Consider the following 72,089-nt stretch of genomic DNA (forward strand, 5'->3'; position numbering starts at 1 on the left):
ATATGTTATTTTAAAAAAAAGTTAACACCATCTTTAATATATTTATTCTAATATATATTTTTATTAATTAAAATTTCTTAAGAAAATTGACATTTTTTTAGTGAAAGTTATAAAATCGTGACTATTATAAAATATAAAATGTAAAAAATTTCATGATTTTTAATAAAGTTTTACTATTAGTAAATGATCAAAATAATAATGTGGATGTAGCAATTTATAAGGAAATTGTGAGGATGTAAATCCCTAATTCCCAATTTAATAAAGTAGATAAATATGCTTGAAACGGTGGTGTGTGGGTTTTAGGGTTTTTGGCAGCAAGGATGGCGTCGAGACCAGAGGTAGTTGCGCCGCCTGAGATTTTCTACGACGATGCCGAAGCTCGCAAGTACACCTCTTCTTCCCGTATTGTTCAAATTCAGGTTTTCCCCGTTTTCTTCTTCTAATTCCCTATTCAATTTTCGTTCTTTGTGAAATTCGTTCATTCATTAATTTCTCTGTGCCAAATAGGCGACGCTGTCAGAGAGAGCTCTCGAACTACTTGCTTTGCCTGATGACAGCGTTCCTAAATTACTCCTTGATATCGGTAATTTTAATTTAATTCAATTTAATTAATCTCTCTCTCGCTTTCGTCGAAATTTAATGGCTTATGAATGGTCGACGTAGGTTGTGGATCGGGACTTAGCGGTGAGACACTCTCCGAGAATGGACACCATTGGATTGGGCTTGACATTTCAGCATCAATGCTTAGTATGTTTATGTTTTGAAATGTTGTTTGCTATTCCTATCTATTTTGCATTTTTATATTTTTTGTTAATTTTATTTGTTTTTGTTAAACTGGTAGATGTTGCGGTGGAGCGAGAGGTTGAGGGTGACCTTTTACTTGGTGACATGGGTCAGGTATATATACTATTCACCTGATTTCTGCTTGATCAGTATTATTGCTATTGATATTCCAGTTCAATGTTATTGTGTTATAATTTCTGAAGACTTTCAATTTCCTTTTTTTTTATGTTATAATACTCTTGTGTGTGTTTTTTGGTCATGATGTTTGTGTGCAATGAACGAGTTATTCTTAAAAAAATAAATATAACATCTATGCTCTGCATCTTGCCTTACCGTTTTTCTTTCACTTCGTCTTTGGTTTCAGGGTCTAGGAATTCGTCCTGGAGTTATTGATGGGGCCATCAGTATATCTGCGGTTCAGGTGTGTTTTCAACATAAATGACTAAGTCAAACTAAATTAGATTATTACCGAATGAGCCTCACGTTAAATGTGAAAAAGCAAGGTCTGAGTTTGGGCAGAGCACATAAGGGGTGAATGGAATGATACTCAGTTATGATATGTTATGTGAATAATTGTAACTTCTCCACCAAGTTTGATAGGGAGCATCTCATTTTCATTATTAATTCTGTGGACATTTATATGACGAGGCAAACTTTTATATGACAATGCAGTGGTTATGCAATGCTGATAAATCCTCTCACAACCCTCGATTAAGATTGAAGTATGTTCCTTTACTTGTTTATTGTATTGCTTTCTATTTTTCTTCTAAATTTTTATGTTTTGGGTTAGCTCTAACCATGTGGGAACTTGCACAGTTCTGTGCTTCTTTGCATCTCACTATCTATAGTGAGATTCAATAATTCTGGAACTGGAACCTATCTCCTTTTCTCTTTTTCTCTAATAACTTATAATCCCAATTTCTGATGTAGGGCCTTTTTTACATCTTTATACAAATGCTTATCAAATGGAGCTAGAGCAGTATTTCAAGTGTATCCTGAAAATATAGACCAACGTGAATTGATTTTAAATGCTGCAATGCATGCTGGATTTGCTGGTGGTATAGTGGTGGATTTTCCACACAGGTATGAGTAAATAAATCTTATAATACTACTATGGCTCATTTGTTTCATAAAAATAATGTGCTGGAAACAAATATAGTCTGTATTTTTTTACTGTTTTTTTCTATCAGTCAGCACAATTGTTTTTTAATTTTTTTCTTCTAGTTTTTGGTCTAAAGGGTCATGTACTAGCTATATCAATTTGGCAAAAAATATTCATGTATTATTTTTACCTTTTGCTAAGAGAACATAAAAGAAAATCAACTTTTGTCTATTGTGAAACTCAAATTTTGTCTATAATCCTCTCCTTTGTTCTTGTGTCACTGTATGTTTTGCTTAGCAATATTCGTGAAAACTCGCAAAAAATTATTGAATATCTCAAATGAATCTTAAGCTGTATACTTTCTTCAGGAAAATATCCACAACCACTAGCTGGGGTGGAACCATAAAATATTTATCGAGGTAGCTAGATTATAAGATTAATGCAAGTCCAAAAGAATCAAGAGATAGCAATATTAAAGGAAAATCTAAATTTGATGGCTTTTTACATTCTGAAAAAAAACAAGTAAACTCAAAATGATTGACAAAAATGTCCAAATATTCTATCATATAAATTTTGGGGTAGCCGGTTATATTTATCTTAGCTACTCATGCTTAAAAATGTTACCCCTAGAATGTGTAATATATCTGGACACTGATGCATTGTTGATTCACTTCTCACTTCCACATAGTTATAAATTTATCACCAATTATGTACACTACTATTTGACAGTAGGGGTGTAGTGTTTTATTTGATGTGGTTTCTAGCTATGATTTCTTTTGAATAGCATCATTTTGCCTAGCCTTCTTGAGCATGGTGTTTCACTAACTGGAGAACAATTGTCTTATTATAGTTCTAAGAAGAGGAAGGAGTTTCTTGTTCTCACTTGTGGTCAACGCTCGGTAAATGTGTCCATTTCCAAAGGTAAAAATGAAGATAGGGAGAGTTGCTCTGATGAGGACAGTGAAGATGAAGAAAAACAGACAGTGAGTCTTGCCACATTTGCGAATTCAATTTATATGATAAGTTCTTTAAATAATAATCTTCCTAAAAATATGGCTTTCTTTACAGAGCACCTAGTGTTAATTTTTTCTTTATTTGATTAGTTGGCTGTATTCATAGATCACTACCTATATTGCAGATTTTGGAAATGCAAGATGTGGACAAGTTATGCAAATGCTATTTTTACCTGTAATTGCTCACAAGCTTATGACTAGTTTTACTTATCAGACAAAATAAAAATACTGCAGGTATGTATATCAGACAGGCATAGACCGCGGAAGAAACAGAAGAATAATAAGAGTGGCAAGGGAAAGGAATGGTTACTAAGGAAGAAAGAGCAGATGAGAAGAAGAGGAAATGTTGTTCCTCCAAATACCAAGTACACGGGTCGGAAACGGAAGGATCGCTTTTGATCTTGTCTGGCATTTGCCTCAGGGTCGTGAGTATGAAAAGCTAGTCCTATTTGTTATTTGTTAATTGCCGTTACCAATTGCATCTTGCTCGGGTCTTGAAGGCTACTCATACATGCACGTTCCTGCAGTCAAAGGTGTTTGATGGAAGCCTTGAAGGATATGTGGTATGTTGGAATCAGTTTTGTTTTTTCTTTTCTTGAGGGGAAATCCTCAGCCATTGGGGCTATGATTTTGTACGTGTTTTTAAAATACCGATAAATATCATTTTTGCTTTAGTTGTATCTATTTGGCCAACTTATGCATTTAAATGTGAGGCGCACAATTCCAGAATACAAGTAGCTTTTCAAGTTATGAGTGATTATAGTTGTGTATCCATTTTACATTTTTTTGTTTTTTTACTAATATAATCTTACGGTATTTTTTCTGTGTTCACATTTATCGCACTTAATACCTTCTGACTGTAATGGAATCTTACTGTAATGATTATTTGAATTGATCATTGGAAAAAAAGTTTGCCTCATGAAACGACCACCAATAGAAATGATTGGTTTTGATTAATGGTATTATTATTTAAGTAGAATTAAAATCGATAGAATTTATCAGTTTAAGTAAATTAGTATAATTCGAAAGTTTTCTTCATGCCAAGTTCATAATTAGGGTTAGAATTTAGGTTTTGGGGGAGGGGGTTTAGAGAATGGGTAATGGTATGAGTTTTTCCTTGATTTTTTCATTCATTACATATAATTTGAGGAGGTCGAATCCAGAATAATTAATATTTGCTCGAGTATAAATGATCAAAGACGAACAGATATCTAATTTGTCAATTGAATTTAAATAGTAAACCTGAATGCCTTGTTCATGCCAACCTCATAAATAACAATAGCTTAACGATGAAAATGAAATCATTTCAGCATGAAATTTATACTACTTTTGGTCCTATTTATAAGAAACTTTTCTTATAAATAGGACCAGAGGTACTAGTATATTATTTATTACCATTTTAATACACTTTAAACTTTTGATTTTACTTCAATTGTGTTCATGCACCAATAGTAATTGTTATTTTGGGCATAATGCCATACTTTTAACTAGAGCTTCAAGCTTTTACCCAGGATCAGCTCCACCACATGTTAACGATGCCACAGCCTGATATCAGGAATCCTCGTCCGAACAAATGGAACATTAAAAACAGCCACCATTTAACTAAATCAACGTACAAACCACAAGGACGAGAGAGCAGATATTAAGGAGACAAACCCTTGATTGTCCCCACACTAAAACCACAGTAAAGCAGAGAATATCCAGTAAATTTACATCACGAAGGATTTCCTCCCAACTAATTATACCCAAGCAATCATACAAACCAATTTACTTAACTGACATTACATTAAGTGCACAACATGTATGCATACACTGATGTTTCTTGAAGCCATGAATGTCGGAACTATCAGATATGAAGCCACAGTAGCATTCGTTTTTTCAATGGGAAAAGCCCAAAGATCCAATATCTCATCTGTCTCCTGTAACACAGAAATACTAGTTGTGCTTGCATGGAAGCATTGCGCAAGACCTTTATTGTCATCATGATCCATTTGTTTGGTTCTCTGCAGGCAAAATAAAGGGATAAGAAAGCATAAAAGGACTCTAAAAATAAAACATTTTTCAAACATTTTATAGGTTCTAATTAACATTCAAAGTACACACAAAAGTCCAAATCAAATATAATACTTAGTCTTAATAGCCTGTTTAGTTCTAGTGACAACACGCACATCTCCTTTTCACATCCAATTAGAAGCTAGTCTATATAGCTTATACAATGTTGGTATTCCAATCAACATTGGTATAAAAGTTCAAAAGTAAAAAATTAAAAAAAAATACAACTAAAGTATTTGAAGTTTTCATGTAGTGTCTGATATGGATACATATCTGATATTACTATTTAGATGTGCCCGTGATACTAAGAATATTAATTAAAACTTTAGGATTTTCAGGTAGCAATATGTTTTATTAATCCTGTCACCATCTTCGGTTGAAGATAACAACATTCCCATGTTATGAAAAAATGCTAATATTGAAGATAACAACATCCCCAGGATGAAGATAATCCTAAAGCCTCTGAAAAGATGCTGTCCATTTATATCACTACAAATAAGTTAAATCCAAATCATCAATGCTTGTACTGGAGACCCCTAACCAGAGATTAAAACATTATTCTTTTATCACACTATTTAGTTCTTCAATATACCAAAAATGAGTCAATGCCACTCGGCAAAGCTCAAACATTTTCTCGAGCACACCCTACTGACCTCATTATATATTACTAGAAGAATACAATCATGCTTTATGTAAATTAACCAGGATGTGTATTGTAAACCAAAGTAAACCAAGGCACTAGGAGTAACACCTTCTCCAAGTAGCTGTTCAAACCGAGCCACAATGTGTTTTCCATAAGTGTATTTTTTCAAAGCATGAGCATGAAGTCTTATGCGAGAAAGTAATGTTGCTCGCTGATTTTCAGAACAGATCTCAAAAACCTTCTGGATCACATAATTTGCAAATTGGTCTTTCATCATTGTCTACAATGAAATCAAGCATGGTGTAGTAAGCGAAGAGTACAAACACCAAAATGCATGGGTCATGCCATTTATCAAATGAACCTATTAATTATAGCATAATTCACATTACATGTAAAGAAGAACTTTCTACCATTGTAATAATTTGGAAGACCTCAACAATACTAAATATAGCATAATAATCATAATATATGGAATGATCAATAATTCCAGCTCGTAATTAATATAGAAAAAGAGTAGTTTTAGTGTCTCAGTCAACAATAAAATGAAACTTGAAAGACTCTAGATCGGTAAAGTAGAACAGAAAAAACAATAGCCATAAAAGCCCGCTGCTAGACATTCAAGTACAATATTTTCCAGTTTTTAGTAACCATACACATGCCCTCTTAAACAAAGATCAAGAAACAAGCAAATATGCCTTCATTGTCATGTGCAGGTGTAATTCAGATACGAGTAACCCACTTATTTGCATTGTAACCCAGCTACCTTCCTCTTCCTGTGAAGCAGTATGTCTGGGATTCTCCATGAACCCTGGGTAGCTCAGAACACATTTTAGAAGCAGAAATAAGGAGGCTAAGATTTGACTGCGGTTTGTCATTTTTGAAGTTAACTGGATTATTTGATTTGAAAGGAATACCAATGACCACTTTTCAGTGCTCTGCTCATGGTTGTTACAAGGAAGTCTATATTAATCATATATGTAGAGAGATTGTACGCCTTTATATTTTAAAGCTATTTTTGTAATGCTGTTTTCTTCTCCCCTACCCCCTCCTTTCTTTTGGGAGGATTTTTTACCTTCCCCCAGTTGAACTTTCTTGAACATTCTCTTCATTTCTAATAGTAATATTTTTATCAAAAGAAAAACAAGCAAGCAAAACTCTAATCCAACAGCTTTCCCAGATAATTAGGTTGCAATTTTTCTTTTATTCAAGTTTCAGGGATAAAATCTGCTATGCATAATAATATATGAACATTTTATTAACTAGTAAATGTGATTAGCCTTGAGAATTTAATACTTACCAATAAATTATCATTTTGTTTGTCATGTCCAACAATCTCCGCAATTAACAACTGCCGATCAGTAGCATCACCATACTCCAAACATTTCTCAACAACATTTGATGCAAATTTATGCTGGCTTAATTGGAAAATATGTCCAGATAGCTTGTGAATAATTTGACTCCTTTCCTGAGGCTTTCCTCTCTCCAACACATGCTGTAAAGAGATAAGCAGAGCATCATAACTAAATAAATGAAACAAAATCTTAGACATTAAAGGTCAACAAGCCATAAAAATATCCCATGTACAAAATAGTTAATGTTAGGCAAGTAAACCCCAGAATTTAACTATATCATTCCAAGCATATTAGATAAAGCTGTTTGAAAAGGCATTATCAATTAACACATACACAAAACAAGTATTTATAGGCCAAGGACAGTAGAAGAGGACCTCATCCCCTCAACAAAAAATACACACACACACAAATACAGAGAATCTGCAAAATTTTATTTGTAGGTCGTGCTTGGAAATGAATTGGGTTGTTCCCTCCCAAAACTGCACATTTTTATTAACTCTAGTCATCAGCATTTCCCTATCTCACAGTTGAGCACATTAACATAAGCATGCACAAGTATAAGTCCACTTTGTAATAATATTTTGAAAGACAATAAGTTGGAGTAACAATACAAAGGCCATCCTACAATTTATATGTCATTGGCACCATCTATTTCAAACCTTGGCTCATTACATTATCTCATGTACCAGACGACCTTAACCATATGATCGCCATAAAATACCATTCATGTTTTTGAAATTTAGAATCTAATTCATATTTAACAGCAATATCTAAACTTGTTAAATAGATGCTTTCTCAATTACATGGGCTAAATAGAATTAGCTAAAATCACATCCAATGGCTCAAATAACAGGTGCTTTATGGCCTTCTTGATTCAACAGAGACTATGTCAAAGTAATGTTATCTACCTACCCTCACCCTAAAATAACCAACAAAACTCAAAAGCTGTATAAATTATATGGAATTTCTTTGAAATAGGTTAACTGCTTATATGAGGTGAAATACAAGACGCGGTGAACTAGAAATTTAGAAATATTAAAAATCAACAGAAACAAAAATCCAAGTAGAAAAAGTATATGGAAACTTATGATTAAATTTGAGATTAAACACCATGTTAATAAGTGATCTGGCAAACTGAAAATTAAAGAGGGTTTAGGATACAAGTACAAATTAGAATAAAGTGAAGGGGAGCCTAGGTGAAAATCATAAAAAGGGTGTGTCTATACCTCCAACTTGATTTGATTCAGTTTCTATTATGCATCATAACCACCCCCCACTGCTAAAAAAATCAGCATAGCAATTAACAGGGGGAGAAAAATAGTAACTAACCTGCGTAACATAATTCCCATACTGGTCCTGAGCAAGAGTAAAAACTGACTCCAAGATTTCATCAACAATAAACTGACATTGAACCTCATTTGAACAATGCTCTAGAACTCTCTACAAGAAACATTATCATGGAACTGAATGCGCAATCAAAGAAACATCAATTTCTTTATGGAAAAGGTAAATACAATAACCTTACCTGTATGACTCGGCAACCATATGGATGCATAGATAGAAGAGCAATTTGACCACGAAATGCAGATATTATAAAGTCAATGTTTTTAGTTGGAATAGATTCAATGCACTTCTGTATTACATGATTCCCATTTTGGTCACGGACACATCTCATAACATTTCCATCTAGCTCATGAACAAGTTGAGCTTTCTGTTCAAGATCGATAACCTCAAGTGCCTGCACAGGCACAGAATTGAAATAAATGAAATGATAGATTCAAACCGACACACACAGAATATACTGGAAATACCTGTATTTTATAATATCCTTCTGCTAAAGACAGTTACTCAGTTTGGCTTTCAAAAAAGAAATACGCATACAATGGAAAAGAAATGAAAAGAAACAGAAATATCTCAACTCCAAGTAAATAATTTTCCCAATATATAAAGTTAGGGCTGAAGTAAATAATTTGCCCATCCAAATATGTAGTTTCCCAGCGTGGGAAATTATGCAACTTGTAATTTTCATGGAAAACAAACAGACCATAAATACTCTCATATTGATCTATTGCAAACAAACTTATTTTTTCATTACTAGGAACTACACCTTGGCTAGAAGAAGAAAAGATAAATTTCTGAGATAAGCAGCCCCATTTTCAGATTGTAATTTGCAAAAAGCTGGACATCTAGCAAATGCTTAAGTAGGATCTTCATATTTTCAGATCATTAATAAATCTCAATCAGAGATCACGTGGTTCAAAATGGTAGAAATAAAGTCATACTGACTAAAATCCATGAACATATTTTGTAACCAGATTGCAATAGCTTTCAAGACAAACAACTGAGATGAATATATACCAATGTCTTAATGTTATATGAATAAAAAAAATTACATACCTTTTGGATTACACGACAGCCATACATCTGCAGACTTAAAGGCAGTATCTGGCCAAGAAGTCGATTTGCAAGTTCCTTTCTCTGCTCAGGGCTTCCATACTCAAAAAACTATGCACAAGAGAAACAGACAAATTGAGCATAACAGATTCCAGACAATCATAAAGTTAGTTAATGACAATGTACATCACTTCAAAACATACCTTTTGGATTACATAGTTGCCAAATACATCAGTTATTAATTTTGAAGTATGTGGAAGAACCTCTTTGAATACTAATTCCTTCTCTTCAACGCCACAGCTTTCCAACTTCTGCTGTATAAAACGGCTCCCATGCTGATCAGTGCTGGAGTTAATAAAAAAAATGAACTTAATTTCCAAAGCCAAGGAATTGATAAAGTGATAGGTAAAAAGACCACCGAAAATAGTACTTGCCTAAATTCAACTATATGTCCAATAATATCGGATAGCTCAAATCTGCGACCTTTGCCAGATTTTAACTCTTCAAGAAAAATAGCAATTTTGGGGTCGTGAGCACTGTCAAAGGCTCTTTGACCTTGCCATCCAGATAATAAACCTCCATTTCTACCAGAAGCTGGAGAGCGTTTCATTTCATTCCTTCCACCTAGAAGGCCAGGACTACTTTCTGGGTATCCTGATAAAACTGGTCTACAAAGTGGGGAACTTGGATACTGGGGTACAAAACCCAAATTTGAAGGGTGTCCAAAATAACCAGGGTGTATTAGCCCATCTCTATTAGAATTCAAATTAGCACCAGTTTTCTGATTATGTAATTTTTTGTCATCCAAGTAAGCACCACTATTGGGCCTTTTTTGGGAATCAAAGGGACCAATTTGGCCGCCAACACTGGCTCTAGGTGCCAGCAGATGAGCAGATACACCATATCCCTCCACAAAAGGTTGTTGATGATATTGCATGTAAATAGGATCACTAAAAGAAGGCTGCAGAGGAAATCCAAATTGTCCAAAAAACTTGTTTGCATGCATCATTTCAGCTCCGTGTGAAATGTTTCCTGCAGTAGAAGAAATCCCTGGTGCTTGGGGAGTAAAACTAGAACCAGTAGCCCCGTCAACAAGTGGTACAGAACCATGAGGAGGGTATGCAGCAATATATGGAGGAACAGCTGTGGGACTAAAAGGGTATGCACCTATATATTGCGGAGAATATATACCCAAAGCCTGCAAATTAGTGTAAAATGGATTTGCTGAGGTCATATAAGCTGCTGCTGCTGTAGCATATAGTGGAGGCGTATACCCTGATGATTGCAGTACAGGCTGGACATCAGAGGAGAACTTGCTGGGATTGTGAAGAAACTGCTCCATACCAACATATGTGCATTTTTCACTTTGAGAATTGGTGTTAGGCACCACACATGGATAGTTTTGTTGCTGGTGTTGCATCAAATTATTCTGGCAGCTGTTCTTCCATTTATCTTCATAACTCTGGCTTTCTGAATTTGGTAGATTAGATACATTGAGAGCCCTTAATTGAGATTCTACAATTGTAACATCTAAGACATTAAATCCCATGCTTCCAGTGGAATTGAGAGATGATGAGCTTGTGACAGGGGCACGGGAATCAACAGTTGATGACAGCCTTACATCATCTGCACCTATGGTAGGTTTTACAGCATCCACTGTGGTGACAGGAGGGCCAAGAGAAGAACTGGAACCAGTATCCACATCAATTAGTTCATCCACCACTCCAAGAGACTTATTATATACAGGTGACATGATATGGGGAAAATCTTCCTGAAAGTTTGAAGTTTAATACAGAAAAAAAAATCATGCATTCAAAATCAGAAAATTAATCTGGAGGAGGAAAAAAACAAAAAGGTTAAGTGAGTGTCTACAGTCAAATCTTGGACTCAAACTTACTGAAAATAGTAAAAGAAAAAAGTCATCACAATCGTGGGATCAGTACACAGAACCCACTGCAGCAGGAAAGAGGCAAAAACAAAAGGAAATAAATGCAGAAGAAAGTAAAATTCCAACAAGTGTTCATGTGTAAAAATTCATGAGACTAATCCAATAATTTATATGCAGAAAACTTGAGCGATTTTACAAATTCAGAAATTGATATCACAATAATCACCAGTACTAAATTTGTGTCCTGAGATGATGTTGAAGCCGCATCCTGTCTATGCCATTTTCCACTAGCTTTGTCTAACAAATTATTATACAGCTTTTGGGTCAAATCATCCTCAGACTCCTCCTTGTGTGTTGCAAGAGTTCCTTGTGACAAATGAAAAGACCCTTTACCACTATCATCTGCAGAAGACAATCACCAATTACTGTTAAGAGCCTAAAACTATCAATATGGTGCACCAGACAGGACACTTTCCCATGATACAAGTGGGGGAGGATATTTAGCGTTTAAGTTGACATTGCAATAGTCAAATAAGCAAGATAAAGTAGTAATTGGTCTTCAGACTCACATTTTTGCATAGCTCTGTTCCGAGATCCCAAGCTCGCATTCCTGGTGGTGTTCTGGGATAACAAGTTTTCTATGGCCAGAAATGAGCCTTCCATGCTTGGAGGTGCACTGCCACTGCGGTTGGGTACTGCATCCTTTCCACTGCCATGAAACCTATGGCCATTTAAAAATATACCCAGATCCTCTGTTGCCATGTGACGGGATGGCGAGCCAAAAGTTGCAGCTTCCTTAAGAGACGGCCATTTACTCCCAGCTTCAGAGATTCTAATTGGACTCTCAGTTGCCATATATTGGAAGATTAGTTAGCCCCGTCTTTTGTAATGGAAACAAGAAATGCCATGTTGCCTCCTAAAGTTCACCCACAAATTGTCGCATTAGCATAAACTTCCAACGAGAAATGAACTTTATTACACTAGAAAAGTAAGCAAGCATAGTACTAAACAAGAACAGAGATGAAATAACATATCGAATTACTGACAAAATAGAATGCTTCACGTAAATTTGTAGAAGTACAATGCAAAATCTCACATGCAAATTCACACAGTTAAATCACGATACAGACTCGCAGAGAGTTAAATTATGATATTTTGTGATGTTCCTTAAAATCATAACAAGCTTACTGTTCAAAATTTCATTTCAAGTGAAAGGTTCTTCCACTTCAACCTTAAGTTAGCCACGATTACAAAACAAGAAAGTATCACCACCAAGGACAGCATCAAACTCTCTACAATTACCTCATACAAACCACCAATTCTTAATTTCGTATAATAATAAATAAGAAGAAGAAGAAGAAATCAGTGAAAGTCACAAGAGATGAGAAAGGGAGTGAAAAATGAATGCATGAACACACAGAAAACATGAGAAGAAAAAGGAATTAGTAGTTGAAGCATGAAGAAAACGAACCTGCGTTTGTTTAGAAGGTGAAGAATGAGTTTGGGAGTTGGAAACCCTAGATTCTCTAACGAAGCAGGGATTGTGTAGAGAGAGAGAGAGAGGGATGAGGATGAGTGTGACTGAAATGGATATGTTATTATTTAATATTTGTTGTTAGTGACTGTTATGGGTCAAGTGCAGTGCAGTGAAGCAGGAGACGAAGAATTTAAAAGTGCGTTTGTAGTTTGTATGTACATGAAAAAAGCGCTATTTCCACACTCCGTTTTGCTATTCTCCGTTTCTGAGTGGTCAGAGTGGGACAAAGACGCAACCAAAATGCCCAAATTAATCATGCGCCTATCATCATCGTCCTATACATGCATTATAGTATATTTTTCACTTAAGCCAATCTTATTGTTGGAATCCAAAAAAAAAAATCACTGTTAATAGTAAAAAAAATTCTCTAAATATTTAATACAGAAGATTTTTTATTAAACAAAAATAATCATCTCAATTGATTTGCACACTTGATGATAAGAAAATGAAAATTAATTCCTTTTATAAAATTGATAGTATTATATTTTTGTCAAGATTCTTAATTTATTTGAATATAATTTAATTTTAAAAAATTGTATTCATAATATATTATTTCATATGTAGAATAATATTAATTATTGTCTTTGGGATGCTTTTAAATAATTATATAATTATGAAAGTGTCCAGTATTATTAATATTTAATGTATCCTACCTAATTTTAATAAAAAAATATTTATTGTCTTTTTTAAGCTCCCTTTCTTAGACTTTTGCATGGATTTCTCTTTCTTTTCTTTTCTTTTCTTTTTTCCTTTTTAGTTTTGAATACATTTACACCTATACTTCAAATTAGATCATACACTCGTGCTATACAGGAGTAAATTATTGTTAAGGAGATTAATTCTATAATTTTTTTAAGAGAAGTCTATCATGTGTCCAGTAATAAAATTTAATTTACTTTGTAAAAATATAAACAACGTGCTTTCATCATAATTTATAATAAAAAATATTTTTTTCTTAATTCTCCCCTTCATCAGGAAAAAATGGGTCTTAATTAACATAGAATTCGATCAATAAATAAATAAAATCTGATAAAAAAATTATTTAAATCGAAAAATATTTTATTTATTAAACTTTAACCAATACTTTTAGAACATTCATTCACATTATCATTTTTTATAATTAAGTTTTAGCCGATTTAATTAAATTTTTTCATAGTCACTTATAAGAAAAAAATAAAAAATATATATATATTAATTTTTTAAAAGTTGATTTTTAGTTTATGCATAAATTAATTTTAGTTTATGGAAAATAAATTTTTTCTTATTTTCTTTTTTATAAATATTTTTAGAAACGTGTTATCCATACATGCTTTTTTTTTATGAATAACAGCACGTATACCAAACAAATGACACAACGTAGAAATAAAAAGTGCAAACCTTCCATATTCCATTATAAGAAGTCGTGGCGACACTTGGCATGAATGATTACAGTGCCAAGTTGATAAGATATATTTAAGGGAAGTTTAAACTTTAAATTACTCCTAGTTTCGTATCTAAGACAACACATAAATGTCTAATTTATTGATTGATAGCTCTCAAGATCCTTTGCCGATAAAATAGATATTGGATTGAAATTTAAGGTCTTATTTTTAATAGAATTCCAATAATTATTTAAAATAATTTCTCAACAATTACAAATAGTATTATATTATAATATAATTTATTTATCATAAATCCAAAATACAATTTATACTTTTAAAAATAATTATCTATTATAAATTTAAATTATAAAAATAAACACTATACAAAAGAAATACTAATGGATATTGAAAGTAGTCTAAATACCAAAGTGAGGTGTCCAAGTCACAGTTATATTTGCTTTTGGGTATGACTAAATTATAAATTAAAATATTTATTTTATTATAAATTTAAACAATTATTAATGAAAATATTAACAGATATTAAAACTTAAAAGTAGTCTAAATACGAAAACAAAGAATCTAGCAGTTTATCCACATTATTATTTTTGCCTTTGGATATGACTTTATTATATTTCAATGTCATCCGTTTAGATAGATGTAACGACTTAAAATAAGACTAGAGAGGGCTAAAGACATCATATGCTGGAGAGATTTTGCTTCTAATTTTAAATTGCTAAACAATATAAATTTTTTACATTAACCGTAAATAGAATCCAAACTCTTATTAGTTTTTAAAAGTAACTTTTAACCTCGTCATATACTACTTTGAAGTTTTTTCTTTTAACTTTGTTATAGCTTTAAAATATTTTTTAAACTCCAATTTTTTTATTTTAAAAAGGAGGCCCACTTTATAAAAAAATAAGCCCATAGAAAAGAAAAAAAAATACAGAAAACAAAGCTAGAAACCAGAGACAATCACATGAACCCTAACCTAAACCCCTGAGAAATCATTGAAGTTGATACATGGCGGAAGTTAACACTCTGGTGGTGCGGAAGCCCTGTTTTGGTCTTCCAACCGGTTGCCCTCAATGCCTATCTGCTTACATCTATCTCAAATTCGCTCAATTTCCATTCCAATTGGACTTCCACCTCAACAACCCTCATTCTGGTAACACCCATCACCCCCCTCCCCCCCTCTTTTTTTTCTCATATGTAAAGTTTCATTTTTTTGTCTTTTTCTGCTTATGGGTATGCACTTTTTGTTTTGGTTAGATCAAATCCCTTACTTTGAAGTTGGTGACTATGTGGCTTATAACAATGAGAAAGAGGGGATTATTGAGTGTTTGAAGAAAGATGTTGGGGTTGTTGATTTGGATAGTGGGGTTTCTTCACTCCCTGAGTGGATTTCAACTAAAGCAATTCTCACCACTTGGCTTGCTGATGCACTTACCTATGAACTCTGGCTGGGATGTGAAGGCTCCTCTGCTTATAGTATCTATTACCCTGATCTTCCATGGCCATTGGGGAAGATTCTCTCTTGGAAGAAAGCTCATTGGGTGAAGCTGAAACATGGGATAACTAATGACAATGCTGAGGTGAAGAAAGAAGAGGTCAGTTTTTTTTTCTTTCCATGTGTTTAGTAATTTCAACTTTTTTTTATGTGTATATGTAGTAGTTTTAATGTTGTGTCAATTGTGTGTATGATTTTCTCTTTGATTTGGTATTTATGTTTAGTTATTAGTGATGGACAGATTTATGAGAGAGCAAAGTCTGCATATGATGCCTTGTCAAGTTGCTTAGGTGAACAGAATTACTTATTTGAGAACAGGTGATTCCTCTGGTTGAATTGTACGTGAATGCGAGATTATCTTTTGTTAGAGCAATTTGTGGGAAGATTTTGGTTTGTTTTTCATTTTTAGAGCTATTATTGACTTCAACCTCCTGGTGATGTATTCATATGCTTTATTTGGTTGATGCAGGCCATCAAGCTTGGATGCTATTTTTCTTGCACATGGACTAGTTGTTCTTCATGCTTTACCTGTAAGTATTAATATTAATTATTTGTGATTCTAATGTTTGTTTTAAGATAGTTACAAATACTCTACTGGCTGCCTAGGTTATACTGGTCAATTAAAATTGGACTTAGATAGTTATGGACTTGTGGTTACATTTTACTTTACACTCTGGGAACTATCATGTAGCACATTAGCCAATAGTTAGGTGAAAGAGAGATGCATACAGAAAGGGATTATGTTAGGGAATCCTTTATAGATAGCTGTATATGAAGTGTTTACAAATGTTTATCTGCCCAATTTGGGCAGAGTGAATCTGTGAATGACAATTGACTAAGATTGTTCTCAAGGAATTGAAGTTGATATTTAAAAGGTATTATCTTAAAAAAGAATATTAACTCCTGCTAAAAGAAGTTCAAAACTGGGCAATAAAAAGTCAATATGTCTGCCAACCTCAATTTCACCATTCTTTTTAGACCTGCTAAAGTAAGAGATATTTTATGCTGCGATCCGGCTCATTTGAAGTTTTTTGTGCTTAAATACTTATATTAACCTCTTTGGTGTAAGAATCATGATCACAATGGTCCTAGAAATAATAAAATAATTGCAATGAGGCGCACTAGCTGGAAAATTTGTAACTTAGACTTGTTCTAGTGAGATGGCCGAGCAAACGAGAGATTGATGATTGGGGATTCCTAGTTTTCTTCTTATTGAGAGTATGCTACTATTTTTTAAACATAATCTTATTTTGGGTAATACTTCTGAAAGAGGAAACTAATATTTGGTACCAAAGCCTTCTAAGCCTCTGTACTTAGTTGCTTTTGCATTCTTCTATCCATGACAATGAGATTCCTAGCTTATCTCCTTAATGAAGACCATAGATATATGTTTTTATTTTATTTTGCACCGCTAAATGTAGTGTGCATGCTTATTAGAATGACTTAGACATTTGTTTTGAGAAAATTTTAACTTTAGATCCTGCATTCATTTACATCAGGAATCTTCAATGTTGCGAATCAAGTTTTCAGAGCATGCTCATTTAGTCAGATATGTGCAACAATGCAAAACAGAATTTATAGAAGCAGCTCCATCTCCTTCCTCTGCCCCACGATTTCATACTGGTGCATCATCGTCTGCTTCTAAAAGTCATTCAAGTAAGATATTTTCTGGATTTTGTAAATGCAGACTTCTCTTTTAGTTTTCCTTGATGAGATTGCCTTATCAAGCATAAGCAGTACTCCAATCATATAGATAATAGAACTGAATCCCTCTCTCTCTCTCTAATAGTTTTATTTAGATACAGTGGCTGGAAATATGTATGTATTTGCTATTTTAAACTCTCATGTCCTGTCACTCTTCATTAAGTTTGATTTGTCATTTTTTTTTTTAAATTAGGTTCAAAGCCGAAGAGTAAGCCCAAAAGGGAGAAAACACAGGAGGAGAAAACCTTCAAAAGGAAGGCAAAATATTTTGTGGTAGCACAGTTGGTTGCAGTTGTTGTGTTCCTCACACTTATGACTTCATTTGATGATGCTGAAGTGGAGTTAGATGATGATGGTGGTTATGATTTCGATGAATGAAATTGCATTCATTTGTTTATCTTCCTCAATTAAGGCTGCCACCAACCTAAATAAAACAAGTATCTCCTGTTCTTTGTTACGATGCAAAATTGGAAGACTATCATTCATTCTATAAGATTCATTTTTGTATAGACGAGTTTTAAACAGATTGATGTTACGTGAGGCAAATCATGGAATGAGTTCTTTGAATCATTTTCAGATTTTGATGTAGCACCTCTTTTTATTTGTAATGCTCTTCAAGTAGATTTAGCTTGAACGGTCCTCCCTAGAGATTTCTAAGTTGTTTTTTAATTTTTAATAATACCATTCACAAAATAAAATAAAAAATAAAAAAATATTGATAATTGGAAAGATGCCATTGTTTATTGAGTTGTAGGAAAAGAAACATGACTTAAGTGAACCTTTGGAATTGTCGGCCTAAACTATTTTCACTTTGCTTTAAATGAACCACTTTTTTTTGGAAAAATTTATATTAAATATGCTATTTGTATTTCCAATTAGTAAGAAAACTTTTAAAGTATTTAGTAAATTTAATTTCTTGATTTATTTTATATAAGCCACTTCTTTTATCACACTTTGATTGCTGGACACCTATAATGAATAATTTATATATATTAATTTTTGTAAAAAAAATATCAACATTTAATTTAGAGATGATATTAAAAAAAGATAAATTAAAAGAAACAGACGATAAAAAATATCAATATCAAGTATAGAAATAGAAAAAAGTAATGTGTGCAACACACTTTTTAAAACAAAGGGAGAAAAAAAATTGAGACTTTAATTGAGAAAATAGAGAGTGAGACTCGTAAGTTGTGTATTCTAATATATAACTATATAAGATTAGAGGCTATTACACTAGTATTTGTTACCAGTAAAATTAGTAATATGGTTTTATTTGTTCCATAAAAAATCATGGATTTTTTCAATATCTAAAATACTCAAAGTTAATAGTTCCTATAAGATTTTGTATTCACAACAACTTATATATCCTGCTTAATCTATTAACAGTTAGCATTCTAGATGTTAAAGGGATAACTATTAAAAGAAACAAAAATAGAGAAAATAAGATTAAGTACTTGGTTGATTCTCTTTTCACGTTTTTGTTTTAAAAAACTGATTTTTAAGACAAATAAGATTAAGGATTTATTGATTTTCTTTTCACTTGATTTAGTTTTGTCTTGTATTTAGGGACAGAAAGAATATTAAGTTTTAAAAATTGTTTCCAAAATAAACATTTTAAAAAAATCTTCAAGTATTATATTCAAATGCTTAGAAAACAAACTCTTGAAAAGCATAAACTTATCTTTGGTAGGGATGAATAAAAAGGAATGAAAATGTGAGAAATGAAAAGAGATGAAAGTAAGATTGTTTGATATAGATGAAAGAGGGTTGAAAAGAGATGAATTGTGTGAATTAAAGTTATTAGGTGGGTAATAAAAAAAAAGTAAAATTAAATATTTATGAATTTTCAGTTTTATCCCAGCAGATCTATGCTTACCAAATGCTAACAGCAAATCCATTCATGGGCAAGGACAACAACCATATTCGATTATGCCTTAACCTTATTTGATCATGGTAAATCAATTATAAACATGTTGCTCAAACACACACGGCCACAAGACTCAGTGAAGGACAGTTTCGAAATCACAAGTTCACACGAATGGAATAAAAAAAGTGAAGTGAAACTTGTTTTAGTGGAACCCAAATGTTTTTATACATTTCAGCTTGTTTCACCTCATTTGTGAGGTGAAACTTGTTTTAGTGGAACCCAAATGTTTTTAACATTTCCACCTCAACCTTTCATCAGCTCCAAACAAGGGATATCACTTTCTATTTTATCGCCTTCCATCGTTGTATGACTTTTACCGGATGACTTTCAGTCGAACCAAAGAGATTGTAAATGTATGTCAGGGTCATATACTTCCAAATGTGCTCAGAAACACTAATTTCGAAAACAATTTTTAAAACTTAATAAATTTTAGATGAGAAATAATTGAGTAAACTGGAATTAATTTAGAAAATAGTTTTTGAGACAAAAAAAGTGTGAAATTTCCTGTAAGTATTTAAGATTTAAGATCAAACACACCGTAATTAACAAGTTTCCTCCTCTCTTGTTTGAGTTATATGTATTTAAGATCCCAAAATTAGAGAACTTCAAAATGTTCACAAAAAACTTATAAGGGTCGGGTTGATCTTGAGCATTACATGAAAATTCCTCATTTCCCTCCCCTCATTATAAAAGTTCTCTAACAAGGGTGAGAGATTGGCATAAAAATCTCACCCTTCTCTCTCTTTTTCCTCCATCTTCCTTTCATCTAAACCTACCCTTAATAATTACTTTCACTGACACCCATTATTAAATGAACAAAAAAATGTATGCCATCTATATCTATGTTCCAGCCCCACAAGAAATCTGCTGCAGGTTCACATTCTCCCATCTCTTAGCAAGTTCATTGTATCCCTCAGCATAATCAACAGCAAACTCTGCCATTGACCTCATAGCAGTTGACATACCAGCACAAAGCACCTTAATAGCAACTTCAGCCAATTTCTCAGTATTCATTACCTCTTCAACCTGACCAACTTCCAGCATTTCCATAATCTCACCATGTTCTTTTGATCCATCTGGATTTCGTCGAGTCTCTTCTCTTAATTGTTGTGCATAGAGGGACCCTATGCCAGCTGCAAAAAAGTCTATGCCATCAAGCACTGCTGTTTCTTGGAGGGCGTCTAGACGTCTTGACCACTGAACACAAAGTCCAAATAATGGATGAGTACCACTGGACCTACGAGGAGAGCATGCTAACTTTGATGGATCATGCTCACATCTCACACATCTTAGAAGCCAGCCAGTTAGAGCATGAATATAGGATCTTTGAGAAGTGATCCAAGACTCAAAGGTGTTTCGCCAATGCCTCAATTCATTTTCAAGATTGGAGGCAGAACGAGCAAGCCTTTGAGGATCAGTTAGTGATGTGGCACATTGTTTTCGGGCATCAGTGTCAACTAGAAGAATCTTGGCTTCATCTAAGGTTCTCTTCTGTGTCTGATGACATTCTGCCATCACTTTCCACATCTTGGCCAGCCTGTTAGTTTGTACATTAGAATCAGCATACATGATACTAAATTTGTAATTACTTGTGTTCATAGTGTTTACCAATCTGCATTTGATATTTTGAACATAGACACATTGCACAAAAATAAATATATAATCTTGTCGGGTACTGTATAGACAAGGTTAAGTAGATACTGTGTATATTTGATAGCTCTAACATACAAAGTATCATTATAATAATTAAAAAAAATACAAAGTATTGTAAAATTAATGATCTAAGTTAAGAATTTTTAACTCTAACTATAGGTCAGAATGACAGTCTGCAATATTGCATTATTACCAAACAAAGACAAGCATGATTAGCATAGATAGAGAAGGGGCATACAGGAAAAAATGGAATATTAGCAGTGAAAATACATTGAATTGTGGCAGAAGTTTTACAGTTCATCTAGAAAATATAGTAGTACGGAAATAATGATTTTCATACGTACCCTTGCACCAATTCAAGAAGCTGGGGATGCAACTCTTCATCCCTTAGAGTTTCAATTCTCCCGGAAATAGCTTCAACTGAGTGTATTGAAACTGTTATCTGGGTATGTAGATCTCTCATGGCCGCTCTTGTTTTATCAAGAGAAGAAGGTTCCTCTCCATTTATATCATGATTCCTGAGTTGCTGGCATTTCTTCTCATATGCAATTCGAACACGTTCTCCAGACTGTTGAAGAAGAAAGTGTTAAGTTTCCATTATTAAAATTGTATGCAATCATAAGTACCATGGACCTTTAACAATATTACAATAATAATCTAATGAAATTTAAGGAAATGAGAGTTTGAAAGAAAAATTACTGAATTAAAAGGTTAAGCTGGCCTCTTGTGTGATTTTTTTCAAAACCCCATATCACAGGGCTAAAGAAAGATGTATACTTCCAGTTAGACGCTTTGTGATTTTTCATATTATCTGGAAGATAAACCCTCTTAGATGATTACATAAGTACCTTGAAATATTATTTTGCTGTAATTTCAATTTAGTACCAACTATAAGCAAGTGTAGGTTTCATAGATGGATTGATGACCTTATGAGTAAATACTAAATTTTGATCATCCCGAAACTTGTCTAAATTGAACAAAGGCCAGCAAAGGGTTTAGAAAGTTTTAATTGATGACCAGAGAGAAGAGTTACAATTACAAGTTCAAATAGGCTATATTTCAAGCAGCAATTATCCGTACCAAACCATGTCATCAACTCATCATAGAGAAGTTTATTGAAATAATTTTACAATAAATTTAATAGTTCATACGTAGCAGTTCAGTAATAAATGTACCAGTTAAAAGAGTTCAGTAATATACCTTAACTTCCTCGTAGAGCTTCTTCTCCCATTCATATAACCTGTCTAATGTTGACTGATGACTAACAGAAAACAAACAATGTTCCTCTGATGGATCATTGGTGCCTTCGTAATCCTCATCCCTAGAGTTTGAAGAATTCATTAAAAATCTTGATGAGGATGAGTGTGATGAAGCTGATCGGAAAAGTGCCACTGGGTTCAACAATTTTGAAGCTGCAAAAGAAAAACAATTCAAATTTATATTCTTGAAAATTTACTAATAGATATGAGCGAAAGAAAAATGATGCAGTAAAATCAAATGATAACTTGAGAACAAGATTATTTCTCCATACAACCCAAACACAATTTCTATAGTATGGAGGATTGATTTTGGAAATGGGAAGGGAAAAAAATGCAATGGCCTAATGGAAATTACTAAATTCTTCTTCCTACAAAGAAGAGAAAAAATTGCAATTTCTGAAAATTCAAACATTTTGTTGTTGCTAAATCTTGTTCTTACAATAACAGAGAAAATATGAAAGCTATTCTTGAAAGTTGAAACTTGAACCTAACTCAATTCTGAACACTATGAAATGCAGAAGCATGCAAGAACACTTTCAAGTTTCAACAAACCTGACAGTTCGTTAGATGTTGATAAATACTGAGCTTTCTTGGCCTCTAACAATGCTGAGACATCATTGGCTGCATTGCAGATTATTGTGAATTGAGCTTCAAGATCCTTGATCACTTCAACCATGCTTGTGGGCCTTCGGTTTACATAAACAGTAAAACCAGGTGTTTCCTCCTTTGCTTCTTGATTACCAGTTGCCATTTCCTGGCCCACAGTTTGAGCTTTAGATGCTTGAAAACATTCACTGCCATTGGCTTGTGAGTCTGAGACTTCATTTGCAATTCCAGTTTCAGCACCTGTTGCCTCCTCTTCCTCTTCCTCCTCATGTTCATAAACATCTTCAACTGTGACTTCTTCTTCCGAGGGGTTTACATCAATTTTGCCTCTTTCTTCTGCTACATTTCTCTTTATAGCAAATTCTTCTTGTTCAGTTTCATCTTCTTCCAGGTCTGGTATTCCTTCTTCTTCTCGAACCTTCCTCAGTCCTCTGATCTCATCATCAGTTCCAGTCCTATCAAGGCTACTTTGGGCGGGGTAACCATAATAGTCCAATGATGAAAATGGATTCCAAAAGGAATCCCATTGGGAAGATTGAGGTGAAGGTGGAGGGATATTAGGCCTGTTATTGGGAGAATAAGCAAAAATTGAGGGATTCACGGGTGAGGATTGCATAGGAAAAAAACCCTCAATGCCAAACTGATGCATTGGAGAATACATTTCAACCCGAACCATCTCAGGCGATTGAGGCCTTTCCTCAACAGAAATCGCTGGATTACCACTCGGCCTTAGGTAATTCACCTTCAAAGTTGTCTTAGGACCAAACTCAATTGTTGTTGGGGTGAAGGATTTTGATGATATGGGGATGAAAGCAGGACGACTAGTTTTCTTCACAGGAGTGAAAGGTGGGGTTATGAATGAATCCAATGGCAACTGGCGCGACTCATCGCCTTCCAAGTAATCTAGCAGTGCCGCTGAAACCCTTTTCAAAGACTGAATGTATGCTGCATGTCCAGTAGCAAATTGAGTTCTTTGCTCAACAGCCTGTTTGATGAATCGCTTTCTATCTTTGCAAAGCTTAACTGCCTCTTCATCATCCAACTTTGATTGAGAACATCCCATCTCTTTACTATGTCTTTCCTATGAATATCTATCTCAGGCTTGCATTGAAATGGTTGATATCAAAGGATAGTTTTTTTATTTATTACAAATCTGCCCACAGAAACAGTAAAGTTCAGCATATAAACTGAATGCCATAAAAATTGAATTGGAATGAGAAAAAAAAAAGTAAATTAAACATTACAAACCAAACGAAATGTATCAAGGTTAATAAAGTTAGATGCTTTTCTTTGTATTCAAGTCTAAGAAGGGAAACGAAAATAGAGACTTGGCCAAGGGAAACAAGTAATTGAGATTCCTCTATGTTTTCCATAAGACCAAACTATGCTGAATCACAACGCAGAGACATTAAGAAAGAATAGAACTTTTGATCTGGGATTTTTTGTTTTTGGCAAAGATGAGAAACCGCAACTCGAAATCTCCATCAAAAACACATTTAGAAGTGAAATTAATAAAGGGGCAACATTAAAACAATAAAAAGATAACAGAGGAGGTGAATGGTACCCATTTTACCAAAAAACTGAATGCAGCCTCACTCACTCTGTTGCAGTTAAGAGCTGACAAATAAACTAAATGCTGAGAGTAGGAGAAGGAGAATAAGAAAATGAAGAAAGAGAACTAAGCGTTTGGTTTTGATTAAGAATAAATGAACATGAACAGTGAAGCGTGGAATGGAGAAGCGTAACTCACAGTAGGGCGTTGATCAGAGAGAGAGAGAGAGAGACGTTGAGAAAAAGCAACGGTCAAAACTCGAAACACGAAGAGGGAGAAAGAAACAGTGTTGTGTGGGGAACAAAAAAAAGGCAGAGTTTAATAAAAAGCAACAACAACAAAATGACAACTAAGGGCATAGCCCTTCGTGTTGCTCTGAATTTTGGAAAATGTTAATGAGAACGAAAATGACCACTCAGAATCCGGAATTAGTTGGCCCAATTGGCTACTCTACCTTCTTAACTTTTCCACTTAACCGTTGTTGTTCCTCTAAAAGAAGTTCCCAATTTATATTTTAAATTTAAAAAATTTCAGTTATTTTACGTTAAATTCAAATATATTCCCGTCCTGATTATATTATATCACATTTAAAATCTTCACACAGCTATTTATAAATATAATTAATTTATTAAATTTTAAAATAAATATCACATAATTATCTAATATATCTTTTATCATTATCATTAATGACTCATTTACTTTTTTATACACTACTTTCATTAAATATTAATTAACAATAGTCTTAAAAAAATATATTTAATGTAAAATTAATTTTGTAAAACAACATATATTTTAAAATAAATATTTTTCTGCAAAACTTCATATAATATGAAACGGAAAGAGTATTACACAATCAATACTAAATTATTAACAACATAATAACTTCTAGTGTTTTATATGATTTATCTTATCAATTTAGTTCTTTTTAACAAAATAAAAATTTACTTTATTTTATTATATATTATTTAAACATCACTCTTGTTTATTCTATCTTATTTTTATCTCATTGTTAGATATCCAACAAATATTTATATTCATCAGTTTTTAATTTTAAAAAAATTATTTAATGATGTTTTGATTGTACTTTTAAATATTTACAAAATTACCAAATACTCCCTAAGATAATTACTAAGAAAAAATGGAGTAAATATCAACCACCCAAATTTACCTGAAACTGTTGTTAAGATTTTGCCAGCCAGCTGTTACTTCCTAATTTTTTTTAAGTAAAAATAACTATATTAAATCAAACCAGATGAAAGAATCAATACAAGAAGGGTTATGATAAAAAAAAAATTGTGAGCAGGTAAAAGATTTAGATGTCCTAAATAAAGAATAGACAACTTGATAGATTTATCGACACACGAAATAAACAATGCAGTTTTGAAAGAAAGAAAAAAGGAATTTTGGCAACACTAACTCCTTACAAAATCTCCAGCTTCATTATTTAAAAATCTTCTGGCCACTGCTTCATAATAGTCATATACTACAATACTAGGTTGCAATATCATAGCGTACTTTCTTTCCATTCATCTATGATTGTAGGTCAACGCAACAGCACAGGGACAAAGATTCTATATAACGTCACACACGACCATGATCACAAATTCACAATCCTTATCTTGTTATTTTCTTTTAGGCTAAATTGTAACTTTCATTTTTTAATTAATTTATCATTTAAAATTAAACATTAACTTTACTGTGACGTATTAATACTGATATGATGTTTTATGTAACCTATTTAGATAACACTTGTGTAATAAGAAATTAAATAAAATAAAAATAAAAAGAATTTTGATAGGAATATAATTTATTACTCATAATCTTTTATTTAAATATAAGATAATAAATCATTAAATTACTTGAATTATTTAGTTAATTTTATAAATATTATTTTGAATATGATCATTAGTCAAGAGTTATTATTTTTTTTAATTATAAAAATTATAAATTAAAAAATATTTTTAATTTCATTTATATCATTTTATATATTTTTATTTTTAATATTTTACATATTTTTTTTATTTTACCAATTTATAATTAAATTTCATAAATTAATATATAAACTATTTACATAAATTATTTGTAAATCAATCTTAATATACATATTATTTTTACTATAATTATATAAATCAGTATAATTACATCAATTAATATTTAAATTATATAAATTGCTTAAATTTTATTTTCATATGTAAATTATTTTTATTTTAATTATATAAATTAATAAAATTTCAATATTTAATTGTTTAGGAAACATACATGTTAATCTTTTAGTTTTAACTATAAAAAATTATTTAGTAAACAATTTTTAATACCAATTATAGAAATAAAAAAATTATATAAATTATTTTATCTAATTTATAAAAATTATTTAAATTTTTTTGTATACACATAATAAAAATATTTTAATTATAATAAGTAATAAATTTTTAACTTTTAATTTTTTAGATTATTTAAATACTATTATGAATTTAAATAATATGTATAAATTACATAAAATATTTTTTAAGTAAACTATATATTAGTTTATGTAATTTTTTAAAAATTATAATAAATTAAAAACAAATTTGTATATATAATAATTTATTAGTTTACATTAAAATAAATTTTTATAATAAAAATAAATACATGTAAAATTAAATATTAAATATTTTAATTTAATTTATAATTTTTTACATTTCAAAGAAATTTAATAACTCTTATATGTAAAGTAATGTTTATAAAATTAATTAAACAAAATTAATGTGTTAATAATTTATTATTTTATATTTAAATAGAAGATTATGAGTTGAATTTTTTTTAAATTTGTTTATTCTAAAAATTAGAGGAACTAAATATAAATAAGGGTACCAATGAATTTAAAATTATAAAAAGATAAAAGTTATAATTTAAGGGTTGCTTTTTTACCACTCATGTCATATGAGTCATGACTGCAATCCTAATTATCGCACTTTCGATGTAGTTCAGTTGTCATAAACGTTATATATATAGTTATATTATTATTATTCACAAGTACTACCGGTTAAGTTTAATAATTATTCCTTTGCGAAATTTACTATTTATTGTTATTTAATTAAAGAATTTAAATAATATTGCTTGTAAAGATTATTATAGTCTGAAAACATTAAAATACATTAATATAACATTAAATACTATTTGATAATGTCTACTAAAACCTAATTAGCAAGACTTGCGCATGTTAATAGAAAGGATAGGAAACTTTAACATTACGTAATTTTGAAGGCATTGACGAAGATGGTGACTTAGGGTAAGTTGAGTTCTACCATTGCTACAAGCAAAGCCTTGTTCAATGTTGGCCAAGTGGGGTTGATCTTTTGGGCTCAAAATATCAACATTTAGAGGGATCCTACGTGAGGTAAGGGTGAAGTAACAATAGTTTATCGAGAATATGCACGAAAAGTATTTTGAATGGTTGATTTATTGTTAGAGATCACTTAGAACCAATAATTTATTATCTAATGAATTTTCCTGTTCTAATATTCTATTTGAAAGTTATGAATATATATTCTAAACATGGATTAAGAAACATTTTTTTGAGGGAAGGATTAGCAAACATTTAAGGAAGTAAAATATTAGGGTAAATAGTCACTTTTATTCCTAAATGTGTAATTTGTTAATAAATATGTCCTAAAAGATGAAAATACAAAATTTAGTCCCTGAAAGTGTAAAAAGTAAAAAGTGTGACAAATATGTCCTATCATTAACTTCTTTCTGTTACCGCTAATAAAATAACTTAAGTAGCATGAAGGGATAAATTTGTTATTGAAATGATTGCTAACGTGGATTGCAAGTATAGAGGCATATTTGTCATAATATTTTTTTTGACTTTTCGTCTTCTCACGCTGAAAAATGCGTCCTGAAATATGAAAATGCAAAATTTAATCTTTGAAAATATAAAAAGTACGATAAATATATCCGGAGGCTAATAATAGATTGTGACTAATTATTATTATTATTATTATTATTATTATTATTATTATTATTATTATTATTATTATGTGTTTACAATTTAGTACTCTTATTCGTTTAGTACTTATGCAATATATTTTTTAAATTTTCTTTTAATATATATATTTTTATTATTTTGATTTCCTTTTCAAACTTTAATCTTTGTTGTTAAAAAAAACTTTATCGTATACATCATATTTGGATTGAAAATAATATGTCGAGAATTTTGAATAAAAAAACATAACCGGCCACGGAACCAAATTTATTTATTTATTTATTTTAAAAAGAGAATTTAATCAACTATTTAAAAAAAAACAAATCTCACAAAATTTAAACTAGATAAAGCTAAAATAAAATTACAAGTTTTTTTTTCTTAATCAATAATATATATATATATATACACACACACACACCTCAAATATAAAAGGCTTTAATTTTTTATATCATAATTACCATTTAAAAAAATGAAAGTCTTTTATTTCTTGAATTCTTTTGTTTCTTCAATTAATCATTAATCTTTATTATGTACTCAATCATAGTATATAAAATGGAATGCAAGGTCGTTACAACCCCTAAATCAGCGAAAGATACAACTCTAAGTCCCAAAGGCAAAGAGTAAAAAACTTAGTTTTTTTTCATTTTAAAGTTAACTTATGTATTAGTTTGAGCATTTTTGTATTTTTTATTTAAATTTATTTAGGTTCTTTATTTGTTAGTAACTATTTTTATTTCATCCATATTATGTATAATAAGTGTTGTCTTGAATGGAAGCACATGAGGTTTGTCTAAAGGGATTCTTTAATATTTGAGGTATATATATATTAATTAAGAAAAATGACTTATAATTTCACTTTAACTTTATCTAGTTTAAATTTTGTGAGATTTTTTTAAAAAAAAATAGTCGATTAAATTCTTTTTTTAAATAAATAAATAAATTTGGTCAGGTGGTCGGTTGTGTTTTCTTTTTACTCAAAATTCTCGATATATTATTTTCAATCTAAATATGAGGTATAAGATAAAGTTTTTTTTAACAAAAAAGATTAAGATTTGACAAAGAAATCAAAATAATAAAAATATATATATTAAAAGGAAATTTAAAAAATATATTGCATAAGTATTAAATGAATATGAACAGTAAATTATAAACACATAATAATAATAATAATAATAATAATAAGTCACAATCTATTATTAACGTCCGAGTATATTTTTCGCACTTTTTATATTTTCAAGGACTAAAATTTGTATTTTCATCTTTTAGAGACACATTTATCGGCGGAATGGGAAGACGAAAAGTAAAAAAAAATATTATGACAAATATGTTTATATGTTGACAATTCACGTTGTCAATCATTATTTCCATAACAAATTTGTCCCTTTGTGTCAAGTAAACTATTTTATTGACGGAAGAAAGTTAACGACATGACATTGACATATTTGTCGTACTTTTTTATATTTTTAAGTATTAGAGTTTGTATTTTCATCTTTGAGAGACATATTTGTCAACAAATTACACATTGAAGAACAAAACTGACTATTTATCCTAAAATATTATCATATTTAAACTAAATTAACCTTTTTTTAATACCTTGATATTTGATGTCACAACTAGTAGTAGAAAATTAAAAAAGGATATGTTTTAAAAAAAAGTTGTCTAAATTCACATAAAAAATACATAAATAAAATCTTAAATAAGAAAATATATGAGATAATTGTCTAAATTCATGTATTCCAATTAAATATTTTTTATCATTATTACAGAACAAATCAAATTTTATTCTATAATAAGTTTTAACACGAAGATAAATTTATGTTGAAGTTTAATTAAAATGATTTTAGACACAAATATATAAATTAATTTTGAAAGTGCATAGCTGAGGTTTGAGTTTACTTAAGGGCCAGTAACTCGATCAATGAAGTGTTATAGGCTAATATTGATCCGATCCCCGTTTTTATTTTCATTTTTAATTATATCTCTGAGTATGATTATGAAAACGGTGAAATTAACTTTACTGTTTCCCTTACCTTTAAAATTTGAGTACTGCTATACAGTACGAAACTGATATATACACGAATGAGTACTAAATACACGTAGCTCTTTTTATTGGTTAAAGATTTAATCAAAAGAAAAAAAAAACAGAATTGACACAAATCATGGATTAGCCGTTAATTCATGTTTTCGTACTTTCGTCTGAGATATTCTTTGTACCATAAAGCAATTTCCTTAAAATTTTATGAACCAGACGATGAAAAAAAAAAAAGATTTTATGTTTTTACCATTTTTGTTCTGAATAAGTGTCTTGTAACCCCCAACAAAATCCTTCATAGAGTACAGGCCGCTCTGCATTTGGTCCAGCCCAAATTTTTTATCCTTCACTGGGCTGTATCACCAACACCCCAATCTCCTGATAAATTCTTATAGGAAAGGAAAAAAAAAAAAAACTACCATGATTATTTAACATGTATAAAGTTATACAACCATATTAGAAAGTAGAAATGCATCCACCAACATATAGTTGATATGAGTGAAACTAAATTTAATTTTTAAATAACATGTCATATTCGAGTCTTATGACAAAAAATAAAAACATGATCAATCCTAACATTTGTGAGCCAAAGACAAAATGATAAATAAAGGCCGCTAAAAAAATTTAAAAAAATATAAGAGCCAATATTTTTTAGAATTATAGTTTATTGCATTTGACATATGTTTAATAAAATATAAGGATCTTTATTTATCATTTTTTCATCTACTTATAAAATGTCAGGATGGGTCCTGCTTAATTTTAGTTAAAATATTGATGGATTTCTGAATATAATAATGATCTTCAAATGTTGTTTATTTATATTTATATTTTCATCTTGAAATTTATTAAAAAATATAATTTGACATTGACATTCAACAAATTAACGGATTAGCAAGAAGAAATGATATGGCTTTTAGACAACATCCACATTCCCCAAAAATCAAGAGTCGTCTCCTTCACGTTGGGCAGTTAAACTAGTCGGGCAAAAAATATGTTAATTTACTCAACACATTACCCATATAAGTACAGCATGCGTGCATAAATAATTTGTTTTTTAAATACAACTTGGTAGTTTAGGAAGGAAAGAACCAATCAACCACTCTCTCCTTTTGCCTTTCTGTAATTTACATTTTTTATTTGAAGACAATGATGGTAAACTCAAAGTATTGTTTCGTTGGAAATAAATGTTAAACCTTGCTTTTAAGATATTAATAAAAAAATTAAAAAATATATTTTTATTAAAATACATAAAATTATATCATCTATGTCATTTTTTATCTTCTACATGATGTTTATAATTAAAAAAAAGTAATTTTTTAATTAATAAGGATATTAATTAATTACACTTATCATCCTTATCATCATTATCATCGTCATCGTCATCGTTAAAAGCATTATAAATATTATAAGTATTATTGATAGATTATATGAATCACGAATGAGAATGGAGAAATGATTCAGCAAAATGCACCATATTACGTGACGTGCCTCGTCCTACACATCAATTTTATTGGACTGTAGTGTCTCCAATCCCACACACTGATATGAACACCACCATCTTAGTCACCACTCCCTTTCTCACACATAAAAAAGAAAAGGGCACAGTACGTTGAGTTTTGAATGGACCATGTTATGTGGTGGTGGATTCGTGACATTTGTGCACTACGTGATGCTGAACAATTATCTTATGGCCCACTATCCATACACTTATAGTGCCTTTCAAGACTCGTAACACTAATATTAATGTCGTAACCTTTGAGAAAGCCTACATTTTCTACCTTTGATTAGTTCGTAAGATCTTCACGACATGTTAGATACTACTTCACTAGTATTTTCTGCATAGTATATATGTTTGTATATTTAAATGATTTCCTAAAATAATCATTTTACATGCATGCATACATTTTGATTGACATGCATAAGAGACCTTAGTAATTATCTATCAATTGGATTAAGCTTATGTGTTGATGGTTTAGACATTATTTAAATACACTTTATTTGTAACTAATGGTGAAAAAATAGAATAAATTGGAAATATATATTAAACGTAAAAGAAAAATCAACTAGAAAGAAAGATATTTGGGTTTCAAACAACAGAAAAATCATGTGTTGTAAAGAGACTATCTTACCCTTGAAATTGAGAACTCGTTGACCATCAAATCTCATTCATTTTTTATTTAAAGATCTTGAAATAATCCCATTAAATTCACCATAAATATCATCAGATCATATCAGATAAAAAAAATAGTTGAGGTCTGAGGAAAAATAGTACTAATAATTTTCACTAAGAAAAAGCAATTTGAAATGAAACAAATATAAGAGAAATCAACAACAGTATTATTTGTTTTATATACTTCTCATTTGATTAGCAAGTATTTAGTGTATTATTAATGAACACTTATAAATACATGTAAAATGTGAAAAAAAATAATTAAAAAAAACTCAAGTATCACATTGGTAAAAAATAAAGTCTATAAGTAAAAGTTAACTTTCACCTTATGAGTTAATTTTTATGATTGAGTTAAACTTAAATTCACATTTTAAGAATTTAAGATAGTATAAATATTTATCCAAAATTCATTTAAAGGATGATCCACTATATTATTCACCCATCAACTACAAAAGTGTTGAACTTGAGAAAATATATTAGAAAAAACTAATTTTTACATTTGACTAAAAATAAAATCAAGATAAAATATATAAATTGAGATTAAGTTCGACTTAAACTCACATGAGAATCTAAGAAAAACTTATTTCAAATAATATTTAAGAAATATTATTTTATTGGTAATAAAAGTTTTTATATACAGTACAATTATTTCTACCAGAAGCAACTTGATCGAATTAAGTATATTATGTGTAACCTTACGACTTGTATATTGTGTATAAAATATGTAATACACAAGTTGACTGTTGGCCAAATGCTCTGATAATTGAATAATTTATATAAAATTATAGGTTCAAACTTCAGTATTAACATTTAAAATTTTACACTAAAACAAAGTAATATACGAGGGAGCGCATACAACAAAAAGTAACGGATACTAGTTCTTAACTTTCAAAGCTACGTGTAAGCTTTAACTTTTTAGAATTCAAAACTAATTTTGTTTCAGAAGAATATTTTTATCAATTTATTTCTTTCGATATAGTTTTAAATATATAAAAAATCATAACTTCAAATCCCCCATTTCTTTTTCTTGAATGATTGGTTTGAATTTTAAAACTTTAACTCTTTTTCGAAGAGATTTAAAATATTAAAACTTTAAACATTAATTTGTCATAATAAAAAAAATGACATGATGTGTCTAATTAACTAAGTAGATTAAAACAGTGTCACTTGGCTAATCAACATGTGAATTAGTATATAAATATATATTCTAAAATGAAATTAATTATATTATGCACACAAGATATATGTGATTTATAAACATAAAAAGATAACATCATTTCAGCCTAGTTGAATAAGATATATAACGTCATAAACTTAAATTTTAAAAAATACTAAATTGATAAAAATTTACGAGACTAAACAAGCAAAGGGTATCATTGCCAAAATAAATTAATTGATTCCGGACAAATCCAAGGAATAGCCACTAAGTCCACTAGGCACTAGCCAACTTTTACAATTCGATTAAGATGAGAGTACTTATACCTTTAGTCACCGAGAGATTTCTTCCCATGTAACAATATTGAATATAGTTATATGATTTTATCCAAACTTATTTCTTTTGGCATAGTTATTACATGTTTTTAATCCCAAGTTGTAATGTATATAGTTATATAATTTTAAAAAGTTATTTTCTATTTTTACAATTCTTTTTTTTTTTAATTTTATTGTTAAGATTAGTTACACTTACACAGTAAAACCAATAGGTTTCATGACAATGGACATAAAGATAAAGAATAACTCTTTTAGAGTTGATTAAATTTGAATTTTAGAAAAAATCAAATAGATAATCAAGTATCAAAATTAAAGGGATTAGATCAAGTATTTATTTATTTTCACCTCAGAATCGGTCCAGCCTAGCTTGACCACAAAGAACATACGAGATAGATTCATGCTATAAAGAATTAGACCAATACAGAGAGAGATTTGAATTATTTAAATGAAATTATTGATTCAAACTTTGTTATGATTATCATACCCAAAAAAGAAATCAATTTCACACAAATTAAATATATTATCTTGATTATGATTATCTTGAACATGCCATGATCTTCCAACTTTAGCTACATATAATATCTCTTAAAAAGAAAAAGCTGCATATAATATTATTCTCTCTTTTTCTCTTTCTTCCTTTAACAAGCTTCATGCACCCTTAATTATTATATTGACAAAACAAAGCTCCACTAATAACTTGCAAATATATTTGTTTTATAGGAAGACAGATTTGCCCAAGAAAATAAAAAAAGATAACGCGTGCGTTGTGTTTGGCAAGGTGAGTGCATGAAGTCAGGTTGTTTCCTTCGTGCAGGCAGGGGAGCAAATAAGAATTCAAATAGTAAGCATATATGTTATGCTATGTTGGATTTTAAGAGACCATAAGAAACTCAAGTTATCTGTTTATATGATAAGTTATCTGAATTTTAAAGGTAGCAACACTTATCAGCTTATAGGCAGTTGGTAGCAATTTTTTTATTATCAGTTTGAATAAACTTTATATGTTATTTTGCATCAACTTTTTGTAAAAAAATAAAATAAAATCAGGTAAAATGAGAAGATATCATTTTAGACTATCATCATTTCTAATTAATCTTTGATTATCTGATATATAATTAAGTTATATTAACTATTTTTTAAAACTATAAACTCAATCGGGCATATATTATGTAAAGATTAATTAAAATTACGATCGTGGCGATCCTAAATGATGTAATAATTTTTTCAATCAAATGCCTCACAACAATTCTATCAATTCAAGCATGTATTTAATTAGATTTTGTTAATAAAGCAGTGTCTCGTCAGTTTACCAAAAATTAATGTGCGGGTGAGTCATATAATCATAATGCATACATTTTCACCACGTAATTTATTAATCATACATATAATGGCAACATTTCTGCTTAGGAAATTATTTGTTTAACATATGGTTATCATCAATCTATCACCTTACAAGATATACATAATTGAACTGAGGAAAAGACGTCCACTCAACATATGCTATGAGATTTCAAAGAATAAGATAGTGGATTGCTAACCGAAGTCCACTATAACCAGTTTTCTGCAATCATGAAAGCATCTATTATTGCTAGTATTATTCTTCTTGGGACTTAGTTGCTGTTACCCCCCACAGGTGCTTAAGGAGGCCCCATTACAGAAGTGGATCCTAAAGCTACTTCTGTAAAAAGAGTTCCAATGGGATAAATGTTATAATAAGAGTAATGCTTTTCAAAATTCAGTAATTGATTATTTTGTTGCACATATGAATATAAAGAAGTATTTTGGTCGGTCATTAATATTTTCAAACTCTTACAGAGAATCTGTTGGCACTCATAATTAATCATCTTCTTCCAATAATGATTTCTCCATACACACTAGTTAGAATTTGAATCCGCAGTCATATGTTTAAGAGTGTAAACCCCGTTGTTGATAGTCATCCAATATACTACATCTTATGTTTACAGTGAAGTGATACATTTTAGTACTATATTTCGGAATGTATGAGATCTAGAATTTTTTCTTAAAGAACAAAAATGCATTGTCCATCGATCCCTCACGAGAAAATGGAGAAGAGGGGAATGGGAAGGCAAGAATATCAGTGGAAGTTACAACTCTGCTTTTGTGAACTAATAAGTATTTCTCCTTCCATTAGTTTTTCCATGAAGAATATACATTATCTTGAAAATGATATCTTTGGAGTTTGGAGAGTCCATCTTTAAGAAAAAAAAAATATTGCATGCGAATTTTGCTCACAATTTTGGGGAAGCAAATGCAAGCCTCTCTTTATTTAAGATTCTTACATTATTTAATAATTTTATATAAACATAATTTTTATCAATCTAATATTAATTTATAATTATTGATATTTTCATTATGTATGTTAAATTTTAAAAAAATTAAATTCTAATATTTAATAGTTTCTATTTATACAAATTTCAAAAGCATACATATATAAATTAATTATTACATAATTTTAAATTTAATACATAATTTTATAAATATATATTACCTCGATCTCTGTTCCTATTTATAAAATCCAAATTAGAAGTTATATTTTTTTATAAGACTCATAACGACTCTTGTTGATAATTATCTTAAATACTTAATTTTGCATGATTCATAATACAATTAATCTAATCTCATCCACATTGCCCTGCCTAGCTCCAACACTTTATTCACATTTCAACTCCGACGACTTTGCAAAAGAAAATCTGAAAATGTATATAAAAAGAAAAGAAATAAACAATATTCGTAAATATTCTCGCAACAACAGGAATTTAAGATTTTAAAACCATTGGTTATATGACATACAAGATACAACTAATCAAATTACAAGTTGGCAAAATGTTATTCTGTTTGAGAAAATAAGTGAAGTCATGTTTAGCATAATTTTTTATTAATTGATATAATTTAATAAAAGTCTATTTTATTTCTAAATCTGATAATAATTATAGATTTAAATATGTTTTTAATATCTTAAATTTGGGTCATTTTTGTTTTTGTCTCTTAAATTTAATTTTTTTTTAGTCCATCATTTTCAAAAAAAATTCCTTTTAGTTCTTTCGGACTGGTTTTTTACTGCTTAAATACAAATTTGTGGTGATTTTTTATTACATGAGACACTAAAAATATCATTTTTAAAATTGAATAAATAAATAAATTTAGGGAAAAAATATTTTTTATATATAAACAAAGTCAATATTTATTAATTAGGAACCAAAGCTATGAAAAAGATGGACAATAGTTGGAAGGTGGAACAAGAGGCCTCATTGCAGAGGTTAAAAATTCAGCAATGCCCCCACAAAGGTGACTTAAATTAAGGAATCAAATGCATAGTTAAATCATAATTATATAAAAAGCTAATTATGCGCGTCAGTGCTCACAGGATTAGTTAAATCTTGAAATTGTCCTGCTGAAGTTGCAATGTTTGGCCATTATCAATAATTGTAAAGGTGAATTACTTTACATAACTAAATGTTTTATCAATCAACATAAAATTAATTTTTCAATATATAATTGTATATCTCCAAATTTTAGCCGGAATAATTTTTTCCTTAGGTCAAGATTTAAAAATTAATTTTAGAAACCAAGAAGCCATGAATGTGGACAGACACGGAAGAGTGTGTGTATATATGTGTTATATATATATATATATATATATATATATATATATATATATATATATATATATAATTTTATTGATATAATTTTAATTATATAATTGAATAATATTTTAATTGAAAATAATTTTAATATCAAAATAATAATAAATTAGAAAGTGAAGAAAATGTAAAATATCATTAACAAATAATTTTTCAATACTAACTATTAAAAAAATTATGTAAAAAAAATTGAAAAAGATTAAAAAAGACTTAAATATGTTTTTAGTCATTTAAATTTGAATAATTATTTTTTTTAGTCCTTAAAAATAATTTATTTTTATTAGTTGATCAAATTTTTAAAAAACTACTTTTACCTCGTCTCTGTTTAATATGTTTATAGTTTTACAGTTTATAACGATTTTGACTTCTAACGATGTTAAACTGTCAAAATATTTGACTCGTCGTTTTTAAAATATTCTATTAGTTTTAAAGAATAAAAATAAATAGATAGATGTAGAATTGTTGTCATTTTTTTATATATTCGAACTCTTTTAAATTGACACAAATTATTTTTAAAGAAATCAAATAAAAAAGCATTTTTAACAATGACAAATTATCATAAATTGAGATAGCATTAGCGCAAAGAATGAAAGAGATTAAAAGGAGTTTTTTTTAAAATTTAAGGAACTAATAAAAATAAATTAATTTTTTAAGGACAAAAAAATAATTATTCAAATTTAAAGGAGTAAAAATATATTTAAGAAAAAAAAATACTGTAAAGAAAGAATAAAAAGCTCAATGCATGTGTTTCTTGTTTGTATAATCAATCTGTTCGTTGAAACTGAATGAAATGAAAGGTATATAAAGTGTAAGCAATTAGCTATTTCAAAAGAGAAAGTAATAATGAAATTGAAAATAAAAATGCACCCTCATGTATTTATAATTAAAACTCAAATCATGCAAGATTTTAGAAAGTTATAAAAAGAATCGATTATAAGAGGAGTATAAAATGTCAGCATCGTTGGTATGGATGGAAAAGAAGAAGAGAATGACGAAACATAAAAATGGGAGAGAGAAAATATTGTGTGATTTTTGTTTAAAAACTAAATATATAAGAACAAAGAAATAATACAGAAGAAGATATAACACCAAAACTTACATGATAATATGTTATAATTAAATTATTCTTATTGATCAAGCCATTATGGTTCAAGTCTTTGTGTTTGTGCAGGTGTTACAAAATAATTGATGAAAATATTTTATTTATTTACTATGATAGAAAAAAAATCCTTTAAAGATTAATAATATACCCATCTATTAATATATGAATGAATCAATTATAATAATTACCAATCAATAATTAAATTAATCAATCAATTATATATTTTTTCTAATCTATTATATATATGAGATTTTAGATATGAAGGACAATATAATAAATATTTATATTTATTAATAAAAATGAGTTATAATCTACAATTAGAATACACTACACAACCTAATTTGTTTGTTAATAATTAAGTTACACTGAAGTAATAATAATATTTTAGTTTATATCTTTAAAAATGAAAATAATAATAATAATATTAGAGGTAATCAATCAATTATATAATATTTTAGGTAAATATAAATTCGATAATAATTGAATTAATCAACCAATTATATATTTTAGGTATTTATAATAAGATAATTATTTATAGAAATAGAATAATAATTAAATAATACCCAAATAGAATAGAATGAATATATAATAAAATAGAATCTATTTACTTAATAAAATAATATTTATTTAATGAATAATTGAATAATTTCATTTAATTATAATTTTTTAAAAAATGAAAATGGAATTGTGAAATGATATCATTCAATAAAATCATACCTATATATATAGAGACCTATATATATATAGAGGATAACTTTATATCAAGTATAAAAAGTATGAATGTTGACTATCATGAGAAAAAACCCATGTATCCCAACTAAATTATTTTATTTAGATTAAAAATAAAATAAAGAGGACATAAATAAAAGGAAAAGGCGTAGAAAATATAAAAATAAAATAAATAAATTATGTTTTTTGAAGGATAGAAATAAAAAGGAAAGAACAAAGAGTTTTTTTTCTACTCATTTAGATGAATGAAAAAAGATATGATTTTTTTTATATTAGTAAAAAAAATATACATTTTACCCTGGTATATTTCTTAACGTAAAATTGTTATTTTTATATCATAATTTATTTTAATAGACTAAAACTAAAATAATAAGGCGATAGATCTTCTCCTCTTTGATGCCAATTTGATTTTTGAGGCATGGAGAAGTTTTTTTTTCTTCTTTTTCTGTGGGTCTCACAAGAAGAAGAAAAACTATTTTTTCTGCTCCTTTAAAGCTCTAATCCTCTAACTTTTATTCTCAAACAAATAGTATTTTTTTTAATCCTTTTTATATTTTTTTTGTTATTTTTCCCTAAAACAAATAATAAATGGGGTTAATGTATAATTTAAGGGTATTTGTGGTGTGGTTTGGTTAATTTAAATATAACTTCATATTCAAACTAAATCAAATCAATGTTTTATAGTTTGGTTTACAATTTTTTAAATTTATCTTCATAATTTAATTCTATCAACTAAACTTACATAATTATTATATATGCTATTTTATTTTAAAAATTAATTTTATTTTTATTCAATTTTATTTAACATATTTTAGTTAAAAATTATTATTTTCATTTTTACTTAGCATTCATATAAAATATTATTATCAACTCTTTTTATAACTTAATAATAATTTGTGCATTGCTTGATAATTAATAATATTTTTTTAACAATAATAATACATTCTTTTTACATATGAAAGTAATATATACATTATAAAAAAGAGAAAATAATAATAAATTATTCAATATTGTTTACCATATTTTAGTTAAAAATTATTATTTCCATTTCTATTTAGCATTAATATAAAATATTATAAAATTTTTTATAACATAATAATAATTTGTGTATCATTTGATATATAATAATGTTTTTTAACAATAATAATACATTTTTTAACATAAAATATACATTATAAAATAAAGAAAAAATAATAAATTATTTAATTTTATTTAACTCATTTTAGTTAAAAATTATTATTTTCATTTCAACTTAAAATTAATATAAAATATTATTATAAATTATTTTTATAACATAATAATAATTTATGCATCACTTAATATTTAATAATATTTTTTAACAATGATAATACATTTTTTTAACATATGAAAGTAAAATACATATTATAAAACAAAAAATAATAAATTATTTAATATTTATTATTAAAATAAAAATTAATATAATTATAATATATAGTTCGTTTGGTTTGATTCGATTTTTATAAGACAATCGAAAAACTAAATCAAACAAAAAAGAATATGAGATTTTTTGTTTTTATGATTTTCAATTTAAATAATTTTTTATTTTTTAAAATCGATTTAACCATTTACAAAAGGTTTGATTGGATTTTAAACACCCATAGTCTAATGTATGGCAAGTCGTTTCAAGTTCTGGGTTTAGTCATTGTTATAATCATTGCTTGCCTTAATCAGAAATAGACCAAACAGAGCTTTCTAATAAAAAAGATGATTCTGATCAGGTGGTGCACAAAAATGTGCAACAGATACACACTCATTATCATGATGTCTGAAACTTCTCTAATCAAGTGTTTGCTATGAGTTTGACACTTCAATTAAGCATCGCCTTGTCTTGCTCTCACGCCATACTCAATGCCTTCTTTACTGATATCAGCTCCACCACGACAGACATATATAAAAAGATAAAGATATATTATTCAGAAGTTTCGTTAATTATACTGTTTTTGTCTTGAAAATAATGATAATGTTTGCAAACCATATTTATTATGTCATTAATGATCTCACAAGATAACATGTTGTTAACGTTATTGTTACATTATTATTCAATGTAATTATTTGATAATAGGAATTAAAACTTATTAATCAAAATTAAAATTAAAATCTTTAATAGACTAAATAAAAAAAAACTTCCTACTTTATATTTTATAGAGACAAAAAGTTATTTAATTCATAATAATTTTAATAATAAAATATTTTTAGCTCCTTAATCATATACTACTAGTCACTTTACAAAAAAAAAAAAACTCTATACCCAAAAAAGATACCGTTAGCATTGGCCTTAAGCTTAATTTGTTATTATGATAACAAACTCCTTTATTTAAGGGAAGAAGGAACACGGATGTTATCCGACTAGATTTAACTGAGTTAGTTTTGTATTTTCTTTATTTGTCAATCCAATTCAATTTTAATTATATTGGACTGTGTTAATTATTGAACCATCAAAAAATTATAATTTTTTTAAAGTCTTGGATTTTTTTTAAAAAAATCTCCAAACTCAAGAATAGCACTGATATTTTTAAAAATTAGAATTCAGGTAACATTGTATTATTTCATATGATAAACAAGAAAAAAATAAACCATAAATATATACTCATAATATCATTCATAAAATAATATATTACCTTAAAATAAAAATAAAAAACTTCAAAATAATATGTTAAACAATGTATAATTATCTTGAAAATAAGGTATAATTAATTTAGGATTTATGTACTAATAATTTAATTATACGTGAATTGTGTTGAGTTTTGTTCAGATCCAAAGCCTAAATTTGTCACATATTTTAATTTTAATTGAATTTATTAAAATAAAATTAATTTAACCCAATGATTCAATCCACCTCAAAAAAGTCAAATCAGCTTACACCTAATTGTGTGTGTTTTTTTCCAAAATAGAAAGGTATCTTTGAGTTGTATAGATTTACGATGGAGAAGTGGGTATGATTTCGCGCATGTAATGCGGTTTAATGGTATTGGGCCTATGAGGTACCGTTTAAATAAAAGTAGAATACACTTTTTTAAGATATATTTAAATTATATTACATTCTCTTCTTATGTTAAAAATTATATTTTTCTTCTCTAAAATTAATATATGTTATCATTTATTTTATTTTACTATAAATAAATATCTAAGATCTTTTTCCCTTGCTCTCAACGTTGTGGACAATTAGTCTGGCTTTGAATTCTTACAACTCTTAAATTTTAGTCAAGAATTATTTTTTGAATTGTTTTTCCTAATATTTCAACATGGTTGTAAATTTGTAATAAAAGAACATATTTTTTGTATATTTTCTTCTATTAGTTAAATTTTTCTGAAATTTATAAAATTATGATAGATGTTCATTAAATAAAAATGAGAACAAACAACTAAAACTAGGTATTTTTAATAAATTTTAATTAACTATCGAGAAAGTTACATGATTATCATTATAAATAACATTTTTTAACCTGCAGGCATATAGCATATAATATAAGATAATAAAAAAAAAAAAATCGTTAAAACATACGTGTATGTTTGTGTGCGGACGATTCAAAGAGCATCTTCCTTTTCAAATCTCTGAGAACTTTTACACAGAGTAGTTTGGTTGCAATTGCTGCTTCGCTGTTTTCTTACCATGGCGATGGCTGATGGTCGCTCATGGTTTTGGATTCCGTTGAGGTGAGAAAAGTTGGTATCAGTTGGAACTTCAACTAATTAAGAAAAAAAAAAAAAAAAAAACTTAACTGCATTCTTAATCTTCAAGCAATTTTGTGATTTTAGTTTTCAAGAAATTGTACCCATTATTGAATCTCTTTAATTTTCTCCTATATTCAATTAGCCCTTTAATCCCACTTCCATTCAATATTATATTTAATAAAAACTTAAATATGTTTTAATTTCATGGTAAATGAATATTTTTATTTTGGGTCTCTTATAAATTTTTTCATTACATTAGATTTCTAATATATTAAAAGTTTTATTTTAAATTTTTACCGTTAATTAAGTAATAGCATAATATATCTTACTTATTTATTATATTGGAAATATTTATTCATAAAGTATCTCATAATTACTTAATTGATGAGAAAGCTTTAAAATAAATTTTTTTATATGAAATCTTATATAATAAAAAAAATTATTATGAACCTAAAATAAAAATTGAAAATTTATCAGATAACTACAATATACTTTATCCTTAATAAAATTATATGTCATGACAAATTGTGCATAGGTAACTGTAAGTAAATATAATGTGTTGATTTTTTTTTAAAAAAAATCAATATTAATTTTTAATTTTTGTTAATGGAAGGGATACAATGTGTTAATTAAAAAGCAAAAGTATTTGAATTGTAATGACCTCAAAAACACTTTGACTGCATTGACTTAACACAAATAAACAATGTGTTAGTTATTTATTTTACATTCAAAATAATTTGTAATATTAAATTCATTGAAAGATATTTTGAAAATTAAAAAAATCTAAATAATCAAAGTCAAACATCCAGTCAAGATAATTATTTTCTATATTAATCCTTTAAATCAATCTATTTGACGCTTAAAGATCAAGATGGCCTACATAACCTAAACCCGATAATACCATTTAATTAAGAATCCATCTATTTATCTAGTAAAATAGACTTAAACCTAAGCATTTATGTAATATTTAATATTTTTTGCAAGGAAAAAGTAATTTTAATATTATTAATGTAATATTTATATATATTAAAATTTTATTATTGCAAAGAAGTAATCATAACAACATTATATATATATATATATATATATATATATATATATATATATATATATATATATATATATATATATTAAAATTTGAATAATTTACATTTAAGTTTTTTCTTAATTATTTATGAAGTTATATAAAATAAAAATTTAAAAATAAAGTGAAAATAGTTGTTCAATATATTTTCATTAAATATTAGAAACTGTAAGTATAACTTCTGGATTTTCTTGATATCTTAATATTCGGGTCGCTTTAATTTATTTTTGTCATAAATTCACTTCATTGGTCAATTTTTAAAGGTAGCATATCTATTCCCATTGACTCGAGCATAGGCAATAGTGTAATACTATCTAATACTATATGTTAAAATTCATTACTATTTCTAACTTTTGATATAAAAAATAAATGAGTATTTCTATTGACTTAAAAATACTCTCTCAATTCTAAAATAATTATTTTTCAAGGTTATTTTACTTAGATAAAAAAAGTAAAAAGTAAAAAATAGATAAAAGATAATAATAATTTTATAAAATTAATTTTATATCGCTAATTTATTTTCAATTTTTATAATTTATCATTAATATATAAATGATGAAAATGAAAAAAGTAATTAATGTGACATTGAAAAACTAAAATGAGAATTATTTTATAACACAATTTTTTTTATTACAAGATAATTATAATGAAACGAAGGAAGGAAGTATATTTTACCTATTTATTAATAACTCACTTCCAATATATATAATGACATATACACTTTCTATATCTATAACTATATCTATATATAGTAAAATAGACTTAAACCTAAGCAATAAATTAGCATTTAATGTAAAAAAATGAGTTTAACGTCATGTACTAATGTAAAATAATTTTGTTATCTCCACATTTCCGTGCAAAAAAATTAAAGTTTATGGCGTCTATTTGTAAAAGAGTTAAAGTTCAGGGGTATTAAATATTTTATTTTCTATTAACAAAAACTAACAAGTTAATAATAAATATTTATCGATATAAAATATTTTTTCTCTAAATATATTCCTATATTATTAATCAAAATAAGAATATATAATTTAGAGAATGAAAATTTTACTTTCCTTATGTTTTAATTATAATTTTAATCCGTGTCTTCTATTTCTTAGAAATTTTGTTTTACACCATACTCTTGCAAGTAATTTAATTTTTTTTCTAAATAATCATATAATTTATTTAAAAATCGGATTGATTATTTAACAAGTCAAGTATTAGTTTAAGATTTAATTAATCATTCATCCGTGGTTGAATGGTAGTCAAATCGATATTAATAATAACTAAATAATTTATAAAATAATATTAAATAAATATATTATCAAAAAATTAAAACAAAATATAATTTTATAGATTTTTAACATTTAAAGTATGAGTAAAAGTCAAAATAAATATATTATAATACTTTTAGTTTTAATTTTAATAAAGTATAATAATAATCATTAACAATAACAAATTTACATCTATTACCATAAATATCTCAAAATGCAAATCAAACCAATCTTACTCAGGGTGACTTAATTAATTCAAAAATTAAAAAGTAAAAAATAAAATAATAATATAAAAAAATAGAAAAAATATAAAAGATTTATAATTTTTATTCATAACATCAAATTCAAAGAATAAACGATAAAATAAAAATTCTTAAATAACTAAAAAAGAAAAATAGATAAACTAAAAAAATAATAATTAGCACATCTTGATCCGACTCTCCGTTGAGTCACATTAGTTTGTAAGTGAATCGTCAGACCATATAAATTTAATAAAAAATTAATAACTGTTAGTAGTATGTCGGATAATTATTATAAAAATTAATGAACTTATTAGATAAATTGTGATTAAAATTGTTTAAGAGTATGATCATTAAATTCTTATATTTTTTTTAAACTCGCAAATCCTATTCAACCTGATTTGGCCAAATTAACTCTGAAACTCGTTTGAACCCCTGGTCATGAGGAAAATGCCTTTCATAGTAAGATGAGGAATTTAAAAGTTTGAAACGATCGATTTTGTGTTCGGATAAATGACAAATCAAATGATATAAGCAAGGGTATAGTTATAGCATATTTGGATTCTCATTTTTGCATTGTACGTTTTGCTGTTTAATGGAACCAAAGCATTAACCCAAGTCCGGTATTTGATTTGATTTTATTTATTGCAATTCCTTTTTTCGACCTCATTCACATGGCTTTTGCATACGTGAATCAGATACCCCTTTATATTGTTTCTTTAACTGCATTCTTTTTTTTAAGGACAATGTTTGTTTCATGGATTATTTGTTTATTTTTTGGGATCACGAGATTGAAAAAATTTATTCTCACGTTTGATATAAGATAATAAAATAATTATTATAAGATATACCGTATTTCTCTTTTAAATATTCAAGAATAACATCCCCATAAGATGTTTATGAGAAAAAATATTCCTAATAGTAAAGAAATAGTTTGTGAAATAAATGTCCTAAATAATTAACCAATTTGGCATGGTATGGATTAGGGATCCGGTTTTACTATGATCCAACCAATCGTATTTTGGGTTGAGTTTTTTTTAGTGTTCCAATTAAATTTGATTTCATCATAATATATTTTATTTTTTTTAATCCGATCTAATTCATACCACATAATTTAACTAATTATTAAATGTAAATCACACAATTTATTAAATTATTAAATTAAATCACTCATAATTTTTTTTCTTTTCTAAGTTGTTGTTTTTATCTCTGTCTTGATTTTTTTTATGTTTTCTTATCTTAATATAATATTTTATTTTTTTATCTAAAATAAAAATATCTATCAACATTAAAATCAATACTTTTATAAATCAAATATTATCACAATTTGATCTCTTTTGAGGACATTTAATTATTATATATTTACAAAATTTTGGACAAAAATAAATTATTTTCTGAAAAAATTTATTCTTTACAAAATAAAAATCATTTTTAAGTATTCATGGATGATTAATCCAATCCAATCCATTTATGGCCAATTGGTTTGGGCTGGGTTTATTACAAAAATTGTACAAGCTTGACCCAACCCATAAAATTTTGATCGGGTTAGATATCAAGTCAATGACATTTGGTTGTAGTTTGAAACCCGACGAATTCTAGGGTGCGTAAGTGAAACTCCTTACGCACTGTGGGTAAGTTTTGGTAAAAAGAAAAAGAATGCTTCACGTCCGTCCGATTTTAAAATTAGAAAATCAAACTATTATGATCGATTAAGATATGATGAAAATATTACACTGGATAAAATAAAAAAAATATGAGATTTTTTTTTCTCCTTCGAGCATGTTACCCCGCTGGCAATGATGACACTGGTGACGACGGGGACGAGGGTGAGATAGGTGAGCCAGGCCTCACGCTTGAAGGTCATGATATAAGCGAAGACGACGGTGAAGAAGGGGGTGGTGGTGCCGACGGCTTGGTTGAAAGACACCGGAAGGTAGCGGAGGGAGACATTGTCGAAAACGATGAAAATGCAGAAGACGAGGCTGAGGGTGGCGATCTTGAGGAACTGGAGGCAGGAGCGAATGGTCTGCATGGGGACCATCTTGAGCCAGGCGATGACAACATAGCTAAAAAGGGAGCAGGTGATCATGTGGCACATGGAGGAAGATAGGATACTTGAAGCCATAGTTGTTCAGAAGGTACTAGTTGAGGAGTAGTACCCCAATGTTGGAGCAGTACCACGCCGACACCAATCCAATCGTGAAGAGACGACTTGAGGACTTCATTTCCGTCACGCCGACACAGCAGATCTGAGAGGCTTTGGCTTAATAATATGAGCCTGCTCAATGGATCTGAGAATCCGCTCCGGAGAAGAAAAAAATTGCCGCTCCATGGATTTTTTTTTTCTCTCTCCTCCGAGCATATTACCCCGCTGGCAATGAAGACACCGAGGACTTTGACGACCATGAAGGCGCTGGTGGAGTCGAGGCCGGAGGTTGGTTCGTCAAGGAAGAGCACGATAGGGTCGTGGATGATGTTGGTGTCAATGGAGATGCGGCAACGTTCGTCGCCGGAGACGTCGCGGTGGCCCTTGTAGCCAATGACCAAAGGAGGGAAAAGCTCGGAGGAGAGAGAGGGGTGGTCGGAGACCAAAGGAGGGAGAAGCTTGGAGGAGAGAGAAAAAAGATCTAGTGTAAACAATTTCATCATATTTTAATCGATCTTAACCGTTTAATTTTTTAATTTTAAAATCAGACAAACGTGATGTATTTGTTTTTTTTTTTTTACCAAAACTTGCACACGGTGCGTAAAGGAGCTATCACAAGAGACTAAGTTCCCCATTGCTTGAGATAGGTTTAGCTCATCAGTCATGTGGTTATATACCATTTTGTGATATGTGTGCTTTCAAAGTAACAAACAAAAGATGAAAGTTTCCCATATAATAATGAGTCGTGCAAAGTTTTATACTATTATTTAATTGTTATAATTACCAAATCATATTACTATTTTTCATAAATGTGTTTTTATTGCCAATTTAATTCTCTAATTAATTTTTTCGTTTCCCCTCCCACCTTATATATATCACATTTCATATCTTATTTCAGACACATCACAAAACCTCATTTTTCTCTCTTTCTCGTTTTCCTTTTTTGTGTTTGAATTAAGATGTGTTACATCTTAGATGTTTTTATTATATCCTTGACAATTTGCATGCAATACCATGAATAAATTCTTTATGACAATATTCCCATGCCTAAAAAAAGATATTATTTGCACCACTTCCAACATATTCGATGTTGAATATATATCTCTTTGGTAAAAATAGAAAAAAGGGACGGGTGGTGGTAACTTGTAAGTCGCATAGTTTTATTGATTATCCCACGATTTTATCGTTGTTATATATTTTATCGCATATTCCTAACTATTTGACAATGACAATAATTTTATTTTATATTTTCTTTTAGTTTATATCTCTAAAGTAATCTAAAGTTAAAAAAATTATGTAAATGCATAGATGCATGCACAAAAAGAAGTGTGAACACTGCATTAATTAAAAATTTATCTATGCTAAAATTTGTTTGACTCTTCCCTTGTCTGTTTTCTAAATTTGTCCCTAACTACCGATATTAAGTTACGATAACGATAGTCTTTTGTAAAAAAAAAAAAAATATGATTGTGTCAATAAAAATGTTTTTTAATAACAAAAAAAGAGTTATGATAATGAGATTTTGATGTGTTACACTACCCAGTTAAACTGGCATCTATAAAGCGCTATATTCTATCACATTATTTTGTTAAAAAAATATATTCTTAATTCTCAGGCGTTGCAAACAATCTCAAAGGTAAAACAACGCTATATAACTTGGCTTGCTAGTATTCTCTCATTTTCTTGAATTTGGATTGAGGTCACCTGTGACTTGCTCAGGTTGCTAATAATAACTTAATTTTAAATTGATTAATTTGATTTATCTTTCGATATATGAATTTTTTTTGTCCTGTGATAACAATATGCATTTATATAAAAAAACAACTCAATTTGAATTTGTCAAGAAACAACAACAGCAAAATGTACTGGAATATGTGCTTCTATACAAAAGAAAGTGTAGTGCATTGCTAGAAAAGCCATCACAAAAGGGAAGGAAAAAGAAGTCGGTGACATTATCAGCTAAGAACTAGTGGGTGCTTGAAAAAAAAATCATAAGAAATAATTATTTTTAATAAGATATTATGGTAACTTAAAAATGTGTTTTTAAATAAATTAATCAAAATGAATGCTTATATTTAATTTGCAACACATTAGAATCGTATTTATTTAAATTAAATTAAAATTAAGACAATTTTTTTTAATTTAATTTAGAGATAAACTCTTTTATTTTTTCCCCCTCAAAAGTGTAAAACGTCTGTCATATGTAGGATGCTAGAAAACAGGGATAAAGTGAGAAGTTATAAATGAGGTTGGATCTGGCAACAAAAAAATGACTAATCCTTTATAACATGATTGTTGTGATGAATTGAGGTTTAATTTTGTTTTGAACCCAAAGTACCTCAAATAAAAATGTCTCTGTCACTCTGTGGATACATTTAAAAAAAATGTAATAAAAGTTTAGCATGAATCGTATTTTTCTGGTGTATCTGCATGGATATGAAAGCTTCAATTGTAAAATTTATTCATCTGTATCTAATTATACATATAATCGAAACTTATATCATCATAATATGAGTTAAAAAACATTAACTGAAATAATATATAATTTAAAACTAACTATTTCCTATTTTTTTTCCTAGTTTTTTCTGTCTTTCTAGTTTCTCGACCCTTTAGGAAATGCACAGTCACAATAAAACTAAAATTAATCATAGTTTCTGCTCATTGCAAAACAAACATTCAGCTCCCATGTGAATGCACCTCGTGGAGTAAATCAAAGAAAGATTATGTTTTAATTTGTTTTGTTTTAGTTTGAATGTTTTAAATCCTTTGTCCTAATTAAAAATAACAAGAAAATGTGGATTCATAGGTGGATTCCATTAATCTTGTTGATTCTCCACTACATACCCTTGTCTCATCCCACACAGGGAAGACACCCCTAAAAAAACGAAAAGTCTTGCATAGTAAAAAATAATTGAAATTTGGCAGAGTGATTCGTGCATAATTCTTCAGTATTTTTAGTTTCTATAATATATTAATTTTTTGATTTTGATCCTTGTAAAAACAATATTTTTTTATTTTATTCCTTGCAGTAATTTTTTTTAGTCCTATAATATTTTATTCATTTTGAATTAGCTCCTTTCAAAAATTTTGGTAAAGACTAAAAACAAATATACATATTACAAGTACAAAAACCAAAAACTGAATATATTACAAGCATTAATTAAAACAAATAATTAGGACCGAAACTATATAAAAAAGAATATTACAAAGACTATTTAAAAAATATATATTTTATAACAATCAAAATAATAATTAATAATAATAAAAAGTATATTACAAGACTAAAAACTCATTTAAATATTTTTTTTTGTGTTCCCGTCCTTGTCCTTGATTTAGTGCATCTTTAATTCTTTCCCTTTTATGCCCCACCGAGAAGTTGCCTACTTAAGCTCCCATTCCTCTTTCACCGCTTCACACCACTGGCATCACCACCACATTCTTTATCTTTATGCGCGCTTAGAAGAATTGAAGGTGGTTTTCTTTTTCTTTTAATTAGTCTTAACCGTTTCTCTTCCTATGTTGGATCATGATACATGCTTCTATTTTCCTTATTTAACGGTTTAATTTTACTATATAGTAAGTATGGGGCACTTCTTGTTCTATTCAGTCGTACATACCTCTCTTTTCTCTTTGCTCTCTGATTCAGCTCTTCTCTCTTTTTTTCACATTATGATAATAATAATAATACCTTTTTCCTTTCATATAATTAGGTAATTGAATCCTAAAGGAGTTTCATTTGGGGTGATTGTTCTTCTGGGGTGGCAGGGATTTTGATAAAAATCAAAGCTTTGGAATTTCACTCATCATGGATAAGGCAGAGAAAGCTGTGCAGAAGAGCTACTTTGATGTATTGGGTTTGTGCTGTTCCTCGGAGGTTCCTCTTATTGAAAACATCTTGAAACCTCTCGAAGGAATCAAAGAAGTTTCAGTCATCGTTCCATCACGAACTGTCATTGTTGTCCATGACACTCTTGTCATTTCGCAACTTCAAATTGGTAAAATTATTCTCTCAAATCAGTTCATCTTGTTTTCATTTTGATTATCTTGTTTGTTATTCTATATGCAGAAAAGTATCAGCAACACGTCTTTTAACACAACTTTCTAATTGGTTGAAATTTCTTATGTGTCTCACTCTTTATTTTTTTGTTTAATTTAATAATTTTTAATCAATTTTAATTAATAGTAAGATATGTGTTAAAAGAATTGTCACATATCCGACGTGGCACACATGCACTTGTGTTTGATCACATGCGGTAGAGAAGGGAATTGGGCAAATGCTTAACCTTCATTGATTGGACCATTCCACAGTGGATTACCTAACTTTTTTGAAATGGTTTATCGAATTTCGGGTAAAATATTCTGTTCTATGTTTAAATGTGTTAGTTATGAAAACGAGTTTTTGGTACTTTACTAGTTACGGGAAATAGTTAGTTTTTTTTTTTTTTAATAATTGTCTGAATAAGTTACAAAAATGTTTTTCTTCAAAAAGTTGAGAAACGCCAATTTGACCGTGCTGAAAGCTAGCACACAAGGGGCTTGCTTTTGCTGATGATCTTGCGTATTTCCCTATCATTTTTCCATGAAATAAGAGCACCATTGTCATCTTTTCACAAAGTTTCCTTTTACCCAAAAAAACGTAACGTGATGATGTTAAAGATGCATTACTAATAAAAGGGAAATACACCTTTATCTTAACTTTTTCATCTGGACAGAAATAATGACTAAATGTGCTTCTTTAGATTAGAGTCTACAAATATCATGTTTGCAGTGAGTAAAATAGATTTGCAAACTTTGTGCTGTATATGTTTTAGATTTTGGGTTCTTAAGATTAATTCACTAGCGAGAAAATTGATTTTAAGGACAGAGACACAATTTTTTAATAACTTATATGTATTTACATTTTAAAGGTGATTTTAATTTATTATTAAAAAAATTAATTCTTTTAACTCACTTTAAATGTTTTCTATTATTAAAAATTAAGTTAACATTAATTATTTCAAAATCTAAATAATGAAAAATTATTAGAATGAGATGAGAGATAATAATTGCATCCTATATCATACATGCTCTAAATAAAGGGTGGCCGTTTTATATATATATATATATATATATAAAATAAAACTTTAGTGAATAAACAATATTTAATACTTGCCGTAACCATTACATAAACTAATAAAACTATTGAGTATGAGGATTTGGCATGTTGGTTTGACTTCTTACATACACAATTTATTTTTGCAACAATTGCTATTCTTACTTTTTTTTGCATTATCATGTTGTATATAAATTTGAAATTATATTAATATACACTACAATTTAGGTACTACTAGTATAGATTAAGGAGTGCAACTGTAACATCGGTAGTAATTAGTTATACATACTTTACCTAGTGGAAAAAGGAGTCCTATCTGTAGCATTTGTGCACTATGAATAAAGTTAGGCTGTTTATATCCTTTTGCTTTATATGGTCATCACCTTTAGATTTTTTATAGAAAAAAAAGAATTGATTTTCTTGCAAAACTATCTCACATAATAAGGCCAAAATAAATAATGGCTTGTGAACGGTTGTGATGACAGTGAAGGCACTGAATCAAGCAAGGCTAGAAGCAAATATCAGAGTGTATGGGGACGAAAAGCACCAAAAGAGATGGCCAAGCCCTTACTCAATTGCCTCTGGTGTGTTACTTTTGCTTTCTCTCCTCAAATTTGTGTTCCATCCCTTAAAATATTTGGCACTAGGAGCGGTTGCTGTGGGTGCCTACCCAATCATCTTAAAGGCCATTGTCTCCATTCGGAACCTTAGGCTGGACATCAACATTCTTATGCTTATAGCAGGTAATTAATTTCATCTATTTTTAGATTTTTTTTTTTGTGTGGTACAATGATTACACTGAAATTAGAATGTATGACTTTATACATAATTATCTATACTCTCCACCACTATGCCTTTCCAATATTTATTTTTGGTCCTTATACTATACGGCAATTAGTTGATGTCTTTTTGGCAGCACGTAAGTACAAGGTGGATTGAGAAAGTAGTTTCTATAATTATAAAATTACTATAAATAAAAAAGTTATCCCTACTTTCGTTGTGCCCTTTTACTAGTGGACAAAGGGCAGACCTTGTTTTCTTCTTCATAAATTTGAATTGAGAACATTTAATAAAAAAATGGAATGGGTATTTTCTTTTCCCTACACTTTCAGTTTGTGAATGTTTAGTTGGACGTACTGCTGCCTGATTCACAATTCAATTATTTAATTTTCTTGAGATTCATGATCAATTGAGAAACTTCCAATGCGGATGAACTGGAAAAAAAATGGTTGAGATGCTAGATTAACTATATATAACACATTTTGGATCATATATTTACAAAAAATAATGACTATAGAATATTTAATTTCTTCAAATAGAAGTTTTAACTTCTATAATGATTTATGATGTCTTCAGATAAACTTTGAAAAACCACTTCTGCCATGTTTTTTTTAATATTTTTTTACCCTTTAACTTTTAAAAAGTATTGAATGCATTTTCAAAATCTTCTTATTTTATCTTAAAACCTTTTGAATATATTTTAAATAAAAAATTCTAAAAAAGCAATAGAAAAGGACCTTCACATTCAAATCTGTATATTCTTTCCTTTTATTATTCATGATAGAACTTAAATTTTTTTTTGGGAGTGATTAAATTTTCAGCACACCTTCCGTTAAAGTAACACGCACCCTTATTTATTTTTGTTTTTTAAATTAGTTATTCATTTTTTATTATTATTTTCGTTAATAACGTATGCTTTTAAACTTTTATTTAAACTATTTTTCTTATTTAATTGAAATGTAAAAGCAACCGTACAATAACTTGTAATAAAGAAATGATAATAGTTCTTGAAACAATACTCTTGTTTCTCATTAAACTCAAACTCTACCCAAAACAATTCGTCAAAACAAAAATCTTAAATAACGACACACAGATTCTGTCTTGTATAAAATATTTATATATTTAGATTTATTTCTTTTGTCACTTAAGATAATTATGTGAAGAATCACATGATAAGATTCTCGATCATATCCTTGTAACACATATGCACGATTCTCTTTTTCAATTTTTGAAACTTAAACAACTTCCTATATTCTTGTCATGCAAAATGATAAACAATAAATCCTTAAAACTAAATAAAACTACACATAATTTGTCATATATAAAGTGTTGTGTTTGAAAAGTGCATTTACAACGCAGTGTATTACGGAAGCTGAAACTATATATTAATTAGCTTGGGTTAAGACGTGAAAAATAGCATCAAATTAATGTGCTTGGTGAAGCGCATCCAAATTAACATGCTGGAAATCTGCCATGTAACAAACATTACAGTTTGCTCATAAAACCGGCATGCATGGCATGTCATCCCAAAATTATGTTTGATGAAACCGCCCTTAGAACTTAGAAGTATAATTCACACTGCACAAAGTATTTTTTGCTGTGTATGTAAGAACTTGTATTATTGAAGCGACGTGAAAGCGACAAACTTGACCCCCAAAATATCTTTGCTAGCTAGAAGCTATCAAACATGTGATAGAAACAAACTAGAAAGAAGATATATGCTAACTTCGTCTTACATATACAAGACGTGATGGAATCAAACTAGATCAGAAATTCTTAAGTAGCATAGCCATAGGTATCCAAATTAAGTAATTAGATGAGTAAATGTATTTTTTTTTGTAGAGATGGGTGTATTTTTGTTTTTTTAATATAACTTATAAATGTTATATATGCTAAAATATATATAATATCGATTTTGAATTTCTAAGATAAACATGATTTACTTTAAATTTCTTTTAATTATATCTTTGCTGCTTATATAAAACCTGCAATAGAAAGTTAATAAGAGAATAAATGCAATGTAATGTAGAGCAGAAAATTGCGCTGGATGAGTAAATATACAAGACAAGATATAGGATTAGCTAGAAATAAATACATTAGAGAGAAAGTTGGAAAGCCACTTATAGAAGAAATTAAAAAAGATGGGTAACCACTAACTTGCCTTAAGTAAGGACATTATTTGGGAGTTTAAACCAAATAGAGGGTAGCCTATAAATGCGGATAAACGCCAATACTTTATATATATATATATATATATATATATATATATATAATATCGTGACATTATTTGATTTATAATAAATAGTTTATATTTTGTCAGTATAATTATTTTTTACATTATTATTCAATCACAACTTATAAATCATATTTATTATAACTTTTGATTGGTTGATTGGTTGATAGTGTACTTTTTTTACACTAACAATATTAAACTTTGATTTATGTAACCGACTCATTCCAATGAGAAAAGGTTTGTTGCTATATGTTATATATTTTAGCTGTTCAAAACATAGAACTTTTTTTTTGAAACTTTTAAAATATAGAATTCAAGAAAGAGAGGGTATTTTTTTTATTGTTATACAATTAACTTCTACTTATTAAACAAATATTACTATAACAAGGGTCTTGCTAACTAGTATTTTTAGTACATTAATTAAAGAATTAATAAGAAAAAATATTTATTATATAAATCGTAGAAGAATATTAAAAAAATCATGAACATAACAATTTTTCACTTTTTAATAAAAATATTTTTACTTTTAATTTCTTAACTAATGTGGTTAGTACACACTGATTAACATTTAGACATTTGGATGTCACAGTCCCACTAATTTCTTTTTATTTGACAGTTATTGGGACAATTGTTATGAATGATTATTTGGAAGCAGGCACCATTGTTTTCCTCTTCTCAATTGCAGAATGGCTAGAGTCAAGGGCAAGTCATAAGGTATTTATTTCTGTTTCTTGCTTAAAATTGACTCAAGATTAGTGGACCCATATTCTATTGTAAACCCTTATTAGATAATTGAGGTAACCTGTTCGAACACACAAACACACATATTCTTGAATTAATCAAGGTACTCATTCATTTATTTATTATTCATGCTTAACACTGGCTCAAGAATTAATGTATCATTCTTGAATTAATAAAAAGAATAAGTGGACCCAGATTCTATTGTAAAGCTTTATTAGATAATTGAAGTGACCGCTGTTCAAACACACATACACGTTCCATATCATTATAATATACTTATGAATACTGATTTTTTTTTTTTGTTGAATGCTTATTAATAATGATTCTCATGCTATAGGTAAGAACATTAAACAATCTAGGCTATACAAAAGAAGACTAATTGCCTTATTGATTAGAAAAAAGTGTGCAAAATGTGTTATTTGAGACTGAAAGGATTATTATTATCATCGTTATATAGGCAATGAAGAAAACTGAATCAATGAGCCAATGTTTTACATTTGATGTTCTCTATAGAACACAAAAGCAGGGTTCTCTGTTTCAATTCTCATAGTAAGTATTGTAAAGCTTCTAAATACAATGTCTTTGGATTCAGGCAAATGCAGTAATGTCATCGTTGATGAACATAACCCCTCAAAAAGCAGTCATAGCTGAAACAGGAGAGGTTGTGGATGCTGATGAGGTGAAAATAGACACTGTTTTAGCAGTTAAAGCAGGCGAGGTGATACCCATTGATGGAGTTGTTTTAGATGGAACCTGTGAAGTTGATGAGAAAACTTTGACTGGGGAATCATTCCCTGTGGCAAAACAAAAGGATTCTACTGTATGGGCTGGCACCATCAATTTAAATGGTAAAAATTCTTAGTTTCAATTATATTTAATGTGTCTTTAGTGCTTGCTAGAGAAAATATAAGGAGAAAAAAAAAGTTGATATTTGTTTTTTCCTATACCAAGTTGGTGAAGTCAATGTGTTTTCCTTGATTGATTAAAAGGTTATATTAGTGTGAAAACTACTGCACTAGCTGAGGATTGTGTGGTGGCTAAAATGGCCAAGCTTGTTGAAGAAGCTCAAAACAGCAAAACCAGCATTCAGAGATTGATTGACAAGTTTGCCAAGTTTTATACCCCAGGTTAGTCATACATAATCTGCAACATTTGTTTTAATCATTCTTGAACTGAAAAACTAATTTTGAATAGTCATGGTCTTTAGTAAGTTGTTGTCAAATGTTAAAGAGATAAAAGGTCATTTTTTGACAATGAACACAGCTTTATGTGATATATAACTTTATGGTCATGTTTTCTTTTTTCTGTAATTGCTTTATTGCTTGCATTCAATTTCATTGTCCTTACATTTTGTTGGTAATGTTTTTTCAGGCGTTGTAATCATATCAGCTCTTGTAGCGGTGATTCCACTTGCGTTAAAACAACATAATGAGAAACATTGGCTTCATTTTGCACTGGTTGTTTTAGTAAGTGCATGTCCATGTGCACTCATCCTTTCAACGCCAGTTGCAACTTTTTGTGCTTACTCCAAAGCAGCCACATCAGGTCTTCTCATCAAAGGGGGTGATCATCTTGAAACACTTGCAAAAATTAAGGTCATGGCCTTTGACAAAACGGGTACCATAACGAAGGGTGAATTTGTGGTCACACATTTTCAATCTCTTTCAGATGACATTGATTTGAACACATTGGCTTACTGGTAAGGATGGCTCTTGTTTCCCCCTCTTACACTGCTATTTCTATCCATCTTTCTTTGAAATGTAAACTTAATAATAGTGATAGATTTTATGTGTGTTTAATAGGCTAATAGCATACATACTATAATCTTGTCAGGAAATTTCTGAAGGCTATTTTGAATGTAGATTAAATAGATAGTTGAATTATGAGATCAATGAGTTTAGATTCAACTTTTCAGGGTGTCAAGCATAGAGAGCAAGTCAAGCCATCCATTGGCAGCAGCAATTGTTGATTATGGAAGGTCTCTCTCCGTTGAACCAGAGCCAGAAAAGGTGACAGAATTTGAAAATTTCCCTGGAGAAGGAATATGTGGTAAAATTGAAGGCAGAGTTATTTACATTGGAAATAAAAAAATTGCCACAAGAGCTGGTTCTGAAACAGGTGAGTCCCTTTTCCATTGAGGTGTAACTTGGTAGCAATACTATCATGCTTTTTGAAAGAGATTACAATGTATTTCAATATCCCTTTTAGCTAATGACAACTGACCCCTATGGTTTATGCTCTCTAGAGGTCAACACTTTTTTTTCTTCTGTTTCTTGGAACTGAGTGAAGTGTTCATTGTGATTTGTGATGGTTTTGTTTTGCAGTTCCTATCTTACAAGGTGAAATTGAAAGAGGAAAGACCACTGGATACATATACTTGGGAGCAACCCCACTTGGATTTTTCTCTCTTTCAGATACCTGCAGATTAGGGGTTCAGGAGGCAATAGGGCAGTTGAAGTCATTGGGAATCAAAACCGCTATGCTCACTGGAGATAGTCAATCTGCTGCAATGCAAGCACAGGAGCAGGTGTGTGATTTTATATGGTTAAACCTTTCTGAATATAATGTGGCTAAATTGTAGCAAGCTGCACCATTCTGAACTTATATGCTTTGTCAAGTGAATTGAACTTTTTTTTTTATGCTCGAAGATGTCACTAGGCAATTCCTTTTTCTATGCATAGATATCTGAATATGCTCTACTGTTAGCATTAAGTATTAACTTCCCATGGACAAGTTGAAGTCATGGAACCTGAGTTAAATACTAATTGCAACATTGATTTCATCTACAGCTGGGGCATTCTCTGGAGTTAGTCCATGCAGAACTTTTGCCAGAGGACAAGGTCAAAATCATCTCAGAATTTAAGAAGGAAGGCCCAACAGCCATGATTGGAGACGGCCTAAACGACGCGCCGGCATTAGCTGCAGCTGATATTGGAATCTCAATGGGCATTTCAGGTTCTGCATTAGCAAGTGAGACAGGCAATATAATTCTTATGTCAAATGACATTAGGAAGATACCAGAAGCCATTAAACTTGCAAGAAAAGCTCGTAGGAAAGTGTTAGAAAACATTGTTTTGTCAATCATGACTAAGGCTGCGATTCTTGGTTTGGCCATTGGTGGTCATCCACTTGTTTGGGCAGCAGTTGTGGCTGATGTTGGAACATGTCTATTGGTCATCTTTAACAGCATGTTACTTCTGCGAAAAGGACACAACCATGGAGGAAAATGTTGTAGATCTTCTACTAAACCACATAACCACAAAAATGGATGTGGTGGCAGTCATGGTAGTTCCTCTCATCATCACCATCATCATGAGCATGATCAACAACATCAACATGAGCATCATAGCCACAAGCATTGTTGCTCAGACAAGACAAAAAAGATGTCCCAACCTCAGAAATGTGGTGGTGCTCATGGTAGTTCCTCTCATCATCATCACCATCAACATCAACATGAACAACATAACCATGACCAACACGATCAACATGAACATCATAATCATGACCAACTCGATCAACGTGAACATCATGGACATAGTCAACATGATCAACATCATCAGAAGTGTGCCTCACAAACATGTTCCTCAACATGTCCACCCTGCTCTTCAAATTCAAGTTTTGGTGGAATTGTTAGCCATTGTAACACCATGAAGGCTCATGATCAATGTAAAGGAAGTGATGAATTCCATGAACATGATCACTGTCATCATGGAAGATGTGACAAGAATCACGATGGAGTCCACAAGCATGACACCGAAGATAATCATGCAGTTGCAGAAAAAAGGCATGGTAGTTGTTTGGGACATAAGAACCATGGGACAAAGCACTGCCACAACCAAAATCTTGACAAGGTTACTCATGATAGTGCTTCACATAGTTCTCCTTGCCATCTCAATCTCCCTTGTAAAAAAGAAAGCCAACAATTTACTCATAATCATTGCCACCTGATCCATGGTTGTGAAAATCTGAAAGACCATGAATCCAAAGATGTTTTAAGATCCAACCATGACATCCAGCATGAAAAATCAGGTTGTCATTCTGATTTTGAGAAGCATGAGACAGGTGAAATATCCATTGACATCATCACTGAGTATGTTGAATTAGCTTCAAGTTTGGAGGAGAAAGGAAAAGGTTCCTGCAGGGAAGACTGCTCAGACACATGCGGGAATTTGGCTGCTGTGTGTGGCTGTGAGAGTTCAAATGAGAGAGAAGACATCGCATGTTGCAGAAACGAGGACTCTTCAAAAGAATGCAAGGAATCTCCAATTATGCATGTTTGTGATGGTTTAAATAAGAGAGAAGTTGGTGGATGTTGCAAGAGCTACATGAAGGAATGCTGTGCCAAACTTGGTCACTCATCAAGACCTAGATTTGTAGGAGGTTTGTCAGAAATTATTACAGAATAGGTGCAGTTGACTCCAGCGTAAGCAACAGATGTCAGCATGCTGGCTTGTTCTTGCAAATTTATATTTATTTAGAAGATTTTTAGTGACATGAATGAAAGCCCGTAAAATATTACTGCTCATGTATATAGTTTGAGGAGCTTGACATGACCAACATAGATTTTTACGTAAGTCTGGTATGGCCCTTTATTTTGGGGTTTTAGTTATAGGGAATTGGGCTCCTAAAGGAGAAGGGGAATTCACTTTGGCAGTTGTTTGGATATATGTTAAGGGCTTCTTCCTTTTTTTATATTTAATATATGTTGCTTATATACTATACTATGAACGTAGTACTCATTAACATTAATATAAGAAGTTGACAACTATATGTCAATCTCATCTCAATTGTGTGTTGCTCCTTTTGTGCCTTATTTAACTCGTTCCAATGATAGACTCAATTTACATCATAAAAAAGTAATGAACTTGAACTACCATTAAGTTTAGATGATCTCTTGTTTTTTTCTAGGAAATATATTGTTAGCTTAATTTTGATAATATAATGATTTTTACAGTGTTAACTAATTAAAAATTACTCATGATATGAAAAGTACAAAATTCAATAATTTATGATTTGATCACCATATAATTTTTTTCTATGCTATTAGTCTAATTAAATTCATACATTGAAACGAATACATTATCAGATGAAGTAACATACTAATATATATGCGTGGGAAAAAAGGATAGGGCAAGCCAATTTCAACCTAACTTAATAGCAACATTCTATGGCATAATGTCCAAGTCTGACCTTATTTTTACGAAAAAGACATTCATCAGTCAAATGTTTTAAACATCATACTATAATTTCGAATACTTAATTTTATTTTGGTATTCTTTCTTTCTTTCTTTATTTGTTATTTTGGAGAAAAGAACAAAGAAAAAAATAATTTTTCCCTAAAAATATCTAACTTCAAAGTTCAAACATGATCTGCTATCCAGTAATCCCCTTAAAGAAAAAGATAAAACAATTCAAGGTCCATTATCCATTTATATTGAATTTAAGACTCAATTCGGCCCACTAATCCATATCTATTGACCCACATCTTTCCTAATTGTCCACTGCGACAAAGTTTAGTTTTAGCTGCTAATATTTAGTATTTAAAAATACTAGCAATACCAACTGTTAGTATTCACTATTTAGCCTGGAACTATGGTGGCTAATGAATATTAGCCCCCCCAAAACTTAATTTTCAATGCTAATTTATAATTTTCACTTATTTAACAAATGTTTTTTTCACCATAATAACGGTTTGGAGTATTCATCAAATTTACATATAATTAATTTTTATTAACAAATTTAACTGATCACTTTTAGGAGTTAAACCTTTTTTTAAAATATTTTTTTGCATCGACAAAATTTAACTTCGAGATCTTTCTTTAGAAAATCAAATATAGTTTTACTTGGACTAATAGCTGGTTGATATATTTAACAATGTTTACTAGTAATTAATATAACTGTCCGTACGTAATATTTTTTCCTAGGGTAAATATGCTGACCTTAAGTAACACAAAAAAAATACAGAAAATATTTTAATAAAATATAAAATTACAGAGGGCAATTAAAATTTAATTTCCACCAAATTTTATTTTCTAAATTAAAATCTTTGAAATTTTCTTCTTCTTTTTTCTCTATTTAATCTCATCCAAACCAAGGCTGAATGATTATTAATTGTCCTGCCTAAGAATTATACAAAATAATATATAATTCTATTTCTACGTACCGTTCTACCTCTATATAACTATCACCTAATACAGCCAGCAACTAGAAGCAAACTAATTAAGCTCTCGCCGTATATATATGAAATAATGCTGAAGGATTTTGGTGTTAAGAGGGTTAGCTTGAGGATGGGATGAAGCCAAGGATGACTTGCCGGAGCCATATTCCATGTGAGATGAGGCTAAATGCTTTGATCGTGGAAATTGAGTTAACCCGGCAAGTAATCTTTGCCTGCATTTTGCTCTCTTCCTGTTACATGAACACATATGTACTTCATAGTTAACTATATATATATATATATATATTCTCCCGAGTATGGAAAAGTTAAAATATATCATTTTAATTAGGAATTAAAATAACATATAGAAGAGAAATATATCAAGTTACTTTAATAATAATTTTTTGTAAAATAATTCCCTTTATTAATCTTGTATACAAATTAAATTTTATTTTTAACTGTTCAATATTTTAATATTAACGCAACGAATCACACATATATATCAAATTTAGACAAATTAAAAATTTGTAATTATGTAAGTTTATAGCTAAAATTTACTCATATTTTTAGGGTTGAGGTTACTGTAGTGGTGTGTTAATGCTAATGGATTAATTGTTTAGGGCTAGTAATTACTGTTGTTATTAAATTCTTACATACAGAAAATATATAATGATCCATGCAATTTATCCCATACTGATAAATTATTTAAAAACTATACTAATTTAGTAATTTTAAAAGGAAATTATCCCATTTCAGTTAAAAAATAAAAATATATTATGATGTGACAAAAAATGGTAGGCTCACACTTGAATTGGGTGGTTTTTCAATTCTAGTGTTACTCCAATGATTGTTAAACATTGCTCAATATGACGGATGAAGTAATGACACTTATGAAAAATCTAAGGGTGTGTTTGGTTTGCATTTTCATTTTCTGTTTTCATTTCCTGTTTCCATTTTCTGAAAACTGTTTTCATTTTCAAAAGATTTGAATTCTGAAAACATGTTTGGTTTAATTTCTTGTTTTCTGTTTTCATGAAATAAAAATACTGAAAATTTATGATATATTGACTTATTGTCTTTTTTTATTTTTAGATTTGATTAAAACTACATTCATTGTCACCGCAATTTCATTTTAACCAAAATGAGGTTTCTGTTCTCAACTGAAAATACTGAAAACGAAAATTTATTGTTTTCATTTTCTAGTTGTTTCCTGTTTTCATTTTCACTGAAAATGTTTTCAGAAATTAAACCAAACACATTTTCATTATCATTTTCTATTTTCAGTGAAAATGAAAATAGAAAACAACCAAACCAAACACCCCCTGATATGTCAGATTAAATTTGAACAGAACAATATATTTAAGGCAAAAAAATACTTATAAATGAGAAGAGTCCTAATATTTATAGACGAGTGTGACTCAATTTAGACTCATAACAGTCACTAGCTAGTCTAAGTGAGCTTTGATGGTACTTTAATGTTATGTTACGGAGTGTTTAGACAGTTTTAAAAAGATCATTACCTCTTAAATAGGAAAAGAAATAAATGGATATCCAAATGCTATGACACCCAGAGAGAAATAGAGAAAGGAGAGATAAAAACATAAATATAATAAATAATATAACCTGATAGAAAAGGAAAGATAAAAAGAAATTAAGACTATTTATGGAATGTTTGATACTCAAGGATATTTATCATTACCTCTTAAATATGATTAAACTTTAGATGAAAAATATCGTGATATGCTGCGATCTTGATCAAGAAAGGCTTGAAATTACCTATAGGCGAGCATGAAAAAGACCATTGGGAGTTAGAAATGAGATACTCATATAATTGAATCATCTTCCATAGCAAGTAGATGTACATGAGAACAATATATATGTCCTTTAAATCTTGGAGTGTTATGCCATTAAAAATTGAGCCTATTTAAGTGCCCATCATGGAGCAATACTTCATTTTAGTTTCATTTTTTATCATTACATTTAGTTTCATTTACATATATATCTCTTAATGTTTATAAAATTATTAAATTAATTTTAAATCCGAGACTGATTATGTACAAACCCCTCTCTCTCTATATATATATATAAAGTTAGTTTGGTGATGAAGGAAGAGGGGAGAGATTGTGACCCGTTAATTGATTTCGAATATTCTCACTAAAAGAAAAAAAAAACTAAATCAAATTATTCATGTATGAATTGAAGATTGAAACCGGACAGAACTAATGTGGGGTATCAATATTTTTATGTGGGATTAAGTTGTGCACTTGTGCATTGACCCACCATGCAATGCAAACACAAGGAAGGGGATTTAATTAGTTCAGCACCTCTCAATATGCAAAGCAAGCTAACCGGAATAAATCTCAAAACTATATTTAATTATTATGTAGAATTATTTGGTTGTAGATGATTCATGAATGATCTCATCTCACTGGAAGAGGGTTTTATTATAAAGAAAAAAAGCGGAGAACGTGGATAGACATAAAGAGTAGCACGTGGTTCTTTCCATATGTGGCTGTCTTCCATAAAGCATAATTATCTCCTGATATAGAAAAAATCGGTGAGTCAGAGTGATCTCAGATGCAGGAAGGTCTGAGTTTATATATATATATATATATATATATATATATATATATATATATATATATATATATATATATATATATATATATATATCTGTGTGTGTGTGTGTTAATTTCCTCAGTGTTTCTCTTCTGCTATATAAGCACAGCAACCCCCCAACCCAATATAACACTCCAAGCTTATAATTGAGGTCCTATCAACTCACAATAAGAGGCAGAAAGTAGAGTGCAGCCAAGGATGACTTGCCGGAGCAATAAGCAATAATATCTATCTATTTTATCTTTCTTTTCTTCTTATTCTTTCACGCCGGCAAGTTGTTCTTGGCTACATTTTGTTTTCTTCTTCTACTGTGATGCTTTGCGGACTAATGTACACATAGTTGATTATTTGCAACGTCTCAAACTACAAAATTTTAGGTTATTTATTTGTTACTAGCTACCATATGATCTCTTCAAAAAATAAAAAAACTACCATATGATAATAAATTAATTTTATTGATTAATCTTTGTTCTATTTTGATATGAATACACATTCGTGTATATGCATATGTTTAGTTAGTTGATTTGACTCCACTTAATTTACTTATTGTGTTTCTTTATATTGAAGCGTACGTATAGTATATTTGTTTTTCAAGGTCAAAAGTTTGCAAGAACAAAAAGATGGAAAAGTAAAGTGATACTGACAGTAGATATGGCTAAATAACTCTTATTTGGCTCGTTGCAATTTATTCTGCAGATTCTTCCTCACTCCTTATACAGTTGTTTTCAGAGCTTCTCTCGGCGTATTTTTTAGAGGGGAAAAAAACCATTGGTGATAGAGATTCAGAGAGATTGGAAGAGAAAAGAGATAAAATAATTGATAAAATTGTTAATATAATGTAATAAATAGAAAGAAAATTAAAAATAAGTATCAAGTGATGAATGGATACACTTGAGGTTTCAATGAATCAGCACTGGACTTTTTAATTTGGAGTGTTTGTCGAGGCCTTTCCCTCTATTAATTGCTGAAAAGAAAACAACTATATTATATGGTATATATATATATATATATATATATATATATATATATATATATATATATATATATAAAGCTTGTTCTTGGTTTTCACTTCGCATAAAATTTATCATTTATTTTTGCGAAACTCCTTTATTTTAAACTTTATTTGAGACTATTCTGAACAAATAATCATTTAACTTGAAAATTGATCAGTGAGTCCTTTAATAATAATAAAAAATAGTACTGAAAAATACATATCGCGGTGAAAAAAACATGAGAGAGATAGATTAATATCTCTCTCACACACACATACATACATATATATATATATATATATATATATATATATATATATAAATAAAAGATTAAATGGATGTATATTAAATTTATTTTTATAATTGAAAATCTCTCTTAAATTCGAGATGCCATCTTATTTCATACTCTAATTCTTCTTCTTCGACTTTCTGAATTTTTTAAAGTTCTGTGAGAATTAAAAAATGTTTTTTCTACTTAAATTTTTTGTTATACTTTGATCATCATATATAATTCATTTTATTTTATGATTTTCATATATTTGGTAGAACAATATTGTGAAAATTTTAAATAACAAAGTATTCCGAGAATATTGTTGGTCAATTTTTTATATTATTTAATAAAATTATTAACATTGACTATTAAAAAAAATAACACCAAAATATTTATCAAAAAAATATAGTATTGTAAAAAACTCTCATTAATTATTTTTAAATAAAACTGTAAAAATAAAATAAAAAAATAGTGAAAATAATACTTACAAATTATTATTTCTTCATTATCCTTTTTATAATTAAAAAAAAAAAAAGGCTCCCACTCTTACAAGTAGTTCTGTCTCTGGAAACGTGGGCATGAATTTGGTACCCCAAGCATGTGATCCTGAAGTTTCAAGCCTCCTTGTAAAACCGTAATTTTTAAGTCACATGCGAACTGAATTTTCCTTATTTTTCTATTATTTTAGTTCCATTCTCAGCCCATAAACACCAGTTATATGTTTGTTCCATTCTGAGTAATAATCAAGCAATTGAGTGAATTTCCCTTTAAGTTTAGAGAGCAATTTCTTTCTCTCTTCCTTCAGTTCAGGCTTTCGAAGTTCGAACTGTGTGCTATATTTAACTTTTTAGAAAGTTGTGCCTTTATTTGGATACCTAGCTCGATGCAATCAACCAAGATCCAATATTGTTAAACTTGTAAACTAAGTTAGGAAATTTTGGTCTTTAAATCATGATATAATTAGACTTTCAATTATATCTTACAGTTATTTTATTTAATATAAATTTTAAGAATTTTATTTAAATATTGTAAATTCTTAAAGTGTCTCGTTTTAGTTATTTTTGTTAGTAAATTTTATTATTTCGTTAAAAATAGTCCCAATGTTTATTTTATTTTAAAAATTATAAATAAATAAATAAAACCATAGAGATGAGGGCCACTTTTGCATCACACAACACTGACAGCTCATAAGCTTTCTTGAGAAGCCCCTTGTCAAAAAAGGGAAAGAAATTACTATAGAACATGGAAAACAAATTAAGCAGATATACTTCATATATAGCTAAATAGGGTAGAGGCACATATATATTCTTTTAGTTTCCGATAAAAATTGAGATCAAGATCTGAGATAATGATAAACAGTTGTAGCTAGCCCCTTTAATTTTATGAAACACTGTTCATCTTCTTCTTCGATCATCAGAAAAATATTTTTAGTAAATACCCTAAATCCTAAATCTAAATCTATCATCGGAGCCACCGGGTCATCAATTGGAGCAACCACTGTGCCGCCAGCGACCCCAAACCCGTCCATTCAGATCCGCAACATTTTTGTCATGTGGAGAACATCCAAACATGAAGAAACTAAGATTTGGAAAATGTCCAAGGAGAATATGATTTTTTTAAAAAATAAAATAAAAATAATGGAGATTTTTAGTTATTATGTTAATTAACTATTTTAAAAAAATCAAATATTAAAGAGATATTAATATTGTTAATGAAAGTTGAAAAAAATTATTAAAATAATATACTTTAAAGATTTATAGTATCAAAATGAAAATTCTATAAAATTTGATGTACTAACACGAAATAATTATGAAAATAATGGATTAAAATTCTCGTTAAATCTTAAATCATCAATGAATAAAGACTTTGGTTTCTTTCTCCCTTTTCTAGTTTTCTTGAATATCTTCATCAGCAATTGCGTGAACTCTCTTGTACTCGGCTACCATCATTGATTCTTGACGAAGATTATTGCATTGAATAAGTTTTCTTGGTAGTAGTGATCGAGAAGGGTTTCACACATGAAATTTCATTAGTTTTTCTCTCATTTTCTTATCTTATTACTTCCTTTTTACTTATGCTTTTGCTTGAAATTCTCTCATCAGATCAGGTTGATATGTTTCTTCAACTACACACTAATTAATAATCTTTAACCTTGTAATTCATCTATCTGAATTTCACGAAGGTTTCTATGGTTTTTGTATATGTTAGTGACATTTGAAAATGTCTGGTAATGATGTTTTTACGAAGTAGAAATGTCGAGATATTTTCATGATCTTTTGGTCAATTTTTAAAGTTAAGGGTAAAAAGGACTTTATAAAAATATAGGTTGTTAGTTTTGGAAAATATAGGAATCGAATCAAATGTCAAAAATTTTAACGGGTTAATGGCTCTATTTAGATAGAAGATTTCATAAATACTTGAGAGAAGAAAATAAGAAGCTAGGATGAATATCAAATGCTTGGGGGACACCAATTTTTACCTTCCTTTCTTGACTGCGTCACACAGAGTTTGAGTATGCCCAAAGATAGATTGTCTCTAGAAAATGCAACAAGGAACAAGTTGGGATGATTTTTCTTGTAACAATAGAGAGTGAAACAATTGCGTTTTGTTTGTTTGCGCAAAAGTGAAAGGGAAAAGAGAGTGAGAGCAAAGAAGTGAAGAAAAAACGAAAATCTTTCCTTTTGTGCTAGGGAGGAAATAGCAAAGAAATTTTTAAAAACTGTGTGGAAGCCACCTAAAAATTATGATTGTTTACTCTCCTCCTGCACATCTCAAAAAATTCATATAATTGTTTTCTAAGTTACCCTCCTCATGCCCATCCTGGAAGGTCATATAATTATTTATGTTGATCAACATAATCAATTATATGATCTAAAGGAGAAGATGTCATTTAATGATTATGTGTATAACATAATTGATCACCGTAATTTTTTTTTCGTTTCTATCTTTTAAGTTAAACAATTTTAAAATGCAATTTTAAAAAAAAAAATTAAATTGTTTCCAGAAAACTTATTCGAGTTAAATAATGATAGAATTTTTTCTTTAACTATATCCAAAAAAGAGATTTTGAAATTAATGCGGAAATGGATTCTCAACAAACAATTACGTGCAAAATCCACGATATCACACCTGGTAATCAGTTTCCAAACAGAGCAGTAGGCAAGGAACATCACAAAAGCTGCACGTGCAAAGACAAAGCAAAAAGGCAAAAAAAAAGAAGCGAATTCTTGTTTAGCTAAGAAAAAGAGAAGGAATCCGTACTATTGTGCCATAGACTTATACATAATACAGTGTATGAGAATGATACGTGCATAGAAGATATAGAAGGTAGGATCAAAGGAATGTTAACCTCTATGAATGCCCTTATACGGAAACCAATTAAAGTCAAAATGTAATCAGAACCTCTTCACATCAGCTGAATTTCAGAGAACAAATTCCCATTGAGAATGCCAAATCAGGAACATGGGGTAACCACTACTACTCTTTGGCTGCTTCCTTGTTCATATATTCTATTCCCACAACAGTAAATTTATCAATACACACAGTTTTAGGAAGACAACAAGCTAAGTCAACTTTTGCATGATTCTTCCAAACAATAAGAATGGTTTTGGATAAGAAGCAGCATGGAAAAATTCAAAGCTACGTGGGGTCGGTGTAGTTTGCATGGTACAACATTTATTTGACTTATTTACCTTTAATATTAACATGTGTGCTATAATTTTTAATCAAGGATGTCATCCTTTGACTTTGTTTGACCTTCTCTGCTTATAAATTGGCCACAATGACCCTCAAGATGACACAGGCTAATAAGTGAAATGTGAGTGTGAGTGAGAAAGTGTGTTGGTTGAAGCTTAGTGTAGTTCTCTCTCTCTTTCTCTCTCTCTCTCTCTCTCTCTAAGTGTCTTGCATGAAGGTAGAGAGAGTAGATTTGAGCCAGGATGGCTTGCCGGCATATGCTTAAAAGCAAAGATCCCCTATGAGGGTGTTGCTGGTGGCCATCCATGCTCATATTTGTTCCCTTTACACTCTCATGTGAGACTTTGTAAAGAGCTTGAAATATGATATGCATTGTGCCACTGCCTTGTTTTAAGTGTATCATTTTCTGCAGTGCTAATGGTGCATGAACTCTTATGAGTCAAATGTATAATTTGATTTTAGAACAGAGTAACAAACAAATCTGCAGGAAGGTAGATTGTTGGCGTTATTAGTTAGTTTGGTTAGTAGGCCTTCTTTTGAGGAAGTCCATTTTCTTGTTGCATTAGTCTACTTTTGAGACTCAAGGTTAGAGAAAAACATATATTTATCTTTTTAAAGTACTTAGTTCAAAAAGGAAGAGGCATTATTGAAACAAATTTCAGGAAAATATATGTGGGTAACGACCTTATTAATTACAAAGAGTGTGATTTAGTTTTCTCATGGTTAGGTGGATGTATTTAGTAACTTATTTAATTGAATTTCTTATTATAGTTTAAGGTAATGGACCTGGCTTTAATTTCCTGCATACGTTTTAAGAGTCTTTTCCCCATTGCTTAATCGTAGCACACACCCACACATATATATAGATTCGGACTGCTTGCTTGAATCTACTAGCTTTGTATTTCGTTGGTGGATGAAATAAATTCATCTAGTTAATGGGATATACATGAACAAAATAAAGCAGTATGTTGTAGCCAGGATAGACATAATATGATTGAAATAATAGCTTTGTTATACACAACAAATTCACCAGTCGATTTTTCATGTTTAAGAAATGTAGGGAAAATAATTTCAGGCTAATTAAGCTGAAGGTGGCAAATATTGTTGACAGGTACTCCAAGTGCTCACACATTGTTGGACTGAAGTTTCTTTCGATCAGTTCTATCAAGATGCCGCATCTGAACGTTAGATAAATCTTTATTGTGAATATGTGAGTCAAGAGGCGCAGAAGAACTAGCTATTGTACTCATTTTGGATATATGGATGCTTACCAAACATACATGATTTAAACTATATATATTCAATCATTAAATATTTCTTTAAAGCTTTCACTGCTGGATAATGAAATTTAATTAATAAGTAGGGTATTGTTGGGCAACTATGATGCAGTCGAATATGTTAAAAAATACGAATTAAAAGTGTCAATAGCATGCCAATATTAGCCATTCCCAGCTAGTGAGTTGTGGGTCGCATCTATCCTCTGGCCTTTCAATCTATGGGGAATGGATATTTTGAGACAGCACCAGCGTAGGTGAAATCTCTTATTAATTGTAGTACTAGATCATTCAAAAAAATGGATAGAGGTTAAAGCATTGGTTACT

At 29.4% G+C, this 72,089-nt stretch overlaps 6 protein-coding genes across 11 annotated transcripts; 3 read left to right on the forward strand and 3 right to left on the reverse strand.

Annotated features, from left to right (window-relative positions):
* Positions 1–258: 258 nt before the first annotated feature.
* Positions 259–3,658, forward strand: LOC114382266 (18S rRNA (guanine-N(7))-methyltransferase RID2-like). The gene is made up of 9 exons (XM_028341559.1): positions 259–419; positions 508–583; positions 664–747; positions 842–897; positions 1,148–1,204; positions 1,456–1,505; positions 1,714–1,866; positions 2,736–2,868; positions 3,133–3,658. The coding sequence occupies exons 1-9, from the start codon at positions 321–323 to the stop codon at positions 3,295–3,297; spliced, it is 873 nt and encodes a 290-aa protein (XP_028197360.1). The 5' UTR covers positions 259–320; the 3' UTR covers positions 3,298–3,658.
* Positions 3,659–4,472: 814 nt separating this feature from the next.
* Positions 4,473–12,881, reverse strand: LOC114382265 (pumilio homolog 6, chloroplastic-like). 3 transcript variants are annotated; one of them, XM_028341557.1, is made up of 11 exons: positions 12,699–12,877; positions 11,797–12,143; positions 11,454–11,629; positions 9,774–11,110; positions 9,543–9,684; positions 9,343–9,450; positions 8,471–8,683; positions 8,275–8,385; positions 6,891–7,085; positions 5,702–5,873; positions 4,473–4,901 (listed from the first exon to the last, which is right to left on the reverse strand). In XM_028341557.1, exons 2-11 carry the CDS (start codon positions 12,080–12,082, stop codon positions 4,879–4,881), a joined length of 2,763 nt encoding a protein of 920 aa, XP_028197358.1. In that variant the 5' UTR covers positions 12,083–12,143; positions 12,699–12,877; the 3' UTR covers positions 4,473–4,878. The 3 variants fall into 3 exon arrangements, with proteins under 3 accessions (XP_028197358.1, XP_028197357.1, XP_028197359.1); XM_028341556.1 differs by lacking the exon at positions 5,702–5,873 and having other exon boundaries at positions 12,699–12,880; XM_028341558.1 differs by lacking the exons at positions 4,473–4,901; positions 5,702–5,873 and adding an exon at positions 6,061–6,401 and having other exon boundaries at positions 12,699–12,881.
* A 2,182-nt stretch (positions 12,882–15,063) lies between these two features.
* LOC114381209 (mitochondrial outer membrane import complex protein METAXIN-like) lies at positions 15,064–17,947 on the forward strand. The gene is made up of 6 exons (XM_028340410.1): positions 15,064–15,293; positions 15,398–15,735; positions 15,877–15,953; positions 16,105–16,165; positions 17,135–17,291; positions 17,533–17,947. The coding sequence occupies exons 1-6, from the start codon at positions 15,149–15,151 to the stop codon at positions 17,715–17,717; spliced, it is 963 nt and encodes a 320-aa protein (XP_028196211.1). The 5' UTR covers positions 15,064–15,148; the 3' UTR covers positions 17,718–17,947.
* Positions 17,948–19,811: 1,864 nt separating this feature from the next.
* LOC114381236 (nitrate regulatory gene2 protein-like) lies at positions 19,812–24,638 on the reverse strand. 3 transcript variants are annotated; one of them, XM_028340444.1, is made up of 5 exons: positions 24,538–24,638; positions 22,734–23,940; positions 22,123–22,334; positions 21,267–21,490; positions 19,812–20,806 (listed from the first exon to the last, which is right to left on the reverse strand). In XM_028340444.1, the coding sequence occupies exons 2-5, from the start codon at positions 23,848–23,850 to the stop codon at positions 20,110–20,112; spliced, it is 2,250 nt and encodes a 749-aa protein (XP_028196245.1). In that variant the 5' UTR covers positions 23,851–23,940; positions 24,538–24,638; the 3' UTR covers positions 19,812–20,109. The 3 variants fall into 3 exon arrangements, with proteins under 3 accessions (XP_028196245.1, XP_028196244.1, XP_028196243.1); XM_028340443.1 differs by lacking the exon at positions 24,538–24,638 and adding an exon at positions 24,361–24,522; XM_028340442.1 differs by lacking the exon at positions 24,538–24,638 and adding an exon at positions 24,352–24,522.
* A 22,822-nt stretch (positions 24,639–47,460) lies between these two features.
* On the reverse strand, positions 47,461–48,399 carry LOC114381701 (probable sugar phosphate/phosphate translocator At3g11320). Its single transcript, XM_028340929.1, has one exon. It carries the CDS (start codon positions 47,884–47,886, stop codon positions 47,461–47,463), a length of 426 nt encoding a protein of 141 aa, XP_028196730.1. The 5' UTR covers positions 47,887–48,399.
* Positions 48,400–51,254: 2,855 nt separating this feature from the next.
* Positions 51,255–61,540, forward strand: LOC114381482 (cadmium/zinc-transporting ATPase HMA3-like). 2 transcript variants are annotated; one of them, XM_028340748.1, is made up of 10 exons: positions 51,255–51,378; positions 51,618–51,902; positions 53,485–53,742; positions 56,629–56,726; positions 57,346–57,601; positions 57,743–57,880; positions 58,125–58,452; positions 58,669–58,871; positions 59,078–59,280; positions 59,543–61,540. In XM_028340748.1, exons 2-10 carry the CDS (start codon positions 51,713–51,715, stop codon positions 61,157–61,159), a joined length of 3,291 nt encoding a protein of 1,096 aa, XP_028196549.1. In that variant the 5' UTR covers positions 51,255–51,378; positions 51,618–51,712; the 3' UTR covers positions 61,160–61,540. The 2 variants fall into 2 exon arrangements, with proteins under 2 accessions (XP_028196549.1, XP_028196550.1); XM_028340749.1 differs by having other exon boundaries at positions 51,281–51,378; positions 51,673–51,902.
* Positions 61,541–72,089: the final 10,549 nt, after the last annotated feature.

This window comes from Glycine soja, chromosome 13, assembly GCF_004193775.1.
Source record: "Glycine soja cultivar W05 chromosome 13, ASM419377v2, whole genome shotgun sequence".
In the NCBI taxonomy this organism is placed as follows: Eukaryota; Viridiplantae; Streptophyta; class Magnoliopsida; order Fabales; family Fabaceae; genus Glycine; species Glycine soja.

Coding starts and splice junctions, on each gene's coding strand:
- LOC114382266 (XM_028341559.1), top strand. CDS start 321: ATGGCGTCGAGACCAGAGGTAGTTGCGCCGCCTGAGATTTTCTACGAC. Junction 748..841: donor CATTTCAGCATCAATGCTTA/GTATGTTTATGT, acceptor TTAAACTGGTAG/ATGTTGCGGTGGAGCGAGAG. Junction 1,506..1,713: donor AACCCTCGATTAAGATTGAA/GTATGTTCCTTT, acceptor TTTCTGATGTAG/GGCCTTTTTTACATCTTTAT.
- LOC114382265 (XM_028341556.1), bottom strand. CDS start 12,082: ATGGCAACTGAGAGTCCAATTAGAATCTCTGAAGCTGGGAGTAAATGG. Junction 8,684..9,342: donor GCTGTCGTGTAATCCAAAAG/GTATGTAATTTT, acceptor GTGCCTGTGCAG/GCACTTGAGGTTATCGATCT. Junction 8,386..8,470: donor ATGGTTGCCGAGTCATACAG/GTAAGGTTATTG, acceptor TGTTTCTTGTAG/AGAGTTCTAGAGCATTGTTC.
- LOC114381209 (XM_028340410.1), top strand. CDS start 15,149: ATGGCGGAAGTTAACACTCTGGTGGTGCGGAAGCCCTGTTTTGGTCTT. Junction 16,166..17,134: donor TTGTTCTTCATGCTTTACCT/GTAAGTATTAAT, acceptor CATTTACATCAG/GAATCTTCAATGTTGCGAAT. Junction 17,292..17,532: donor TGCTTCTAAAAGTCATTCAA/GTAAGATATTTT, acceptor TTTTTAAATTAG/GTTCAAAGCCGAAGAGTAAG.
- LOC114381236 (XM_028340444.1), bottom strand. CDS start 23,850: ATGGGATGTTCTCAATCAAAGTTGGATGATGAAGAGGCAGTTAAGCTT. Junction 22,335..22,733: donor AACATCTAACGAACTGTCAG/GTTTGTTGAAAC, acceptor TTTCTTTTGCAG/CTTCAAAATTGTTGAACCCA. Junction 20,807..21,266: donor CTTCTTGAATTGGTGCAAGG/GTACGTATGAAA, acceptor ACAAACTAACAG/GCTGGCCAAGATGTGGAAAG.
- LOC114381701 (XM_028340929.1), bottom strand. CDS start 47,886: ATGGCTTCAAGTATCCTATCTTCCTCCATGTGCCACATGATCACCTGC.
- LOC114381482 (XM_028340748.1), top strand. CDS start 51,713: ATGGATAAGGCAGAGAAAGCTGTGCAGAAGAGCTACTTTGATGTATTG. Junction 58,872..59,077: donor AAGAGCTGGTTCTGAAACAG/GTGAGTCCCTTT, acceptor TTTGTTTTGCAG/TTCCTATCTTACAAGGTGAA. Junction 59,281..59,542: donor CAATGCAAGCACAGGAGCAG/GTGTGTGATTTT, acceptor TTTCATCTACAG/CTGGGGCATTCTCTGGAGTT.